Source organism: Lathamus discolor, chromosome 1, assembly GCF_037157495.1.
Source record: "Lathamus discolor isolate bLatDis1 chromosome 1, bLatDis1.hap1, whole genome shotgun sequence".
In the NCBI taxonomy this organism is placed as follows: Eukaryota; Metazoa; Chordata; class Aves; order Psittaciformes; family Psittacidae; genus Lathamus; species Lathamus discolor.
Window position 1 is genome coordinate 110,723,828 of NC_088884.1, and position 58,543 is coordinate 110,782,370.

General features: G+C 42.1%; 1 long non-coding RNA gene across 3 annotated transcripts; it reads right to left on the reverse strand.

Moving 5' to 3' along the window:
* Nucleotides 1-8,101: 8,101 nt before the first annotated feature.
* LOC136007314 (uncharacterized) lies at nucleotides 8,102-36,425 on the reverse strand. Of its 3 annotated transcripts, XR_010609611.1 has the most exons (4): nucleotides 36,337-36,419; nucleotides 20,382-20,476; nucleotides 19,722-19,803; nucleotides 18,285-18,730 (listed from the first exon to the last, which is right to left on the reverse strand). It is a non-coding gene; the product is annotated as an uncharacterized LOC136007314 (long non-coding RNA). The 3 variants fall into 3 exon arrangements; XR_010609613.1 differs by lacking the exons at nucleotides 18,285-18,730; nucleotides 19,722-19,803; nucleotides 20,382-20,476 and adding exons at nucleotides 8,102-8,178; nucleotides 9,455-9,525 and having other exon boundaries at nucleotides 36,337-36,425; XR_010609612.1 differs by lacking the exon at nucleotides 20,382-20,476 and having other exon boundaries at nucleotides 36,337-36,413.
* Nucleotides 36,426-58,543: the final 22,118 nt, after the last annotated feature.

The following is a 58,543-nucleotide window of genomic DNA, read 5'->3' on the forward strand; positions in this document are numbered from 1 at the left end:
CACCATCTCTAATATTTTTGTTGTGTCTAATTTATCAGCAGATATTACCAAAACCATCTGGGCCATAGATATTTAATAAACAGACCAAATCCTCAATATCCAACTCATCAAACTTAGGCCAAAATCTGTGTATCACTGATATTCAATCAGCATAAAGATAGAAATACAGGATGAGTGAAAAGAGAGAAGAAGAAGAAGAAAAGCAAAAAAGGGGAGGAAGACATAGAAGTGTGTCAGCTACATTTTGGAGCAGTGAAAAAGTGAATATGCCAGGGACTAGGGAAGGTTTTCAAAAACACTGAGCATTGGCATAATTTGTCTCCATTGAGGTGGTTCCTGCATTATGAGACTCATAAGCAGAGACATAAGCTAATGCAAGGATTGTTGAGCTCTGCCTTCTGAGTATGTGCAGTTTGCTAGCAGCTCAAGTGCACTCTTAGGCTGAAGATGAATCACATGGCCAGGAACGAAGTTCAGCCATCGTGTAATTCCTGTCAGTCCAAAATTGCAGCTGTAGCAGGAAGCAAGTTAGCAGGGAGGGCAGAGACCAGTATTGCTGTTTGTCTGGCATGCAGTTTCATGTTCTCCTTTCCTGCTTATGCATTGAGAGGCCATAATCATCTCTTGCTGGTGAACTGTGCCCACTGCTTCCCCTTCCTTGGTTCTCCAGGATGCCAGCTCGATGGCTCTCAGCCACTTGAGAAATTTGGCATGTCACTCATTGGGAGAGTAAAGCTTATCCTCATTCAGTGTGCTCACCTGGTGCACACCTTCACTGAGTCAGACTTCCTGGGAAGGACAGGAGGAATCTCATTTGGCATCTCATCTGATTTGGAGGCCAGCTGCTGGAAAATACAGAGTTTTATATGCAAACTGAGCACATACAAACTGAGGGACTGTGTAGAACAGAACTGTCCACTAGTCATTTAGCACTAGCACAGCACTTTTGTACTAAGCAAACTTTATCTTATCTCTGCTCAACCCATTCAAGATGACACTCCAGCAATAGCTCATTATCTCCTTGAGCGTCTTTCAGAGGGAGCAGAGGAAAGCTAGTGGGTTTTTATTGGAAAATTATAAAACAGCAGAGAATCTATTGCTTAAGCATCTTCAATAGCAGAAAATACATGGGCTGTAGGTAAGCCTTCTGCTGTGATTCCCATCCACAATTGTATTACAGGGCAGATCTTAAATAAAGAACTATTCTGAGACCCAACGTGAAAACAGAGGACTCCCTGAAACTGAATGTTTTGCCAGTTTGGACCCTCCTGGCTCCAGGGCATAAGCAGACACTGTTGCAATTTTATCGAGAACCTTTTGTCACTCCTGTAACCAAACCATTGGCTTCTGACCATAGAGATGCAGAAAGAGTGACAAGTACTTGCCACAGAAAATATTTTGATAGATAAGAGCACCATAGTCAGTTCTACAGAGACTGCCAAAAACTTAACAGATAGGAAAAGATCTTAGCAACAGTTTGAGAAAGCATGTTCAACAAAATTCACCAAGCAACTTAGAAGAACAGGTCATTTACACTGGAAGGGCATTGAAAGGGACTGTCTAAAATCAATTATAGTCATATTCAGTGTGCCATATTTTAATAGCCCAATTGCTCTAAATGAAATTTAATCATTATTTTGAAGAGTGCAAGTTGTGACCAGATACATAAAGACTCTAGGAACTCTTGATCATAATCATGTAGCATCAGCCACAGCCGCTAACTGTAGAAAATAGAACAGAGAAGAAACTATCACTTTATTCAGAAAACATCTTGGAGAGAAAGATTCAAAGAACCATTTGCTTCAGTACTGGCAATAATCAGGCCTATTATGTTACACAGGAGAACTGTTGTCAGTGAAGTGAAAGGCATGGCATAAATGCCTACAGCCTATACTTCACCGAGTCTATATGATTATCTGCAGAAAAAGTTTAGATGGCTTAGTTCATATAAGTACACTAGTACAAATATTTACATAAACTATGCCTTCAAAATAATCTCGGTTAAAATTCAACCTAGCACACTTCTGGCATGTTTATCTAGTCTCAGTGCAAGTGTCTGGCCTTTACGTTGCTTTACTCTGCTTCTCAGCAGAAAAAAGCACCTTATTTTACTAAGTGCATATGTATATGCATATGTATATATGCATGTATATATTCATATTATATAACTTTTATATATTAAACTGCAGATAGTATACAGGTGTTTAAAGTCTTTAGACCTGGCTGCTTCAAGTTATGCCAGTTTGATGATCTCCAACAGGTTGTGGAGCTTGGGGATTTGTCTTCTTTTTTGGATATTTAAGCAAACTGAAGGACTCATCAGAAGGCAAACCTCATTCTCTCCATTCCATCAAACTTGGTTGAAAGCCTCTCCAAGCCACTTCTACTTGCAGTTTTTCTCAGGTACTTTTTCTGGTTTCTGGTATTCAATAACAAGAATCACAGCACACACACACAAAACAAACAAAAAAGAAAAAGAAGAAAAGAACTAAAAAAAAGGAAAAAAAAAAAGTCTGAAGAGAGCAGAGCAAAATTTTATGTCAGCTGAGGAGGGCTGATCCCTCCAAAACCCACAGAGAACATGGCAGGGCTGGGAGGCTGAGGTGGTCAGAGCATCTGCCCCTTGGAGGGAAGAGCTAAACTGCTTCAGAGAGCTCGAACCATGCACACAGCACCACCAGGGGATACAGGCAGAGGAAGAGTTTTAAACTTGAACTGTCCATTTAAAAACATTATTAACAGCAGAGGCCACAAATAAATGCAATGGCAATCTAAACCCTAACCAACAAATTTGGTCAGCTTCATTTGCTGATGGTTAGATGAGTTCTATGTGAAATATAACTGCATCCTGAAAGTCTCAGTAAAGAACACTCACAAAATACCAGTCTTAAACACTCGAGAGCACAACAGGGACTGTCCCATTTCATCACAGAACATAAATCTTGCAATGTTTCAAACCTAGCTGCAACTAAAATGTTTGTATCTCAAATCCATAGCTGGCCTTTCTACATACATCTCTGTTCTTTACCTTGCTCTCCTCCTGCTGTGAAAAGTGCAATAATTGCACAGCAGATGACTTTTGTTTTCTAAGAACATGACATGGCTATTATTAATGTGGCCTGGTATTAGTCTGTTTTCCTTTTCATCTTTATCAGACATCTATATCTCTCTCGGAGGTCTTGTTTACATAAAACAGTGCACTTGGATGCATGGTGCTTAATGAGTTTCTGTATAACAGAAGAGAGTGAGTAAAGTACACTATGCTTTCTAATTACGAATCATTTGACTGTGTTAAGAGAAAGAACTTCAACAAATGGTGCCAAAAAGCTTCTTTCTAATTTCTTTTATTGCTATAAAGAACAGCCATAAATTATGAGTTAGGACAATGTTGCTTTGGCTCCAAGCAGAAGCAGTAGGAAGAGAAAAACCCCTGGCTGTGCTCATATTTCATGCTCCCTGAGCAGTGAGTGGTTCCTTCCTACATCTACAAGGCTCTGCCAAGGATACTGTAATAAAGCTGGTCAAACTCTGGTCTCAGTGGGTTTGACTACACTGGGGATCTGAAGAGAACTTCCCAGCTTCAGATTCACATTTTCCCTCAAATACCAAGGAGCCTTGAGTGCATGAAGTCCATCCAACACCTCCTATTTCCTGTCAAAAGAAAACCCAGCTGAGGAGGCAGCAATGGAGTCATGGTGTGCCAGAGCTCTGGCCTGCAGCCCACCACTGAACTCACTGGACTCATAGGGACATCCAGGCAACCCATGACATTTTGATGGCCCTGAGAATTTTAATCCACACTCAAAACACTGAGAGTTTGGTACAAAAGCAAGACATGCACACTGCATCATCCGCTCACCTACTAGCATAGGGAGAGGTACAGCATGGCTAACTGGCTCTACACCCTTAGCAAACAGCAGCTTCCACAAAAACCTTAATCAGAGAACATGATTTATGCCCTTTCTCTAAGTTTTGCCAGTGTAGTTATAAATTACTGAGCTCTTCCTATCAGTAAGGCAATCACAGTGTTTGTTACTGCTGATTCCCCTGCATAGTGCAACCACAAGCTGTCTTGTGCAAGCTCCCATGAAGCCCCATCACAAAAGTGTACTAGAGGTATGCTTAACATAAACAAAGTGCCATAGCACATGCATTTCAAGTCTACTTTGGGCCAATTCACTGGGCACGAAGAATCATGTTTCCTACAAAAGCTGCAGGAGCAGCAGGAAAACAGAGGGGATGAAGTTGCTTTGAGGTCACCTTTGTCTCCCTCCAGCCTTCTTTCCCTTCCCCTTCCCTGGGCTGCATCCCCCAGGAGAGCCAGCCTGGCTCTGCAGTATCTCTGATGGAGCCCAGCACAAGCAGGGTGGCCAGGGGCATATTTTTTTGTATATTTTGCAATACAGCAAAATGAATGTGTCAGATTAGCCAAAATTGGCACCCTCAGCCCAGAAGTCCAAATTGGATTTAACAGTGAATAAGAAAAGCGGTATCATCCAGTAAATAATGGAAAGCCAACTTGCCTGAACCAGAAAATTATTTCAGAGTATTATGCTGATACTTACTTCAGGGTAATGGAAAACTCCCACTGCAAGTCAGCAATAAACTTTTTTGTTATGAAAATAAAGTAGGAACATTCTTACATTTTGATTTTTTACATGACTGTTAAGTAAGATATTCCTTTCCTCCAGTAGAATTTCATATTAAGCCTTGTCTTGGTATAACAACAAGGTAGATAAACTACCTAAACTTTCCATTTAACTTGTGAAGCATCATGCCCTTGTTAAGGGGTCAAGCTGTTGGGAATATCATATGTCACATTGCACATACACACTCTGGAGTAAGAGACATAAGATGTCAGAGCAAATCAGTGTCAACAACGGAGAAGGAGTTAACCCAGTCATCTGATGCAGAAATAAAATCATAGAATGATAGAATGGTTTTGGGTTGGAAGGGACTTTAATGATCATCTCATTCCAACTCCCCTGCCATGGGCAGGGACACCTTCTCCTAGACCAGGTTGCTTAAAGCCCTGTCCAGCCTGGTCTTGAACACTGCCAGGGATGAAGCACCCACTTCTATGGGCAACAATGCTCAGTGCTTTAGGAAATCTCTTTGGATCTGTTTATAGGTGTAATTTGGCCAAGACATTGTTGATCCCAGGCTAGAGACATCTTTTATGGTAATTATTTTATTTCTACATGCATCTTTTTCAGATTAGTTATTTTTGAATTAAAAAATGTCCAAGTTATTTCCCTGGCTGAAGACTGATACTTCGCAAGCATCCACGATTACAAGGCACAGTACATGCTTGATAAAATAGAAACATGTGCATAAAGCAAATTTCAGATAGTTACAAGACAACATTAAAACTGAATGCTATGTGTGTGCTTTAAGAGACTGGTCTTGCCTTGTAACTAAGAGTGTTAGCCCGGTGCAGATAATTCCTGGTATGCTGAATGAGAAACATAAAACTGCCAGTTTCCTCAAGAAATGCAGTTTCTAGAGATGAGAGCTTTCAAGAACATCAGTCCAAAAACATGGAAGAGCAAAAGCCTGTAATTGCTATAGAAAATCTGAGCTAATGTAAAGAATATGGTAAAAAAGAAGCAAAGCAGCAGAGGGCTTCAGGGGGAAAGGGAGAAAGAAAAAAGTCTTTCAAAAGTCAGAGTTTTCAAAAGCAGAAAGTAGTAAAGGAAACAAATACCAGTAAACAACAAAAAAATGGTCATTATTTTTTTGACCTACAGTTATTTTCAGTTGCTTCTGGAGCAGGAGGAGACAGGGTCTTTTTTTAGCTCATGGTTGAATTCAAAAGCAAGTAAAAGAGAAACCCCAAGCGTGGGGGTGCTTTGAGTGCTAGATTCAAGTGCTCCTGAGCAGAGCACTGCTCCATTTCAGTGAAGAGGAAAAAAAATAAATCTAGGCTTTCTAGTCAAATAGGATATTTATTTCTGCAGCATACAGTCTGATTATTATGGATCTGCTCCCACAGGCTTCACGCAACTCCTTCCTTAAGACTATTTCCTATAGCTCCATAATCCACAACGCTGTTCCACATAATAACAGGCTAATCATTGCCCTACTTTTAAAAATGCAAAAAGTTTTTGACATGCTACATAGTGGTACTTCCCAAACAGCCCATAAACCTGTCCAGTAGATTCCTCCTCCATTTCCTTACTTGCTGTTATCTCCCTTAGTATCTTGTCTTGTAGAGTTCAATTTAGATTGCGATATCCTTGGGCCAGAGGACACGTAAATCACCTGTGGCTCCACACAAATATTGAATAACAGCAGAATCTGACTTTAGAGCCATGAAATGATTTCCAGACTTCAAGTTCTAGAAGTCTCAAACTTGTAGGCGTTCCCGTATGTATAACTGACAGGCAGTACTCCACAGGCTATCAAATAAGTGAGAATAAAAAGCGAGGGGAAAGGGAAGTTTTTCAGAGCCTTCCTGAATATTTTTGCTACATTGCACAACTAAGTTTTCAAGCTATGAATCTAGGCTCCCGATCACACTGGTATATAGCAGTAACTCAGATCCCAACCACTTTTTGAAACTAAAGGTTGAAATCCTGACTCTGTTGAAGTCAAAGATAACTGTACTGCCAGTACAAAATTATTTGTGTCTAAGTGACATGAGCCCTCCACAAAGAGTTTCCATCATAAACTCTTGCCATTAAAACTACTAATGTTCACTAACTGAACTTGGCACTGCTTTCACAGTTTATTTTTTTTACATCATTAGGTTCTACAGGAGATCCACATTTACCTGATAAAATTATACATTACAAGGTGGGCTAGAAGTCCAAATTTTACCAGTATCTTCAAAAAGCTGCAGCAGGGAAAAAGCAGCTTGAAGTGAGAATGTGCAACCCAAACATACAATGGAAGTGTTCAGATCCTAAGGAGGAGGAAGGAAATTACGCTCCCACATCACTATGTGATACCATGGTGCCCCATCACATGAAATACAGTACAAGTAAACAGGAAAAGAGAACTAATTCCATCTTGATCAAAACGTTTGACTTGAGGAAAATAATGCATTCTGGGGTATTCAGGCACCTCTTTCATCCATAAGGCAAGAAAAACTTGTTCTAGGAATTCCAGAGGGCATAAAAGCACTAAAAGTAGTTCTGGGGTTTTCAGTCAGACTCATGGAATGTGCAATAAGTTTTCCCTTTGGTCAGCTTTTCCCAAAAAAATGTCCCCAGCCTGAAACAAAGGTAGCATTCCGGGATGTGCCTCACCAATCCAGGCCAGCATGCAACGGTTGCCTGCAGTTATGGCATGAACCAAAGCCCACTAATCATGCTGTACCAGCTTTACAGAGCTTCTGATCAGAATTTTTTTATCTGCAAATGACATGTAAGGATGATGTGCAAGTCCAGAGGAGAGCTATGAAGACAATCAGAGGCCGGAGCACCTCCAGTATGAAGACAGGCTGAGAAAGTTGGGGCTGCTCAGCCTGGAGAAGAGAAGGCTTCATGGAGACCTCATAGCAGCCTTCCAGTATCTGAAAGGGAGCCTATAGGGATGCTGGGGAGGAACTATTCATTGGGGTGCTGCAGTGACAGGACAAGGGGTAACGGGTTTAAGCTTAAACAGGGGAAATTTAGGTTAGCTATAATGAAGAATTTCCTTACTGTGAGGGTGGTGAGGCACTGGAATGTGAGGGTGGTGAGGCACTGGAATGGGTTGCCCAGGGAGGTTGTGAATACTCCATCCCTGGCAGTGTTCAAGGCCAGGTTGGACAGAGCCTTGGGTGACATGGTTTAGTGTGAGACATCCCTGCCCATGGTAGGGGGTTGGAACTAGATGGGCTTAAGGTCCTTTCCAACCCTAACTATTCTATGATGAGGTTAGGAGTCCTGCCCCTAGCTTTTCTTACTGTGACTGAAGAGCAAAAGAGAGCCAGCAGCCCACATCCTAAGTACCAGCCACAGTCCATGTACAACCATTGTTTTAAGCTGTCCTTGGGAATTGGGAAGTCCAGATTTGGTTCTGATTATTCCTCCCCACCCCACCCCCACACACACACCCCACCCCGAGATCACAGCTTTTTAGATGTTGAGTTTAATTTGATTTGAAGTCTATGTAAAGGAAGTTGGTCCTGGTACACCACAAATGCCTTGTGTATCCCTTGGGAGAATCCCATCCTTCAGACCATAGTAACTGTGAAGAGAGAAAGAATGGAGACAAGTAAGGCCAAATACCTCTTAATTTGCCGTGGGGGTTGTACATATGCAAACTGTTCAGTCCTCGCTGCATGCTGCACCACCTCAGAATGGGAGCCCTCTTTCCTATGACTTTACTGGCATGCCAGACACCAGCACTGAAGGCTAATGTATTGATATGAGAACATGAATTGGGCAATTTACATCTTTCTGCTAGAACACAAGTAACTATTAATAACACGTCTTCTAGGCTCAGCCCTTTGTCTAGGGCGATTCTGCTTTACACAGCCTGATCCCATATAAAACACTTTTCACCAAAATGCAGTTAGGTTTATCAGCACACACTGTATCAATACACATCAAATAGTCTTCATATAATAGGATGTTCAACTCCTAAATTCCTTTGTAGGATGGAATTTCACCTCAAACACATTCAAATATTCCAATATAAAAAGTTACTAATGAAATATGCAATAGTATCTCAGTAACATGTTACATGCTTGGGCTCTCCAGTTCGAGATACATGTGCATCTGTATTTGTCAATTTACTTTAGCTCTTAGCATTTTGAAGTTGCTATGGGTATCTGGTTCATATGATAGTGTCCCTCAAAGACAAACAGTGGCCACAGAACACATTGTGGATACCAGGCATCTAGAAACGGGTGCATGTGAATGGTACTCAAAAAGGTGAGCTCTGACATTGAGCTCCACAATTCCTGCAAGTAACTGCAATTTTGATCTGCTCTGAAAAGCTGATACGGTGCCTGGCTGTCTCTTTGTTGTAAGAGGCTGGGAATTTCCTGCAAAGCATGTAATATGCTTGAGGCATCAAGGTTTTTTACATTTATTTGCCAAAAAAAGGGTGTATTATTTGGCATTTTTCCATGGTGACTTAATTCAAGGACTATGAACAAGGTGGAAATGGAAATGGAAAACACCTTTCAGTTACAAAATACTACTTGCACACACTCTGAATCTTAATAGTTTAAACCACAATAAGCACTGTAAAAACCAAGATAAAACCCCAAAGAGATTGATAGCAGTTAACTAAAAACATCATTAAGCTAAGCACAGTAGAGCCCTTTAGAGTTCACTGGCCAATGCAATGGGGACAGAGTGAGGAATAGTGGGGTTTATCCTCATACTGGGATCCTGGGAGGAATAACATCACTGCATCTTGTCTCAACTTCCCCATCACAGACAGATGAAACATGATTACCCTGTGGTCAAAAATGAGGCAGCATATAATACATAGTACTGAAAATTTGTTTTACCTCAAGTCCTGTGTTTCAAGATTCTTACTGCCTTTTCTGGAGTTAAAGGAGTCTGTAAAAGTCCTGCTTTGCTTAAAAAAAAAAAAAGTTTCAGTCTTCCTTCATTATAAAGTGTGATGCCATGAGCCTTGAGTTTTCAGGAAAGCAACAGAGAGGTGACCGCATCAATGAACTAATATGATTTAGGAGCTTGACTTGCTTTGGACACAGAGACTGCAATACCACATACAGTAAAAGTCTGTTTTGAGATCCCTAAATTAAACACTTTAGAACCAGCTCTTTAAGATTTTGGTTGGGGTTTTTTTGTCTGTTTGTGATTTCTTCATGCTGAACTTGAGATACCCAAATGTTCTGAAAAGGGGCAGCAACGGAGTATTTAGCTCCCCCCCTTCCACTGCCACTTTCATCATACTCCTTTAAACAGACTCCACAGATATAGAGACATTGTTATTACTAGCAATTTCAAGCAATGCTGCGGTTCCAACCTCAATTTATGTTTTAACAGGCTTAAACATCGCTAATGCAAATCTTATGTTACCAGGATAACCTCAAGAATGCCTCCAGTTTGGTACCAAGTCACCTGGCCACAGCCAGGACAAATACAAGACTGTCCTTAAAGCTTTTCAAAGCCCTATTTTTCTTTACTTTTTTAATTTTATAAGCGCAGAGAGTTTACTTCTCTCCTTCAGAAGGGCTACTTTTCCTAGACCACCAGAACAAACTGCTTCTGGTTTTTGCAGCACCCTTGAGGCTGAAATTGGGATATTTCACAGAAGGGTCTATGAATATGAACAAGATAAAGCTGAACTGATGGTGTCCACCCGCAGGTATCAGATCACATAGCTGTTCATGATGTAAACCCAAACAGAAGGGAAATGCTAAACAGGATGTATCTTCACACTCCTGGGACCTGCTTGTCTATTCTTTCAACTTCAGCCTTGATCCTATGCTTCTGGTCACTTTATGGTCACAACCACTTATTGGATTTACATAAAGTAACATTAATTTAACTAGCTACTTCTGTACAGAAGGGGTTTTGTCTTAGGTTTGGTTTGTTGTTTTGGTTTTTTTTAAACAGAACCCTCTTGTCTCTTTGCACCTTGTTTCTCAAACTGTGATTTCCTGCAGCAGATGATGAAACCTGCTAGCTGCTCCAATCAGCTGTGTGGTCTGGTGAAGCTTTCACAAAGTTCCATGTGTGAAACATCAAGCCTTAGCCAACAGTTGTGTCATGAGAGAGATATAATGCCAGCAGGGCAATCAGAAGCAGACAGTAATGAACTTATGGAAAGCCAGAATTTATTATGTGGTTATTGCTAGAATTTGTTTAAAAGCGATCCTTTAATGCAAATGTTGAGTGCAGATTTCTTTGAAATGATGTAATTTAAGATTAAGACTTCACATATGGCAATAGCTAGACTGATTATTAGACAGCAAACAAGGGAAGAGCATCCTCAGACTTTCTACAAAGTAATGTTCTTCCAGTTGCCATTTATGTTTAAATCCAAATCTTGATATAAGAAAAGCTATCGTACACCCATCATACACATAAGCATTTCAGAGCCCAGATCACTATGCAGTTTTGTAGCAAAATGCTAGAGATTCTTAAATAAACTATTAAATTGTTGTTGTCATTGTCTTGACTTTCATTGTCTTGTATTTCATACAGCCAGCTGATGTTCAAATGTGTTTTGTGATTTTAATCTTCTCCCTTAGGCTTACCCACAAAAAGCTACCACACACTTATTCAGCAAATTAACTAAATTATTTCCTTCCCAAATAAAAGCTTAGATCTTCATGGGGAAGGCTGATGGGTTTTGGCAGAAAAGTCTGGAATTATGGAGTCACTAACTGTAAATCAGCTACAACCATAGATCAAGGAAGTACGGATTCAAAGAAGGCCACAGTGAGACAAATCTTGATTTTGTTTATAATTTGTAACTTCACTGACATCATCTGAAGTATGATCACACTCCTTCAGATTTGCATGCCCACAGTACACAATTGTACATATGCAACACAGAAAGGTTGTTTTCACCACAGCCAACCCACTTGGCCAACTTCCTCCCTTTTATGTCTATAAAAGGTACAGATAATCAATATGCAATTTAAAGAAAAGATATAACTTGTCATTTATTTAAGAAGCATTGGGAAGTTCATTATGGACAAACACCAGAGCAGGGTGAATTCTCACTCTACACATCAGTTTTGAGGGGCTGTATTTAAAAAATAAGTAATCCTTCCTACAGCCATGAGATGCATCCTGAAAATCACAGACAGCCTTGGAAGAGAGATACTTTGATGGTCAGACATGGACATGCCGGCTGGCTGCCTTCCTTCTGGAAAAGTAAGCTTTACATCTCTTATTTCCTAGGCACAACCCTACTGCCAGTCCCACCTACACAGCCTCAGCAGGATAACCTATGCTTGGTCCTATAGAAATAGCATTGACTCATACTGTCCCCCAAGTCAAAGGTGCAGAGCTTCTTAAACAAAGAACATCCTTCCTCTGTAATTCCACTCCCCTTTTCTTCTGGCTGTCAACAGCTCCAGGTAGGCCCTGTGGGACTTGAAAGCACCCAGTTGACCAAGTAGGGATCACCCTTCTTTTATAGCAGTGACAGGAGAGCTACTTCACTGCCATCCACCCATCACACACAAGCAAGGGAAGAAGAGGGATGAGGATGCTGGGGGGGGGGGGGGGGGGGGGGGGGCGGATCAAAAAACCCAAACAATCCCACACAGTGCTCATCTCAGTGTTGTTTCAGGGGCCCTTGGCTGCAGGCTTGTGCACTGACCATAACTTTCAGTGTCTATTGCTCTCCAAGCCCACATAACTTCTGGGTGGCCTTTTAGGCAGATGAAGGAGACTGGCCCGACCACATACAACTATGGAGACATTGCCTCCCAAGGCAGGCTGTCTGCACCAATGCTGAGGATGATGGAGGGTCTCTGTTTCCTTCATTTGCAGTGGAAGGATTTGAGCTGAATACTGTCAAGTGCTTCCTGTCCTGCACACACCCTTGTCAAAGAGCTCTTTGGAGAATACAGAAAGAGGATTACTGCTAATAGCTATCTGCCTGTCATTTGAAAATCTCAAGCACTGCTTGCTGGATTTTCCTTGTGAATTTCTAATGCACAATACTACAACTGCACCTGAAAGGAAACTTCACAGGGAGTACACACAGCAAGAAACAAGATGGTGAATACCCTGTGGGACAGAAGTGAAGATCATAGCCTACACACCAGATGCACTGAAGCCTTTTGGAGTAGCAAAGAGGCATGTATTTGAAGCCATTTTGCCATCAAAGTAGGTTTACCCAGTTCATTCCTTTCAGTGGTGCTGTAATTCATTCCACTATGCATTTTAGAAACAGTCACCCTGGGACTGCATTCACTTAGCATAGTTAGCAACATAATGCTATCCAGGCAGTCCTCCTTATTCAGCATCAGCACTTAGACTTGCAACTGTGTAACACACATTAAATTTCTTGGACCAAGCTAACAGCTTCATTGATCGGGCCCTAACAAAGGGTCCAATATTAATCCCATAGGAACCTTCAATAGGAAGGATTTCTGGCCCCCAGGAGTTCTGACTGTGTTTTATTTAAACAACATAACCAGAGCATTGGCACAGCCTTTGGAGATGCTGCATCTAATTCTTGGAACAAGACAGCAGAAAAAACACACAAGGTGTAAGGAATTGATAAGATGACCAAGAGCTCACCAGCTGATCATGCATATTAGCACTCTGCTCTCAAAGAATGAGGCCGCCATCCAAAAAGCCCTGTGGATTACAGGAGGTAAGGACACACATTTGCAGTGCCTTGGATTGGTTTCCTTTACTTGGCAAGGGGAGGACTGTAAGGACATTCATGCTGACCTCTTTGAAGAGCACCCTAACAACTTAGATATCCCTTTGGCTCAAGACAATTTCTCCACAAACCACACTCAGCTGTACTCTTATACACAACTTGTTTCCTTTTGTCATGCTTCCACCTCAACTTCTGCACATTCTTCAGTCGCCCTAAAGAAGCAGCCTTGCAAAACACAAAGCAAGCTGTGAAATGTGACTTCAGTCTCTGACCACATGCCCCTTACTGATGGCTCTCATTAGTCAGGCTGCCAATACCCAACACCTACTTTCCCTTTGACATGCTTCTGCCCTGTTGTGGATTAACCCTGGTAGGTAGCTGATGCCCACACAGCCATTCCCTCACTCCCACAAACCCTAAGTGGGATTGGAGTGAGAATCAAAGGCAAGTGTGGAAACCATGGGTTGAGATAGTTCAATAGGCAAAAAAGCGAAAGCTGCATACACAACAGTCATTTGTGAAGATGAACACCGTAACTCTGAATGTCCCCCCTTCCTCCTCCTTTCCCCCAGCTTCGCATGCTGAGCACAATGTCATATGGCATGGGATATCTCTTTGGGTCAGTTGGGCTTGGCTGTCCCAGCTGTGTCCTCTCCCAGTTTCTCACACACCCCAGCCTGTTTGCTGGTGGGGCAGTGCAAGAAGCATAAAATGCCTTGACACTGCATAAGCTTTGCTGAGCACTGACTAACATCGGTGCGCTATCAACGCTGTTTTGATCACAGATCCAGAACGTAGCACCCTACAAGCCTTTACAAATAAAATTAACTCTATCCCAGCCAGGCCCACTACACATCCGTTTCACAATCACAAAAGCAACACTAGGATATGTCTTATACCACTAGCAAACAATTCCCCTCCATCTCATTAAAGGATATTTCAACTGAGTTTTTCTTTGTTATTTCCAACCTACAGAAATCGAAAACAAAAAAGAAAAGCTTTTCTTCATTCTCCTTTTTGAGAGCAGCAAAAAGGCCTGCAAGATACATGCAGAAGAGTGTTAAGCAGAATATGCTTTAAAATAGAGAAGTCACGAGCCACTGAGATGTGCTGTTCCTGTGCAATTAAAAACTATCTCTGGCTTTTGCAGATTATACTTTATTTACTTGCATGAATTTTAACAAAGAAATGCAAGAATTTTCACAAAATGAGCATTTCAATGAAGCTCAACCCCAGCCAGCATACATGTCAGAAAGAAGCGCATGGATATATTTGTAAGTCCCTGCTGAAAGTAGATGTTGCATAAAGTATTTAAAATGGGTATAAGGAAAAAATTGTCTCAGCCTTAACTATATTAAAAAAAAAACCAACCTAAAATAAAATGGACTATTCCAACTGTTTCTCTGAACAAAAATAAACCCTTCAGAGTAGAGAAATTGGCTGGGCTTGTAGCTGTGAAGGCCAGCATTCCCCACCAGCCCCAGGCCAGCAGGCTTTTACTCTTTAATGGCTTCATGCCCTCTAATTAAGGTTTCCATATACAATCCCTTTGAACAAATGTTTACATTTGTCTTGTTAATTCCCATTACTTAATAATCAGAGGCCCCTGCAGTTACCTCAACAGGGGAAGATGAACCAAAGGCACGATCATATCAGAGTTTTTGACATTTAAATACCCGATTTGCGCAAACATAACTAAAGTGAACACCTGCAGATGTGAAGAATGGATGAGCAAAACTGACAACATGTATTTAAACTCCAAGTAAAAGTCTGAAAATACAGCTTGTGGGATTATAAATTAAGGTATGACAAGATACTCTCATATAACATCTTGGTTAGTGCTTTTTAGAAATATCTTTCCCAAATTCCTCTTTAAAAACAAAGTTACCCAGAAAAGGAGGAAAGTTATCTTTTCCTTATGACAGATCAGGCTCAATCATTTCCTGCCCATGCTGCTCTCCTTTGGGCAAGTCATTAAATCTCATTTAGGCTATATTTAGTCAAATAAATGGGGGCAATAGCACTTCCTCATGTCACCAGAGTGCTGTAAATGAGCAGGTCCTTTAATAGATGTGAGCCAGTCAAAGCTGGGTTTAGGAAAGTACAGAAGCACCTGGACAGCTGAGATAGAGGCAGGAAAGTCAAGCAGATTAGAAAAGCCAGTCAGGGAAAGACTTCCTTGTTCTAAATGATTTTTCTCTCTTGAGAGGGCATTGAAACCTGTGCTTCTAAGAAAGAGAGCATAGAGCTGCAGAAAAACATAGGTGTGTGGGAATCAGTAGCACTGGTTTGCTGAATTTTTCATTTGTGGATTCTTGCGAAGCTAGGAAGTGTTGTTTTGCCTACTTTGAAAAAGAAAACCAAACCCAAAACCAAAAGGTAAAAGCAGAGAGGTGAAAGACAAAAGAAGCTAAAGGGGGTGGAAAATGTGCCATGCCATTTCATGCAAGAGTTGAGGGTATGGAATTTTACTGGAGACACAAAATGACTTTGTCAGAGGGCTCTATCACAGCAGATGTAGTAACCACCAGTTCAACTGAGGGTGAGCAGACTAAAGTATGCAGTACTACAGCCAGCTGCCATCCTTTCCAGGACAAGGAATCTCTTCCCCACAGCAGGCATACCTTTACTGCAAGTCTACTAGATAAGCCCAAGCTACAGTATTTTCTTCAAAATCATGATGCCCACTTTTAATTTGTAATGGACATTTTTATATTTTTTCTGCCTCTATCTTATACATCACATACCTGCCTAGAGCAACATTTTACAGGCAGATATAAAATTCAGGTAACAAAGGTTTATTGTAAAAATGCTGACACAACTGTTATAAGCATGGGACAAACTGGAACCACTATAATTAAGTGGACATTTAAATGGGCAGTTGTTTGTTCAGTAAGATGACCATTCAAGTGCACAACATCTAAGCCATTTCTCAACACCCCATGGTACCACCCTATCCAGGCAGCAAGCTTTCACAAAAAAAATGAGTGCAGCAATTATTTTTTGCAGGAGCAAAAAGGAAATAGTGGAATTCTTATGTTCTCCTCATATGCTTGGTGCCAAGAGCCGCAGGGTCATCTCAGAAGCAACCCAATAAAATGACTCTGTCCTTGGTACACAAGATTTAATGAGTCCTTTCTCTAATGGCAACCTGTGTTGTAACTACGTATGATATAATACTACACCTCTACCTATTTTTCTATTTTTCTCCAAGGGGGCTGCTTATATCTTCTCTGGCAGTATTCTGTGATTCTGCTGCAATTTCATGATTTCTGCTGCAATGCTCATGCTAGCTTAACTGTCCCTGCTTTGCCAGCTAGAACATACTAGCAGTAATACCAAACCACTCCAGATCCAAGCACATGGAGATCAAGGTGGGCTGTACAGATCTGCCGAGAAATTTGACTCTTCTACGCACAACAGGAGCCACATCTCTAAAGCTGCTGGAATATCAGGTAGTCAAGTGGCTTGCAGCCCAGTGCTGCCAACAGAAAGAACATATACACCAATGTACTTGTCATACTGGGTGGAAGTGCTCGATAAAGATTTTACTTACTAGATTCAGTTCCCAGCTCTTCCATCAGAATCAGACTGCAACATGGCAGTGATCGGACGGTCTTAAAACAAAGCCTTTGGGGATTTTTAGTGCTAAGCTTTTGAGGAGGGAGTTTTTAAAGTACAGCACCAACTATAAACAGCTATATGGCCTGATTCTCTTAACGGTTTTGCTGGAAGATCCAAATGATACTTTGGCCTGCACAAATCCCTTTAATTTTCTATTGAGTTGAAAGCTGAGGCAGGAAAAAAGAAATTTACTGGCCTGAAACAATGTCTTGCTTGACTTGTAATTTCTTGAGCCTTTTGATACAAAAAGTGAAGGAAAATATTTTAAACGATCTTAAAAGAAAACTCAAGTCTTTCTACAATGATTTTTTTTAATAACCAAAAAAGACAAAAAATAAACTCCTACAATACTAATTAGCATCACTGAATTCCCATTTTAACACACACTACACAATTCACCAGGCTCTGCAGGCAAGAGCATGTATGTTTGGTGTAGGTCTACATGCTTGCTTCCTCCAGGCACTAGCATAGGTGAGCTCAGTTTCCTGAGATACCCATATTGAGCCTTTCACCAGATAGGTGCTCTAGGGGTTCCAAAGCCAACCACCCCCTTTTCTTAAGACACTTTTGGTGTTTGGTTTTCAATTTGGTTTGGGTTTGTTTTGTTGTTTTTGTTTTGTTTTGTTTTGTTTCCAAATGCCACTTCTGCATTTGTTTGCTTGGTTTTTCTTGACAAGCTTTGCCTCTTTCTTGCTTTGCCATTGCCCTCTAGTACTCAAACTTTTGGCAAGTACCTTATCTTGCATCTTTTTCTCTCACTTATTTCTCTCCATTCCCCTGTATTAAACAATATAATTATGCAGTAAACACCCCAAGAACCCAAGTCAGCATACGGTATTTATAAGTTCTTACTGTGCAGCTCTAAATCTGTCACAGCCTCCATTTAATGTCCTGAACTTCGCAAATGTCTAAACCACGTTGTAAAGACAGCTTCAGTAGCAGTAAAGAAACCATCCCTTCAGAGCTTAACAGTCATCCAACAGTCAGACTTCAAACACGGACAAACTGTGAAGGTCATGCAGGAGAAGGGATGCCTAATGTTTCAGTAAAGCACCGAGTCTACCAAGTGCATGCAAATCAAATCTTTCTGTGTGGATGCATTAAGTCTGCTCACACCACGTAGGTGCAGCCACAAAGCGCAACTACTTGTGCTGGTAGATCTGAGCACTCCAGCCCCCCTGGCCAGAGCATCTGGGCACAACTGCTGTGGAGGACAAAACGGGTACTTCAGCAAGCATCCCCCCATGACACAGCCTGCCCACCAAGCAACATGGTCATAGAAGAAATCCTTCCTTTCCTTTCTGTATCAGCAATGAAGGAGTATCCATCGTCCCCACCATAAGAATAATGCAAAACATTGTTATTGATCATCAGACGAAAGGAATCCTCTCTTTAATGTGGTCATTGCTTCTGAGAGCTGATGTATACAAACAGAAAACAGCAAGAAGAGCAAACGATAAAACCAAGAAGGCACAATTCACTCCTATGTTGTGCTTGGTGGTGCTACACAGGTTACGCTGGGAGCTGCATTAGCATATGACCTACATTTTAAAATTAATTTTGTTCTCAAGTTAGGTGTTCAGGGTTTTTTACTCCTGCAGGCAATTGGTGCTATTGTATGTGTATTAATATATCAGCTCCACCATGTGTTTCCCCTCCCCTCCAGTGTTTGCAAGGGAGGTTTTAAGTAGCAGGGGGAGGGTCTTCTCATAATCAAGGTCCAAGCATTGCTGACTCTTCCATTCTGCACACTGCAACACTCATGTCAGCAAAGCAGCAGAAGTAACTGATGAGTGTTCACATGGGACTGCTCAAAGCTCCAAGGACAAAGAATAATCTGTATTGGAAATGGAGGAGGAGGAAGAAACTAAATGAGGAGGCAGAGCCAGTTAAGGTTTGCAAGAAAAAAAAACAAACAAAAGGCTAGAAAAAAAAAATCAAAAAGAGAAAAGTGAAAACAAGTTGATATGAACTGGAGGAGGATTAGAAGAATGAAAGGTTTCTGCACTTACCCAGAAGAGGTGAAGCACAGATTTGGAGATAAAAACCAATATAAATAATTAAAATTGTTAACATAATGAATGCCTTTTTGAAGTTGTCTAAAAACAAGCAGAAATGTGGAATAAGGGTGGTAGTATTTGATTTCTGTTCATTTATTTTACAGGCAAGGTTACATATGGAAATACTGCAGGGTGGAATGACATTTATTTTAATGTGTTTGGGGAATTATGACATGTAGACAATTAGAGAATCTCTGAGAAACACTTTAAAAGAGCACTTGGGAAGTGGGAAAGTATCAGGAGGAAAAGAGATATTCCATGTTTCAAAGTGTGAACAGTCTGAGTTATTATGGCAATTGTCACCCAATTACAAAGTAATTTCAGATACTGAAAAAAGAATTACAGGAATTAATATGGGGGACCAGCCCTCAGACAGCATCATACCCATTGGATCAGTACCCAGTGGATCAGGACACTACAGTAGCTAATGCAAAGTGAAATAGGACACTTCCACAAGAGCTAAACCTTTTAGTTAAAGAAGAAATCCCACTTCCCTATCTGCTCCACCTAATGTATTTCATGGCACCTTGTAGCATTTGCATTACCTGTACCTGGTTTTAGAGAGCTTCTCAAAATCTTTTCATTTGGAAGCGGTTTTGAGCAGAAGTTGTCTGGTTACAGTGCCTAATTCAGTAGCCAGTGCAAGTAACCTCTTGTTTCCATCTGAACTAGCCCTTCAGACCCTGGTGAGGTATTCTCAAGCAGACAAGGGATGGCTCTGGAGATAGCATTTTTAGCTGCTGTATGCCTGGAGAGCAGCATTCTCACCTGGGACTTGTGATACTTGCTTGTATTCCCAGCTGTCCTGCTGGAATGAGGTCTTTTCACTTCTTTGCCTTCACCTCATGAACTAGAAAGAGTGGGATGAATTAGGAATAGTCCCACCTATGAAAGCCTAAACAGAATGATGCTGTCTGCAGCCTTTTTCTCACAAAACTGGGTAAGTCAAAGAAAGATATTTTTATCTTGCATTTATAAATTCACTTTTTTTTTTTTCTGAGGATAGAAGAGATTAAAATGTTAATTTCCATTAGCATGAATGCTAACTTTAGTGACTAGGCTACATTCAAGGTGGACAATTTATTGATACATACTGCCTCTGATAGTCACATTTGTGGGATATACAGCAGGACACCTTCCTCATCATGTGGCCAGATGCACACTGCTCATTTAAAGGTATTCACTGAATCCCACCTCAATCATTCCCCAGTCAGAAACAAAGGACTGTCGTGCAACTCAAATCAGGCAACCTAATACAGATGCACGTGGTCCACTGTATGGTACCACATGTGCTCCTCATGTGAGCAATGCTGTCATTTTGATCAAAGAACAGGAGCAGGTACCCTTGCTTGTGTGACAGGAGGGGATTTGCACAGTTCTAAGTTTGGGGCAACAGGGAGTAGATAAGCAGGACTGGGGATGACTCACCAGGGAGCTCCAGCGAGTCATAGCCACTGCACAGGCACCGGAATGCTATCTTCAGTCTACACAATATTCTCTGCAAGCTGGGATGCCCTCTTGACCTACATGTTAGAATTGTTTATCTTCATTTTTTTCTTGCTCTTTTTTCCCCAATAAAACTTGAATCATTTCCACATTTTCCACACCTCTTGGGGGAACTGTGAGCATTCTTTAATTTTCTTTTCTTGGTTTAGTTCACTCCAATTTTACAAGAAACTACTTCCATAATGCCCCAGGATAAAGAGAAAAGTGAGGTTTAAAAGTAAATGAAAGTTGACAGCTGAATCTTTACAATCACAGAAACACTAATCTGTTAACTACAGTATCTCCAAATCACATGAGTTCACTCATCAGAGCATACTATTTGTCCTTCTAGGGAGGAGAGATGCGTTTTGAAAAGCTCCAGTGTGAGCCAGTGGTATCATACTTATAGAAATAATTAAAACAACTGTAATCGCTACCAAGAAATACTTACAATTTAATTAAAAGCAATGATTCTTTGTCAGGATCTAACTAGAGCTCTCTATGGATGTGATTTTCAGAAGCACTGTAATTTCAGAGGGAATAAAGTAATTTTGGTCTTTTTCTTCACCAAGTTTCCAATTCACAAGAAAGGCTAACAATATACAAGCATATCTAGTTCTCAGAGGGATTTTTAGGTCATAAAATCCAGTCCCTTGTTCCAGAAATTAAACACACTGTATAACCCTTTTTACAGACGTATACCAAAACCAGTGGTGGCTACAGAGGCGTCCTTCTGCAGTACTAGAGAAGATGCCTGCTAGCAGGTGGTGATGGTGGTCACAGCTGGTCAGCTGCTATAAGCACCTAGTCTTGCAGAAGTGGGAAGATGAAGCCTGAAAAGCTTGACTCTGAAAACACTCCTTGAAAGGTTTAAAACTAATGCCCTTAAAGAGAGGCATGCTTTAAATGTCATGCTCAGCAATGCAAACCAAAACAAATAACACTCCTGCTCTTACTCATTATCATCAGTGGTGCTTGTCAAAAGATGATCAATATCGTTCATATATGGGAAGCCAAATAAGCATTAAACAAATTCAAGCTTTAGGGCTCTCTTTTTTGCAAGATACCATCAGATATTAGCCACCATTTCTTGCCTCATCATATGCTGATCCCCTCAGTAATCAGGATTTTAATTACACAAATCTGTCTCTGGGTATTTTCTTGCATAACTACTAAAAGGCATGAGCATTCTGATCTTGTGGCTATAGTAGAGATGTGTGTTATAGACAAATTCCAAATTGGGATAAGGTTTTCAAACTCTAGAAAGTTTGGGTATGCTGAGATCCATGGTTTTATATTGGAGTGCTTAAAGATATGGTTTTGTGGCTTTCTTTTTACTCTGAGCCTGAAAGAAGTGTGGGTAATTAGAGACATATGCATATATCTGCATATGCAGACATTTGCCAGCATTATATGAAAGGATATGTTTATGTTGGCAGTTTGCAAAGTGCTGGCTCTCGCCTTTGAAAGCTTATTGCAGGGAAACCTGACAAAGGATCTGACCTGTGACCTTCAACTCCTGACAGGATAACTTCAAGCGTCTTCAGAAGTCTGGTTACCTCTGATAAACACTCTCCAATTTGATTGTTTAATAACCTCCATCTGGTAAGCCTTCAGTCCGAATCAGGAAACCCCTTGGGTTCAGGCCCTTTCACAGGTTTCGGCATTTTCCCATTCACTCACCAGTTCCAAACAGCACCAAAAAGAGCCTGACACCATAAAGATAAATGTTATAGATAAAGCCTGCTCTGTTGCAGGGGGAAAAGAGGTAGGGGTTTAATCCTTGTCCAAGCATAAAGATTTTGTAAATCTCTCTACAGACCCTGTTCCTGTCTCTTCAAGGTAGACTTTTTTACAGTGATACATGGACAGCAGCTTGGTTTTTTAGGTTTAACTAAAAGCAGAACTTGGCTTTTGGTATTGAGAGATGAAATTCCTTACCTGATATTTTCTTATTCTCACCTAAGATGAGAAAACATACCAACCGTTTCACATACTGCCTCTGTGAAAACACTGTTCCTATGCTTCAGCACCAATTAAAAAGATGCTGCCAGAAAAGAAGCACCTGCTTGTTTCTTTTATTTGTATGCCACAGGTGAATGCTGTACTGACTCATTTCCTTTCACATCAAGTATCCTGTTACCCTAATATTTGCACAGGTTTAATCTACTAAGGAAAAAAATACCAAACCTAAAATCAATAACATTTGCTAAAGCTGGAGCCAAAATGCTTTCAGTCCTCAAGATGCAGGAGACTCACTAGCATTCCACATGAGCAGCTGACAGCACCCCATGCTAGGAAAAGCCTGAAACACAGCTGGACTCTAAATGACCCAGTCCAGGAAAACTGATGGGATGCAAGCCTCAAGCCCTTCCCACCACAGAAAAATTAGTTCAGTTTAGCTTCATTCTTATTAACCAGGTTTTACTACTACTGAAAGACAATATATGGATTAAGATCTTTAACAAGATAGTTGAACATTACCAAAATCCTGGAACTGAATTCAAATTAAAAGATAGGTTCAAAGGTTGTATGGAGAAAGAGGCAGACAGTGATGTTTACTACGGGTAAGTATCCACAAAGGCGACCAAGGAACAGAGATGGCCGCCTTCCTTTTGTAATATAATTTGGTGAGCTTGGAAGGCAGCATGCTGTGGCATAAGGAAAACAGAAGTTACCAAGATACCTTTTTTTAGCTATTTGACCTTTTTTTTGTATATGTATATATATATATATATAAACAAACTTCATTAGTTTCCGTTAGTTCTCAAAGGCTCTATCTCTTTCAGGAGTTTCACTAAAAAGAGGTTTTCCAGGTCTTAGTATCATTAGGAGGGACGTTACAGATACTGCAATGCCAAAACTCAAAAAACTTTGAAAGAGGTAGGCTTCTACTCTACGTATTCTGAGTCCCTCCTCTGAGGGGCATGTCTCAGCACTCACTACAGGGAGATTAAGCTCCTAATCAAAGCACTTCCGATGCCTGAAGCCAGATGATGCAGAGCCTCACCGCTCTATTTCCCCTTAGTGTATCCCATGTACAGCACTCTGCACGCCAGCTTGGAAGGTCACAAGGAAGACCTTCAGTTCACATCCAAAGACACAACTCAAAGCAACACTAAGCACTTGCCAACTTAAATCTCTGAAGGCAAAGCAGAGGGACTGTTGGAGATCATTCAAAGGCAAAATTATAGGAAAAGTCTTTCACAGTAACACAGTGCTGATGCAACTGCATCTTTCAAAACTGACTGAATGACATTTCCACTTCCATATTGCTAGAGCCAAGCAGTGAGCAACACAGGAAACAACTCCCAAAGCCAACTCCTCTGCAGCAGAGCAGAGCTCATATAAAAAGAAGACAGCCTTGAGCTGCTTTTAATTTGTAAAATATACAGCATGCCCTAGTTTATACACACTGCAGCATTAGACAATTAGACATGCTGAAGTATCATTATTCGCCTGACTCACAACTGAGCACCCTCTGTCTCCGCTCACTTCTCTCCCCTGAGTGTGGACCATTATCCTCATTTTTGCAACTCTGACAGAATAGCTGCCCCACAACTATAATTAGTCCACCGCTTGTTTGTTTTAATAGATGTATTTCCTAAACCAAAAGTGGCATTCTTTTCTCAACAATCTTGACTTGCAAATTTTTGCCTAGGATATTTCTTTAATTGTTTTTCCTCTATTTTCACATCTTTGTCGGGAAAGGCAAGGGCTTAATTGAAGTTAAGATTTCCAAACTTAATTTCTGAGCTTCTGGGCGTTATAGGATTATGACATTTCCATATTCAAAAATTGAGAATCTTTGCAGAAAGTGTCAAAAAGCAGGAGAGGAAAAAAAAGAGGGTTGGAGAAAAACTATTTGCAGCTGTTTTACAAAGTAACTCTATTATAAGATTTACAACTTTTTCCCAAGGCATAGAAACAATGCTTCCCCTGTGAACTTGAGTAAAACTAATAATGGAAGGATCACCAGCAGTAACGTATATACAGCCAGATTCTCGTAAAATATCTAACTGTTGATAAACTTTGCCAAAGAGACAGCACATGTAAAATGCACAGTGAGAAATACTGTGAAACGTAGTACATATGGAATACTTTAGGATGGCCATTAGAAAGCTTTTACATTTTAAATTATATGCTACTTTAAAGTTAGTATCCCACACTCATGCCAACAAATCAGGTCATATCATCATGTATTCCTATTTACTTACAATATCAGATAATGTTGAAGAGACTTAAAATTACTTGCTGGGAATACTTTTTGTCTAAGCCTACACTGCATTAGTTACCATTAATCCTGCTGTGTAGCTCCCAGATTGGAGAAAAAAAAAGCCACTAATTTTCAAAAAATGCCTAAAAATGACACTACTTTAACATCCATCATCTTGCTCCTTTCTAGTCCTAAGGAGTTCTTGTGTAATCATTTGGGAGGCCTAGAATATCTATCAATAATAGTAGAAATATCCTATTTTTAGATCTACATTTTGGCAACATATAGCTTCCTAAATCTAGTTTCAGTTTATCCCTAAATATCTTTTTTTTTACATCAGGCATTTTTAGTATTTAGAAAAGCAGGTAGAAGAAAGAAAATAATACTCAGGCTAAAATTTCTTAGTTGGATACCCAAATTGTTTTCTGAAGATTACAAGTTATGAGGACTTAATTGATGCAATGGCAGCAGTGAATCAAGTAAAAATAAGCTATAAGTGTAATTTATCATATGAAGGTTACTATGCCAAACACCGGAATTCATGGAACATTAAGACAGAGAAATACCTTACATCCTACAAATCTAGTATCTTTTCCTGTTCATTGAATGGCATTAACTAGTAATTCCCTCATGGTGGGGTGAAGATTATCTTTTCATACCATTTCTGAAGTGACCTATGTATTAAGGCTCTATCACTTTTGAGGATAAGTATTTCTGAAACTGGACAGACACAGGTTTCCAAAAGTAGGAAGAGTGAAGAGCAGTTCAGCACATCCAGCCCAGGAAACTTCAAGTTCTGCTCAGAGTTCTTGTAAAAACCACAGGACTACGTTAAACTGGGGATTTGGAGAGTTCAGAGCTTTCCTGCCTCAAGCTCATGCTTTCTGTACAGCTCAGGCAATCGTATCTTCTCGGCAAAAGCTGGTGGGTTTGCTGCAACTGAGCTTAACAGTTCAGAGTGCTCTACTCCATCCACTCAAGCAAGACACAGGAGTACCAGGAGCTGAAATCTGCAGGGATTTCTTCTCCAGACTGGAGGATTGTGTTGCTCTGAAGTTCTATTTCATTTTTATTAACATTTGCTCAGTAGAAGAGTCACATTTGAGCAGAGATTTTGTCACCAGGGGTATTTTTTTCTCTCCAAGTAAAGACATAAAAAATTCAAACCATGGACAAAAGTGGCCAGCCTCAAAAAGCTGAAGTGCTTAGTTAAAAGAACAGAAGAAAAAGTGTCAGTCAGGTGTATCACCGTCATAAGTACCTAAGAAGCATCAGGAGCTACATGGCAATCTCTTGTGCCATTTCCAGTTTCTGGGAGCTCAGCACAGTGCTGACACTTGCAGCTTCAAGAGTGAGGAGGCAGACAGCCCCAGTGGGAAGCCCAGCCAGCTCCCATTGCATCTCTGCTCTTATCTCTTCTATATGGACTTCCTGCAGCAGAAGGGAACAGGATGTTCACCATTAGTCAGCCACCATCTGTAGCTAGAACATCAGATGGCAATGAAATAGAAGACTTGCTATTCTTCTCCAACCCTGTCTTTTTCCAAGAAGATGGAGATGACATTGAAGATATGAGATAAAAGGAAAGAAGATGACCATGTTCAAGTAGAACTTCAGTCTACAGATTCAGGCGGTCAAATTAAGCCAAAGCTGGACAGTACTCAGGAATGCTCTAGACTGTGCCACTGAACACTCCTTGAGAGCCAAATATCAGAAAAAGCTACATTTGTCTGCAAGAATGGTCACTGATTGAGGTAAAAACATCTTTTTTTTTTTTTAGTCACATCCCAGAATGAAAACATGCAGCAAGAAAGGAATACTATGCAAAAGAGACAGAAATTAATAGCCCAAACTGAAGCACTACTCAAAGTGCCATGAGGATCATGATAAAAACAAAAAAAAAACCTGCTCTGGCTAAACAAGTGCAGACATTTTCTGTAAGGATCCTAGTAGCTGGTTCATGAAACTGTTCGTTGCCATCAGGGGTTAGTAACAGTTTAACCTTTGGACTATTTCATATGTAAATTGTTTCGAGAAAGAGGCAGCAGAACAAAGCTAGAGAAGAGAAAAATCTGAGCTTGTGTATTTTCCCCACAGCCTTTTTAGCTGAAGTAATACGATCTGTGATTGCAACATGACTTGATGACTCATGTGAACATGCACCAATGTTAACAGAACTCTTTAGGCCCAAAATGAACCAAGTACCCAGTGGTTTGAGCCTTCTATTCTTCCAGCAGTTTACTAGTGCTCAAGGAACTTCAACTGATCTGGATGGGAACTTTTCAAGTCTCAATCTCTAGCTGCTTCACAATAGGCCAGCCTTATTTTTTTTTCAGGTTAACAGACCTCTGAACATTTGTGCATGGTCCCTCATAGCCACTGGAGCAGAGCACCCATAGTAGCATGATCACCCGACACAATAGCCTACTTCACAAAAATGGAATGGCTCTCATTCATACAAAGATAATAAAAAGTGTACTTGGAGGAATTGTGCCAACTCCTGGCTTACACTGAACTGATCAACTGATAGGAATGCATTAACGCAGAGACAAGAAAGAACCTTCCAAGTAGGAAAGGTGTAAAGGAATATATTGGCTATCTTTAAGTGTTATTCTTAGATCTGTTTAAAATATCCTAAGCTGCGTGTCCAGCACTTCCAGAATTCAACCCATTTTCTTAAGAGACAAGTCTAGCATGTCTGTCCCACACTGCAGAGTAAACGAAGCTGGGAACAATGGCCCCTTCATATCCTTATGAAGGAAGAATTTACTTAGGATGTTTTTAGGAATCCTTTTAGGAAAACTATCCCGCAAATGCATAGATTAGACTATGGGAAGTCACCAATATTGCTCTCAGTTGTGCCATTTGGCTCATCTTCAATTTTTTTCCATATTCCTCAATGGAATATAAATTCCAATGAATTCCTCAATGAATACTAGATATTTATCTAGCATAAAAAAATAATTATTAGAATTACGGTATATTATAATTTTATATGTATGCAAAAGTACATATTAATGAAACAGAGAAATTAACACTGAGCAGAGACCATTTGTAACATCTAAAAATATTTCACTTGCTGAACTGCAATGAAGATTAATAGATAGAGCTTTATACAGTACTTAGCTATGGATAAATACTGCAATTAATCACATGCATGTGAATTTGAAGAGGAAAAATATTATCCCTTCATGTTCCATAACACTGGCAGCCTTAGGTTAAATATCATTTCAAAGCATTTCTTGGCTGAGTTTAGTATTCCACTCTTTAGAGGAAAGTTGTTGGATACCACTTAAAAGACCAATAATCTTGCAAAGAGGAAGACCACATTACCACAAGCAACTGAGCAGCCTTCTGAGTATCAGTTACTAGACAACATTTACCAACAGGCCTGGCATGCTTTAAAATAAGTTAATATTATCTTACAGCAATTGCAGGATATGTTGCTGTTTAAATCACACACTAAGCATCTGAGATCACTTCCCAAGAAAAGTCTTTCAGTTGGAAGCTCCAAAACCCTCCTACAGCAAGACATTTCATGATTTGTCCCTTACCTGTTGACGCTACGCCTGAAGTTGGACTACAGTAATAACTGATTTTTTCAGGTTGGCAACAAAATAGGGAGGACAGGGGAAGGTCCTGACTGCAGCCCTTCTGAAGTTCTCATTTCTTTTCTCACGGCAGTGAAAACAAGCCATTTCACTGGGCACAAAACATGCTTTCAGTATGAAATATTTCATTTGTGGGTGCTTAGAGGAAAACCAAATAAAGCAAATGGCCAGATGCACAAAACTGCAGAAGGTCACTGCATGCCCCACTTACTTAAAAGTGGGTAGAGCACTCCCCTAGTCTCAAATCTCTTCCTTTCCTTGACCGAGAAGGGATGGATCCTCATCATGCACACAGCAGTATGCTGGCTAGAGGCCCTTAGTAGTACCCTGGCAATATAGCAGACTGGAACCCAGGAAAGTGATTCTGGTGGGTACTGCACAGACTGATATAAATCAGGAAGAAATTCAGAGGCAGAGACCAGAGCCTCTTCACTGTATCCCAAGTCTCTCAAATGCTTTGCTTGCAACCTTGCCCAAATTATAAGCCTTATATAAAATACTTCAATATCAGTTGAGATATCAGTGGGATCAGATATATATCCTAAGCCAGGGGTCAGGACAGTTCCTTTAAGATAGGGTCTCTCAGCTCTAAACTTCACTACATCTTCTTAGCTTCAGGAAGAAGGACTGAGGGATACCCTCGCTTATCTTGCCTCCTTCTGCCTAAAACCAGCAGGCTGCTGCTGTAGGTTTACATTTCCAGCAGCAGGAACACATTGGCTTCCGCAGCCCTGTCTCCTGCACCAAACATGATGACCAAGACTAATAGATTCTGAAAGCAAGCCCTCCCCTTATCACCTGCCCCACCACCACCTGTCTCTCCCTACACCCTGTGTACCCAAAAAAGTGCATTATAAGCTGAATAAACTGAGATATCAAAAGCCTATAACTTGGGGGAAATAGAATCTTTTCCTCCAACCTGCTTTTGTAGCTCCCTTCTCTGAAAGGGCAGCTACTTTGGAGGCTGACTCAGGCTAGGGGACCTGCAGCTCTGCCCTCAGAGAACATGGTGCCCACACTTTCACAAGCAAACCGGATGGAGACCAGCCTGCTCGTGCAGACATGCCAGCCTCCCAAGGCCTTTTGCTTCCATTCTCACAGGAGAGGAGGGATCAACCCCTACTTTTTACACTTGGGAGATTAAGCCTTAAGGATACACCACTGTGTTTTATTATTGAAAGTATCTTTCCAACTGCACTGCTCATCACACTAATGCGTTCCTGCCTTGATATTCCAGAAAGTCTTCTGTGACCCCCCACCTCAGGACACTCTGTGCCCCAGTGCTCTGCAGCCACCAGATAGCATTGATACCCCCTAATGAGAACAAGCCCTTCCTTTTCCTGGCTGTCAGGCAAGCACTGTGACTCAGCAGAAGCTACTGTACGAATAAAAGCATTAGGACAGATCTACCTTGACGCAAGCAGCCCTTGGGCACATCCCTGGCAATGCCAGAGTGCCCTGATGTGATTGCAAGTGTGTTTCATGCAAGTTTTAAGGTATTTTTGTGGTGCTAGGAAGATGTAAAGTAGCCTCAGAATAAATAGAATCAGGCCCAACAAGGACAGAAATGCCACAATGGCATTTCTGTGGGAACTTTCCCAAAAGTCATCTCCCACTGAAACTCTTCTCTACATGGATGCTTGTTCTGCTGGTCACATGTGGCTCCCAGACCCTCTCAGCTCATCAGCCTCTGAACACATGTGATGGCGTCTCTGTGTGGTAGGAAAAAAAAGGGAAAAAAGAAAAAAGGTTGCTCCGCTTCCAACTCCACAAAGGATATGAGCAAGCTGTGTATGCTTTTGCAGTCCATGTCAGTCAGTAAAATTAGATCCTTACAGCCCCCACCCTTGAAGGCATCTAACTAGCTACACATCAAGCTGTACAGGGCTCTGTTAGAAGTACGAATGCAGCAGGAGAACGGTAAGAATGCTGGCTTGGTTCTGCCATTGCCAGGATCTTTCCAATAGCTGGTCATCTTAAAGACAGCAGCAGTGAAGAGACTGCAAGGGCTATGGGAAATATAATGGGCACTTGTCAAATTCTTGCAGCATAGATATATTTAGTGTTTTCTTCGTTATGACTTTCAGATAAGCTTAAGTAAAACATAAGAATAAAATATCTGCACAATTACAGTCATGGCTTTGTTTTTCTTGCTTGCTTTTGCTCGAGTTTAAAGATGAAAACAAACAGTCCAAGGTTATCCTGAAGAGAATCTAGATATGTGAAGTCCTTGTTAATTATGCCTATAGGGAAAAAATAGGCTACTTCTCTTCAAATATTCAAAATAATGTTTCATGCCATGGTCAGTGCAATAAAATCAACAGATTGATTGTTTAAGGGCAAGAGGGACTATTTTTTCTGAAGATGGCCAGTACTATCTATGGTGTCTATGCTGAAGATTATACTCATAAGCCTTTTACAGCACTGCTGCCATTCCATGCAAATTCCTTTGCTAACTGCATATTAGAAGTATTCACAATGAACTTTTTAACCTGTGTCCCCAGTAAGAGGGAATTTGACTGGAAATGCAGATACCAAGGAGCACTCCTATGAAACTTAAGCTGAGGATGCCCCAAATATTGTCATTTCGGACATTTGACTTTTTTCCTTAATATTAAGTCAAGAGCTTAAAAAAAAAAACAAAAGCAAAACCAAGCAAAAACAACAAACAAAAAACAAAGAACCAAACAACCTAGGGAAAAGCCTCCTGAAAGGGTTAATTTTTTCCCTTACAGCTTCTCTAAGCGGAACTTATATTCTTTGTCTGACTTAAGGATATGGAATAGAAAGGCTGCCAACATCTGTTGTGGTCAGAGACAGATAAAAGAGACTAAGTCAGAGCTGGAAGAACCCATGTACAGCATTCTGTGTTGCATTACCCTTTCCTTAAAAGCATGCAAAATAGTATTTGATAGTATGGAAGATGATGCCCACCTCAACTTCTTCACTCTAGAGATCAAGGAGGTTCGCTTGTATTCAGGTACCCTCACCACACTGAGACAGAGAGCAAGCACAACATGAAACATTTAACTTCTAACTGGGGAATTCCAAGCTGAGAATATTTCAGAAACACTGAATATATAATCACACTGCTATATAATGGGAATGAATAAAGACAGGCAGGCAATTTGTGAGCTTACAGACATTGGGACCAATATTGATTTAGCCTGCTGACCATGGAGAAAGTTGCACAGAACAGATTAAGATGCTAATTAACTTTTGATGTGGATTAGCCCAAACTCTGAAGGTACTCAGTGCAAGACTACTCACATAGAAACTTGAAGAATCATAGAATCATGGAATAGTTAGGGTTGGAAAGGACCTAAAGATCAAGTTCCAACCCTCGTGCCATGGGCAGGGACACCTTGCACTAAATCATGCACCCAAGGCTCTGTCCAACCTGGCCTTGAACACCTCCAGCGATGGAGCATTCACAACTTCTGTGGGGAACCCACTCCAGTGCCCAAGAAAAGGTAATATGATTTGCATTCACACCTTAATTCAGTATAACATACTTCATGTAGACAAAGCCTTCAAATCACTGCAACCAGCAACTATTTTCAAGGAAGCCAATTGTATTATGATAGTATATAACAGGCATACAATCAAAACCAGCTCAAAATCTATCTTGCAAAACTACTATGCCCATCTATATTTCATCAGAATTGATCTCACTATAGGAAGGGAACTTCAATATCTGAACTGGATTTTGAGTAACAGCTGTTTTACTACAGGAAGGGAGCATTTTACAGGCAGGCAGCTTAATCACATTACAAGCGAGACTGAAGTGACACTGAATGTTTAGTCTCCGAGTGCTCTTTTGGTGCATGCTCTGCTGTCCGTGTTCCAAGGAAGCACCCAGTGAAATCTGCAGAAACTCTGCCCAAGGATGGGCAGCCAGCCTGCCTCTTTTCATAAAGCAAGAGTTACAACTCACTCATTGTTTGCATCAGGAGGTAAAATACAGGCATGGAACTAAAACTCCCTGACAGTGGGACCACAGCATACACTGCTGCCAGGGAAGGGAACAGAAGTAGTCATAGGGACTCGGGTAGCTGCCCATCCTCTGGGAAGGGTAGAGCTGGAGAAGCCCTGCATTCATTCCTTCTCCTAAGAGGTGTCCCAGTCCTTCCTCCAATGGATGACCACGCTTAGCAGTATTTCTCTCTACCATTTACACACAGATATAGCCCTGAAAGCACATCTCAGCTTTCTGCAGAGGTGCAGAACATTATTGGGATATAGAGTAAGCAGCCAAAACCTCAGTTTAGACAAATTCTCCTTTAGATACCTCCATCTATTTTAAAATCTACTTTACATTTCTTGGTCTTAATAGCCTGGAAAGCCTCACCAAACATTGCTAACCTGATCTAGAACAGTCCAGCTGGAAGGGACAAGAATCATCCAACTGCCTGACCACTTCAGAGCTGACCAAAAATTCAAGCACATTATTATAAGCATTGTCCAAACGGTCCTTAAACACCAACAAGCTTGGGGCACCTCCCACCTCTCTAGGAAACCTGTTGCAGTTTCTGACCACCCTCTGTAAAGAAATACTTCTTATTTTCAAGTCTGAACCTCCACAACACAGCTTTATCAGATTATGAAGTACTGCTTTACACCTGCACTGAATCAATAATTAGGGATTCTTAATATAAAGCCCAGTTCCTTCTCACATACTTCTGTGCATGCCTTTCACAAAACAGGTCTAAACTTAGAAGCTGGCTTTATGAACTCATCCCCCCATTGCCAAACTTTCAAATATTTTTTCTACAAGCAGCACACTTATGTATTAAATATACAAAGAATTATTAAACCATCTTTATTGAGGGTTTACCACTGTTAGAGACATATTTTGCAACATTAAAAGCCTCCAAATGTGTTTTCCAAATATGTTTTAAATTATTTACAAGTATTTATTTTGTCATACTGAGGTTTTTTGCAAATATAAATGTGTTGTGAATAACTGATCTTTACTTTAGATGCATGGAAATCAATTATTTAAAACATGTTTTGAGGTTTAAACAACTATATCATATCTACCTCTTCCATAATCTCAGGCTGCATATATCAAAATCAAGGTGCATGCTGCCACTTAAAGACAACTTGCTACACCTAAATGAAGCATCTGATACAGCTCTTAGATCCCACTGCATGCCTCCCAGTTCTTAAATCATATGCCCAGGAGGCTAATAGCTGTCTTTGTGCAAAATGTGATCTAGCAGGATTTTGCCATCCAAAACCTGTCAGCCTCTAGATCTGTATTTCTATGACTGCAGTGGTAGCTCCCTACAAGGATACAGGGCAAGAAACAGGAGGCTTTAGCACACCACACAAGTCCATGTTCCACAGTCCAAAATAGACTTATCTGGAGCCAATTTACTGAGTGTAATTTATACCAGACCCTTGCTGGAATGACTTGCACTCTTGCGGCTCTTCAGATGTATATCCAATAGGGAGCTGTCACTCTGTATGAGTTTTAATACAGAGGTCCAAGTACAAAATCCAGTACCCAGAGACACCATGTGGCTTTGCAGTTCTCTTAGAGAGAAGCTGAGCCAACAGATCAGCAGCTGGGCTATGCATACATGGAGTTGTCCTACTTTTGACAGTTACAATACGGGTTATTTTCTTCTTTTAGATTCGACAGTACCCTTCAACAAGTAATGAAGTCAAAGAGTTATAATGAAGTTTTCAGCCTAAGAAGCTGTGTCCTCCCTATTTTTCAACAGATGAGATGAGGTATCCCACTGGCAGTCAGTGAGGGAGCAAAGTAGTGAACATAAGCCTGCCATGTTCTGGATCACCACCCTAATTTCTAAAGCATCCTTTTAGCTTGAACAGAAGGAAGAAACTCCTTTGCACTGCAAGGCCAGATATCCCTGAACTGCAAAGCAAGACACCAAGCTTGCGAGGCAGCAGAAACTTCGCTGAAATTAAAACAAGTAAATTCTCATTAGCTAGATATGTAAATGGCTTATGCCAGCAACATAGCAGGTTCTTAGTTATTTACTCTAATAGGCCCACTCCCCCCTGGGGAATGACTAGAGATCCTTCCCAGATATTTTTTGCTAAGCAGCTGAAATTGTTACAGCATCACATAACAATTGTTATATAGGTATAGTAACAGTATTTAAGGCTCTCTTATTGCAAGCCCTCAGCCACACACAGCAGTCTCACCGGTTTATGAGTAATAAGAAAGTTCTTTTAAACCCTCCCAGCAGGCAAAACGGAGCAGCACCCTCAACACCAAGGAAATGTAGCTACTGACCACACAGGTAGTGTGGGCAGCCAGCCCCACCAAAGCAGGGGACCCAAAAGTGAAGGGTAACAGCAATGCCAACAGAAAGCCCCCCAACCTCATGTGCCACCCATCACCCTGCTGGGGCTCATGTGGTGGCCCAAACATAGCTCGCCATCAAAATGCAGGAAGCTGAGACAGAAAAGGATGACGAACAATGTTTATGTAGGTGCTCATCCGATTAGGTACTGAGGAAGAGAGAGCCAAGCAAACTCCCTGGCTCATGATGCACTTCTGCTTCCTCCTGCACTGGCAGTCTGATCCACGCAAGCTCAGGGTCACCACAACGTGCCAAAACCACCTGCTAGACAGCAACAGGCATCCCATCTCTCCCTAACAATGCAAACCATTAGACTCACGCTCAAGTGCTTATTTATGAGGAAGCAGCACAAGTGCAGGGTTACCCCCCTTGCTTCAACATCTCGCTAGTCAAGAGAGAACCCATGGTTGTCCGTGCTGTGTCTTGCTGGTGGAGGAGGGTGCAGGCCATGGACAACAATGCGCTGAGCTTTAAGCACATGCTGAAATGCTGTTTTAAACCCAGAGGGATATAAGCTTATGTTTAAGATAAGAATTTACCTAGTGCTTTATGAATTAATAAAACAAAAAAAGACACCAGAAACCCCACCAGAGAAAACCTGGAGGATACCAAGGAAAAAAAAAAAGGACAAGACTAGATTCATTATTATTTTAACAGCAGCCCACTCTTTCAAATTAGTTGATACTTCTGAAGGTTGTTTGAGGGGTAAAACCATTTCTAGGCTATTAAGTTAGTGTAAGTATTTCCTATGAGTAATACTTTGTGATTCAGCTGGCAGATCTCTTATCTGTAGCAATTTCCAGTTAGTAGGTGTCATTTGCACACTGCTTTACATATATAAGTTTTTATGGATTAGCTGTGTGTTTCCCAGCTTCACAACAGCTTTCCAAGCCTCTCGAAAGAGCTCATTCAGCAATAGAACATCATAGGGTACAATAGCATCAAATTGGGCAACAGATACATACTTTGGCTTTACCCCTCAGATTGCATCAGAGGAGTGTAAACTACAAGGAATATCAACTTTAGGAAAACAGCATATGTTGTTGCTCTCATAAGGCCACACATTAAAACATGAGTTAGCAATGGAGAACATGACCACAGCTTTCCTTGGACTGTCAACATTTTAAATGACTAAAATAAAAGAATGCCTTTTAATTCTTTATCCCTTACATCCAGTGATTTTAAAGCACTTTCTACAGTCTGTCTCCAACATCTCTGCCTGCCACCAAACAGTCACAAAAGACAAGAACCCAATCTCAAAAGGCTTGCAATTAAAAACAAAAGAAAAAGTTATCTCAAGAAAAACCCTTTGAGATCAATAAACATTATGCTCCAATTTCACAGACATATAGAGCTCCCTGTGCCATATTTAATACACATACACAAGGCCTTCAAAGTAAAAGAACACAGGCTGAGGATTAGCACAAGTCAGAAAATGTGATGAACTTGCCCCAGTTCTTTGACCAGGCACTTAGAGTCATAGATTATTTAGGGTTGGAAAGGACCTGAAGACGGCCTAGTTTCAACCTCCTTGCCATGGGCAGGGACACCTCACACTAGACCATGTTGCCCAAGGCTCTGTCCAGCCTGGCCTTGAACACTACCAGGGATGGAGCATTCACAACTTCCATGGGCAACCCATTCCAGTGCCTCACCACCCTCACAGTAAAGAGCTTCCTCCTTATATCTAAACGCTTCCAGTCATAGCAAACTTACACCAACTTAGATACCTCTTACACCTCCTCCTTCAGAGCCTCAAACTTCTCCACAGCACAAGTAGAGCAGCAATTACAAACTGCAACCCCCATCCATAGCACAGCAGGGAAAATAGGAGTCTACAGCCCCTCAGCCCTTTATAGTTTGTTTTGCCACCTGGTGTGAGACACAGCTGGGATGAATCTTCCAGAACTGCTCCACCCAAAACACTAGGCTGTGTAATTCATGCAGCCCTCATGCCTGTCAAAGTGGGACTAGGAGTTAATTCATCTCCCAGCAGCAATTCTGTCCACTGGCCAGGGCAACAGCAAGTCCTGTGGAAGGCCCCGAATAAAAGTGTAGTGAGCTCCTTGCAAAGTTCCTGCAGAAATCTTTCCTATCTTCTGCAATAAGAAATGCTACTCTCTCTCTCCCGCAGCAAAGACACATTCCCAGTGATGTGCTGCTTGCAGTCAAAATGGTAGTGGTATTTCGTTGACACACACCTCTTGCAAACAAAAACAGTTGAGAGTTGTCAGATGATAGCGGAGTGCCAACATTTCCCCATGGCAAGAGAAAAAGCTATCAGCAGCAGCCTAAAAACAAAAGGGTTGATTTTTGTTTATAATACTTGAATATGAGAGCAAACTGGGCCACCCATTTAGAGCTGGATTCCACTCCCTGACTCTACAGTTATTTTTAACTTCTGTGTTTTTATAACAAGTCTGGCTACAAACTTTGCTACAGCTCCTTGTACAAAGAGAATTTACAGACTTTCTGCAAGACTGCCGTATTTTAGATTAGATGGCAATTTTATTTGAAAAGTGACAAGGAAAAAAGGTGGCTTCTCTTACGTGACAGATATGTGCCCCATGTGTATTTGGTTATAATTTATTCATGCTGATGGTGAAATAGATTCCCCTTGTTTTCAGCTGCTGGTGGAGCTCAGAGAGAAGAACATCCACTTCTCACAGTTTTCCAAAGCACTTCTGTAAGAAACTTGAAGAGTTTGTGGTTTTCTTTCATTTTTCTTTTTCTTTTTTTTTTTTTTTTTTTATATATAATTTGGCTGGAATTTTCATATGTAGCAACCACAGGTGGGTCTCACCTACAGCTGCCCAACCGAGCCACTGTGTGTCCAGATGCTTGTGCCGCAGCACCTACACAGCTGGCGGTACATAAAACATCATGAGATTCACCCTGAAATTAAATCTATGAGATCTCACAGAAATCTCTTCCCTCCAACAGCTAGGGCTTCCAACAAAAGTTGTGAGATTTATGATAAAAATCACTAGGCATATGAAAATGCCACTGAGGTTAAGTGAAACCTTTAGAAGACATGACTCTGCAACGGCAAGCATGTATTCTGGCCATAGCACCACTGCTATCTTCTGGACCTATTCCCACAAAATCCATTAAAGCCCATTGCAAGCAAACAGATCACAGAACTCATGTTAACTAGCTACCACATATATTACATAGAATTATAGAATCACAGAATCACAGAATAGTTAGGGTTGGAAAGGACCTTAAGATCATCTAGTTCCAACACCCTGCCATAGGCAGGGACACCTCACACTAAACCATGTCACCCAAGGCTCTGTCCAACCTGGCCTTGAACACCACCAGGGATGGAGCATTCATGACTTCCTTGGGCAAAATTTTCCAGTGACTCACCACCCTAACAGGAAAGAACTTCTTCCGCATATCCAATCTAAACTTCCCCTGTTTCAGTTTTAACCCATTACCCCTTGTCCTGTCACTACAGTCCCTAATGAAGAGTCCCTCTCCAGCACCCTTATAGCCCCCCTTCAGATACTGGAAGGCTGCTATGAGGTCCCCACGCAGCCTTCTCTTCTCCAGGCTGAACAGCCCCAACTTTCTCAGCCTGTCTTCATACGGGAGGTGCTCCAGTCCCCTGATCATCCTTGTGGCCCTCCTCTGGACTTGTTCCAACAGTTCCATGTCCTTTTTACGTTGAGGACACCAGAACTGCACACAATACTCCAGGTGAGGTCTCACAAGAGCAGAGTAGAGGGGCAGGATCACCTCCTTCGACCTGCTGGTCACGCTCCTTTTGATGCAGCCCAGGATACGGTTGGCTTTCTGGGCTGCAAGCGCACACTGAAGCTGGCTCATGTTCATTTTCTCATTGACCAACACCCCCAGGTACTCCTTTGCAGGGCTGCTCTGAACCTCTTCTCTGCCCAACCTGTAGCTGTGCCTTCATAAGGTTGGCATCAGCCCACCTCACAAGCGTGTCAAGGTCCCTCTGGATGGCATCCCTTCCCTCCAGCGTATCAACCGAACCACACAGCTTGGTGTCATCGGCAAACTTGCTGAGGGCACACTCAATCCCACTGTCCTTGTCAGCGACAAAGATGTTGAACAAGACCCGTCCCAACACCGATCCCTGAGGGACACCACTCATTACTGATCTCCAACCGGACATTGAGCCATTGACCACAGCTCTTTGCCTGTGGCCATCCAGCCAGTTCTTTATCCACAGAGTGGTCCATCCATCAAATTGATGTCTCTCCAATTTAGAGACAAGGATATTGTGTGGGACAGTGTCGAACACTTTGCACTGCCCTAACCCTGTTCATCAGTTCTGTGGCCCCGTCATAGGTGGCCACGAAATTAGTCAGGCAGGATTTCCCCTTAGTGAAGCCATGCTGGCTGTCACCAAGCACCTTGTGGTTTCTCACGTGCCTTAGCATGCCTTCCAGGAGAATGTGCTCCAAGATTTTACCAGGCACAGAGGTGAGACTGACTGGTCTGTAGTTCCCTGGGTCATCCATTTTCCCCTTCTTGAAAATGGGGGTTATATTTCCCTTTTTCCAGTCGTTGGGAACTTCATCTGACTGCCATGATTTTTCAAATATGATGGACACTGGCTTAGCAACTTCATTCGCCAGCTCCTTCAGGACCCGCGGATGGATTTCATCAGGTCCCACGGACTTGTGTACCTTCCGGTGCTTAAGATGGTCTCGAACCAGATCCTCTCCTACAGTGGGCCCAAGGTCTTCATTCTCATAGTCCCTGTGTCTGCCTTTTAAGACTTGGGTGGTGTGGTCAGACTCTTTGCCAGTGAAGACTGAGGCAAAGAAGTCATTGAGAACCTCAGCCTTCTCCAAACCCAGGGTAGCCAGTTCTCCCGATAGCTTCCAGAGAGGGCCCACGTTGTCCCTAGTCTGTCTTTTATTAGCAACTTAACTATAGAATCCCTTCCAGTTATCTTTAACATCCCTGGCCAAGTTTAATTCTAACTGGGCCTTAGCTTTCCTAACCTTGTTCCTAGCTTCCCAGACAACATCCCTGTATTCTTCCCAGGCTGCTTTTCCTTGCTTCCACCTTTTATAAGCCTCTTTTTTTCCTCTAAGTTTCCTCAGCAGCTCCTTGTCCATCCAGGAAGATCTCCTGGCCCTCCTGCTGCACTTCCTTCTAGTTGGGATGCAACACTCCAGAGCTTGTAGCAGGTGATCCTTGAATATCAACCAACAGTCTTGGGTCCCCCCTGCCCTCTAGGGCTATGTCCCATAGAACCTTACTAAGCAGGATCCTGAAAAGGCCAAAGTCTGCTCTCTTGCAGTCCAGGGCAGTGAGCTTGCTGCACGCTCTTCTCACTGTCCTGAGGATCTTGAACTTGACCATCTCATGATCGCTGCATCCAAGGCTGCCCTGGAGCGTCACATTCTCAACCAGCCCTTCCCTGTTGGTGAGCACAAGGTCAAGCATGGCACCTCTCCTTGTTGGCTCGTCTATTACTTGCAAAAGGAAGTTGTCTTCCACACAACCAACTAACCTCCTGGATTGCTTTTGCCAGGCTGTACCATCCCTCCAACAGATATCAAGATGGTTGAAGTCCTTCATGACAACAAAGGCCTGCGAGTGTGAGGCTGTTCCTATGTGTCTATACAGCTCTTCATCGACAGAGTAGAGCGCTTCATCCAGAGAGTAAACACATAATGTGTTGCTCATAAGAAAAACTGTAATGTCATTCCCAGCTTTTAGAAGAAGTGTTCCTGCAAAAAGACACGTAAAGAGGAATAGTCCTCCCTGTCCAGGGATGTGTGGGACAGCCTGGTTTTGAAGACAAGCAACACTTCTACATGTGTTTATTTGGTGGCATGTAGAAGTGGTACTCCTCAAAGTCAGCCACCAGGTAAGCAACAAGGATGACACAGATGCAACTGAAATATGTATTTCTTCCCAATGGCTCCCTCCAGACTCTAGCTTTTAGCTTCCTCAACTTCAGGGGAAAGTTTTATTTGGGGGAGGGTGAAGGTATTGCTGATTTGGGGTTTTTTAAATTTCTATATAATTTCAGTAGATCCCCTAAGATAGAAAACTTCAGAAATCAAGCAGCCAAATATATAAATAAAAGGAGAGAAAAAAGAAAAAAAAATTATGTCACCCTCAAGCAGTTCCATCAAGGGATGACATTTTAAATCACATCATGTCTCACACCCATTTCTTAGTGCAAAATAAATCACTTGAACAGAGTGCAAGCCAATTTTTACTTTAAAAAATGTTGTGTCCTAAGGCTCTCTTCTTGAACTTCAAAAGCATACTTCATAATTACTCTACCTATCAAAGGAAACCCAATATTTCACCTCCAACCTCCCTCCGCTTGTGTTACAATTTTTAATTGTTAATAAATTATATTAATTTTAAACTGGTTATTCTCTCTTGAAATTACATCTTTCAAATGAGTATGCAAACTTATTTTACATTAACATATTTACCTCAAAATTATGTTTTAGTAATTTGTTTATTACTTTTCTTCCCTGTTAATTCAGGTATTACAATTTCAATCTTGGGTTACCCCATTTAATTTTATTTGAATATTATTGTCTCAATTTTGGAGTCAAAACCTATTTCATAGAGTTTGAGATTTCTGGCAAGCAAATACTTTTCGGCTTTTAGCACATTTATGTATTTTTGTTTGGAAGCTTTGTTATGCACTTATAGGGGCTTTTGTCACTGCAGATTTCAGACACAGGAGGAAAATTTAGAGGGCTTACAATCTAAAACCTACTCTTACAAGTGCATGCAGGAACTCTTAAAGAATAGGCCATATCAGTACTTTGGGCAGGGCTACATTATTTTCTTTAGCCAGCAGGTATTTTACTTAACACTCGGTCCTTGAAATACATTCAAGAAGGCCAGACTTGTCAGGCTTCAGGTATGGTATTTTCTGTAAAGGCAAGGGTGCTTCTGAACAAGGAAGTAAGGTTCCTGTGTGTATTCAGGTCTGAAAACAAAGCATCATTCCTCATAGAGTCCAGCAGTTAGCATTTAATAGTTCTCACTGATTTTTTCAAGGCAGGTCACATGCTTAAATGGATGACTAAGTAATGCAAAATGGTGTAACAATGTCAGCACGCTGATGCTAGTATGACATAAATCAGCATTCTTATAAACTCCAGCATGCAGAAGTTACTCTCATGGCAGGAACAACCAAAATATGTTGCAAAGTTTTGTGCCTGAAAGCAACCTGGGAAACAGGCAGAGAAGTTCATACCCAAGCAATGCTGATTTGGCTTCTGAGGCTCTCAGAGTGGATCAAGGCATACTGGAGCACTCTACAAAGGAAAAAACACATCCAGTTGGTGAACTGAACTATGTGGCTGAATAAACAATTCTCCCATTGAAAAGTCTCCCCAGAGATGCCTTTGGGATTCCTGGGCAGCACACGGGAAAGAAAAACAAAGCAGAGATTGTCCCGGGAGAATACATTGCGAATGTTGCATTAAGACCAGAGTCTACAGGACACTGTTCAGTGCCAGGTGGGTTCTCTTTAGTCTGCAGGGTGGATTTTTAATTCAAAACAAGTAAGACTAGGACTGTCTCACCATCCCAGTAACTTACACAGCCACAGACAAAAGTATTTTTTTCAAAAGTATCAACAGACAGCTGCAAACTGGCCATGTTAGAGGAACTCTGGCTACCAAAGGTGTGAGACAAATAGCCTATATCTCAGAGTTTGCTACCCCCAAACCTGCCACACTGTCTCATCTTCCCCTCAATATTCTTTATGAATGACAGTCTTCCTGTTGGAAAGAAATCTGGATTTTGCTTTTCCTTCGGCCAAGCTCTCTGCTCACAGTCAAATCCACAGAGTCAATAACTTTCTGTGAGCCGACAAGCATCAGTAGTAGGTCACAGGAGGACTAAATCACAGGAAGATGGAAGAAGTACAAGCACACCAAAGAAGAATAGTCTCAGACCAAATTGATGGTCTTGCATAAATCTCAAGACATGCTTCGAAGTCCCAGCTCATCAAGATGAAAATGTAGCTCCTAATTCCTCCCATATGTTTCAAACAAAATATTATGAATGAAAGATGGACCTTCTTCCCAGTTGTTCCCTTCCAGCACAACCCACCCAGCTCCGGATTAACCCACTTTGTTCTAGTTCCGCCTCCTCTGTGTGGTCAGAAGCAAAGCAGGGAGTTGTGCCAACCGAGCCACTGGACTTCTCTCCAAAGGAGCAGATGCATGAGGTAGAAGGCAGCACACTCTGGAAACTCAGATGTTGAAACACGTGCTTTTCTCCAGCAAAATGAGAGAGGGAGGAATCTTGTGGAGAGAAGCAGAGTAGTTCCTCTCTTTTATGTCTGCAAAAGCTTCCAAAAGAGAAGTGTCTTTCAAACAGAAATGAGGCAGGGGTAGCTTTCCAAATGTTCTCATTTATTTCTGATAGTTGTCTTTCTTAAGGAGCAACATGTTTTCTCTGGAGTCTGGCATAGCCACTGGCTGAAGCAACAGATGTACCACGCCAATGATCCAGAAGAAGAAAAACACATCTGTCTGCAGTAGCTTTTTTGAACTCTGAGGACCAAGTGTGTAAGCCTGTAGGAACGTCACAGGCACTTGAAGTCCTAATTTATTCATTGTTGATTGATTTGTATACCTTTATGCAAGAGCTTTGGTGGTACACAGTAATGTATATAGATAAGTTCTAACATATAAATTACATTTGATCCCCATTTTAAGATATCAAGCTAAAAAGAAAATAAAGAAAAGGAGGCTTCAGATATCTGTGGCATGTTGTTAGATACTTGTGTATTGAGGCAGGCATCAGACGTTTTACAGTGTACACAATTGGCACACCTGGGAAAATGCATACGCTGCCAGCTAAAATGCTTAATCTCTTCTTTAGCACATTTGTGGTTTAATTACAAAACCTAGTGAACAATTAAAATTCAGGTCAGCACACAGCAGCAATACCAGCCTTTGATGTGGGGTCAGTATTGGTCACAGTCCTGTACTCATTACATAGGTTAATCAACTTAGTGAAGTAAATATGACAGGACTGACCAAAAATCTATGTAATTACCATTGCTCTGAGAGCATTGGCAAGCAGGGCCAGTTTATTTGTTTGATATATGAACATTATTTCTTCTAAATAAAGCACAGATCAGAGCTGTAAGTGTAAAGCAGATTTGTTTCTTCCACGAGCAGTCGCTCTTGTAGCTGCTGCACGTCTGCATGCATGTGTGCATGTGGCAGGGTGTGCACTCCCACATACAGAAATGCAAGCACACCCACCACACACAATAGTCTCATCATTAGATTTGTACAAGTGACTACTTCTGCCCCTGCAGCAGTATCCCACTGACGGCAGCTGACTATGTTCTGCGCTGACTCACAAAGCCATTGCGCAGGCCTCACTGCAGTAATGTCATATGAAATAACACACAGGTTACTTTTCATCTCAGGAAAAGCAAGGCATCTGTGTGACAGTGGCACAGAAACTGGCTAGGAATATATGGCAATATATGTTTGTGACTGCCCCAGCCATCTTCACCCCTTGGTCAAGCTCACAAGACCTACTTCTTGTCAGTGCAAATTTCTGGGTACCTTTCAAAGAGTAACTACTCAATAGAAAAGAACTGCTACAGCCAGATCAAACATTGCTTTCTCTTGCCCAGATGTAGATTGTCCTTGATCCGCAAATAAAGGAAACGTCTCACAAGCTTCAGGCAGGTCATACTCCATCCAGTTTGAGGGATGTAGCTAAGGCCAAAATGTCAAAAACCTCTGCACTGGAAAAGAGATTCCTGCTGGCTTTTAGGTAGGATGCACAGTGCTGGCTTCCATCCTAAAAGCTAGGAGTTATCAGGCTGTTCAGCCTGGGATTTTCGCAATAGGCACCCCATTACCCCTGAGAGGAGAGTGACAGTTAGGAGGTTTGAGCCTGGATTTTTGCAACAGTTACCAAATTCCCAGGGAAATTCAGTGAGAGCTGAAGAGTTCTGATCCCTCACATGAAAGTTGATAGCAAATTAATATGCATTTCAATGGGGCTAAGAGTAGGTGTGGGTACAACACTCCCATAAGCTCTTTTGAAAATCACAGACTTAAATGGTAATATTCTGGTATTCCAAATATACAGGATTAGGTGTTTTTTTTTTTTTTCCTCATTCTTAAAAATGTATTAGTCATAATTTTCTTCTGCCTTTCAGTCCCTCTGAGATAAAAGGAGTCTGGCTTTACAAGCAGCAGGATTTACCAAAATACCTCCCAAGAAGTTTTAAACCATTTCCTACAGTATTTCTAAATTATTTCCTGCTTTTTCTTTCTGGAAAATGTGTGCCATACAGAGCATAGGACTATGGCACTGTCCTGGCTAAGCATTTGTCTGGGCTGATGTGCGTGTTTGCAGTGTGTGTCATCTGAACCCTATCCATCACCTTTGTGGCATCCTCCCTAGGAGAAGCGAGCCCGCCATAGGTGACAATTAACCAAGGGAGGAGACTGCAGAAACACGCCAGAGGATACACACAGCCATAAAATACATGACAACAGAGTACAGCATGGCATTGTAGTGGCATGCTGTGCTTTCATTAGGGTGTGTCAAAATATTAAAACAGGACAATAAAGAAGAAAATGTTTGTGTCATAAATCACCGGTCATCCCTTTGAAAAAACAAAAGCTTAATTGCTATAGAAACAAGATCTGTGTCTTCTTGTGCTTGTCTCAAAGACCTCTTTATATACAATTGGAATAACAATAAATAACAGGAGCCTTTAAGTGCTGCTACAGTATTAATGCATACTACTAGTAATAGGTGTTGATGAACAGATCTTTACAGCTCATTTTCTGAGTCCTACTCCCTACAACAATCTGCTCTCTCATTCTCCCCACCCACTGCATTTAAACGAACAAACCATGTTTTCTTTATGTCATCTCTATCCATCCCAAGAGCTTTGATCACCAAAGGGAACATGTCAGAGCTGGCAGTGCTCTCATTCTGGGGGAAAGGTTGAAATTTTGAACTTATTTTTCTTGTGCATCTGAATGACAGCAAGCATTTTCAATTGTTCTATTTTTCCAAGGGAAAAACCACTCTGGTCTGGATAGCTTCTTCTGTTTAGCTCCCCTTTAACATAGCATTTGTAGTTTGATTTGGTTTATTTTTAAAATATTTATTTTTAAAAATGACTTTTTAACTGCTTCCTAAAAAATAAAAAACCTGCAAGAAAAAATTGCTTGGAAACAAAACACTGAAGCTCCTTGTTGTGGCAGTAATCAAAAAGGACATACATCTTTCTTTTGTATTTTAAAATAAGATTCATTGAAATGGTCACAAACCCACTAGACGTCCATTGTTTTTTTAATAAAAATGGCATTTTTGATGGAAAAACATTCCAAATTATTTTTCATGGACTAGTTGATACTATCAGGGACAAGCACAATGTCATCCTGCTATTCCTCACCTCCCTATTGCTGAGTTTTGCTGACAGTTATTCTGTGGACTTCAGCTGGGTCACCAAGAGTGTGACAACCCCTTGAAGTGAGTTAGTGGAGTACCAATACTCCATTAGAGGCTATATAAATATGTATCCATAACAGATTGGGTAGTGCCAGCCACCAGAGCCATTCCTGTCACCATTCACAGCAGCAGAGCTGGTCCTATGCCCTCCCATGCTTTAACTCGAGAAAGCTTGTTTGGCTTCTTTTTATATTCCCAAGTCTGGAAAACAGGAGCAGTCCAAGGGCAGTGCAATGCAGAGCCAGCAGGAGGTGCTCCTATAGCAAGAAAATCTGCCCAACAGAGGAAGTCAGATATGTGGCACCAAATTTCCCTTCCACTACAATATAATAAACATTTAGCATACTCAGAAAAGGTGTTTCAACATATCAGGGAATCCAGTTTGATCTCTTCTACTGCAGAAAACTAGACAGATGCAATATTTCTCTTGTTTTTAAGTTACTGTAATCAAGGATATTGCAAAAGAGGAAAAAAATAAATGGAAATGTTATTAGGTTCTAGTAGACTTGCAATTTCTTAATTTCTTCAACAAATGCCCATAGAGTATTCCGTCTTTATCCTCCTGAGTCACTGAGAATAACACATCAAAGAGCATGTTTGCATTTCTATAATAGATAACAGCGTTGACATAAGCTTCAGGGTTCATACAAACTATAAACTGAATTACCAATCTCCTATCTCACATATTTATAAACTGTAAGTTGAGCCTGGAGAAAAAATTCCAACTCCAGGTGAAATAATTATTCCAGAGCTTTTAAAGAGTCACTTCTGAGCTGCAATCTGAATTCCAGTGGATGTGAATTATCGGTTTGGGTGGTACCAGCCTCTGCATGCATGCTGAGGATCGAATGGTAACCTGGACTCTGACAGTCACTGCTGCAGCAAGTCTGGGATCATTGTTTGAACAAGAGATTTTACAAAAGCCGCAGGTCTCTCTCTTCCCTGGCCAAGGAAGGAAGTGATTTTCCACTGCCATGCTTTTGTGTTGCTATCAAAGCTCTCCTGCAATACCCTGAAATGGCAGAGCCTGAACAGAGTAAACCCTGATGGCCCAGAGGTTCTGCTTACAATCCTGAAAGCATTATAAACCATGACACTTCTCTCCTCATACCTTACGCAGGAAGAATATAACTCTTCTAATTTATATAAACCAGAAAGCTCATGTAGAAAAAAACCTATTTTTGGAGAAACTATGCATCTTCCAACCTTTGACACCAAAGCATCAATAAAGGCAGGGGACCCTGCCTAAGAAGCAGAGGTCAGAGTCACAGATAGAGTGCTTCCATTAGTCCACAGGTAACCCAGTGGCAAGTATTCCTTTAACAAGGGCCAAACTGGGAAAAGTCAACAAAACCTGCTTTTCTCCTATTGCCGAGTGATGGGTTGCTCATGACTCACCCAAACCACAAGCCTGAGACCATAGTTCTCAGGTTAGGAGGCACACTGGTGAAATACAAGGTCTGGAGACAGCGTGAGTCATTCACGTAGCAGCTCTCTATAGAACCACATAGAGTTTTTGTGTGCTATGTTGTCAGGAAGAAAAACAAAGCAAAACGGAAAACATTATCTAAAAAGGCTATTGTGCTGTCTCACACAAATGTTAAAACAGAAACTGAAACACTTAAGCCAATACCACTTCTAGAACTTCTATACTGGTCTTAGCCATCAGCTCCTTGCCATAAATCCCTAAAGCATCTCTTCTCCTGCTGCTTCTGTTCAGCATACCCAAAAGGAGAAAAAACAATAGGTGTCAGAGGAAATAACTTCTGACTTGATTTGAGGCAGCATGTTCGTTTCCTGGGTAGTTTGACAAAGACTGACTGGAGCCTCAGGTGGATGCATTTGTTTCTAGACCTCACACAAAACAACAGATGCAGCACTTTGTGTGAACTTTACAGCAGTATTTGCTTCTGGAATACCTGACAGCACATAGGCATTTAAGACATGCAAAAATGGGGGACTTTAATTGTTAGGGTTTTGTTTTGAAAATTCAGACCTCTCCTATTAAGGTCTTAAGAAACTACCTTGTCAGAAATGGCTCTAATTTTTCATCTTGGAGACTTTATATTGCATCAACCCTATTGCTCCTCTGCACAATGCAGATAGGAATGATCCATTTCTTTGCATCATACCCTATTGCATTATGCAAACACTAGAAATTCATTAAATCCAATATTAATAACTACTTTGCAACTGAAATAATCAACTATTTTTATTTCAGCTATAGGACAAAAAGCTTTTCTCCAATGTGTTGCTAATTTATGAAGCACTTACTAATTTAACACACCTTTCCTGACAGACATTACTGATTCCAAACTAGATAAAACATACATGAAGTTTTACTGCATGGTGACAAAACCACCTTATACAATGACTTTTTGGAGGTTCTCTTAGTCTCATCAGTGATTGATTCTTGTCCGCTTGCTACTGCACCAGTAAGTGCAGAGTTGGCATTAGGATTTGGGGTCAGATCAGCAAAAGGGCTCTGGTGACAATAGCAGCATTCACAAGCTCTTTCAACGTGGCATGGTTTATTTAATTCAGCAAACACTTAGCTTTGGCGGCAGAGAAAGGCAAAGCGCTGTAGATGGAATTATTAAGGTAGAAGTGCAGAGAAAAAAATTTCTCCTGGCTAGACCATGTCTAGATTCAAAGGAAAATTGGGGGGGGGGGGGGGGGGGGAGCAATGGAGTGGGATTTTTTTTGCTGTTGTTCCTGGGCTGGATTTTTTCTGAATCAGAGTCCTGTTCTTGTGCTGCAAATGGCAGAAACATGAGGTGAGGATCATTAAGTGGTGAAGGCTCTGTGGCTGACAGACTGTAGGACAGATTCAGCTCAGTCTCTTAACTCTGCTTTTCTGCAAACTGAAACACTCTCTTATTTTTCCTGTTGGAGACGTTATCTAGGAGGATCAATACATGGGGGAGAAGTAAGTTCAGCTTTCTGGGAAACAGAGAAGCAGCACTGAAAAGACGTTCAAAAAAGCTCTAAGTACTTGACTCTTGAATAGGTCAGTATTTCAAAAAATGGACTGTGTAAGTGAAAGATGAAAAACTGTTCCAGCAGAATATGCACCAACACTTTAAAATGGAAGCTTATAGACAAGAGCCCCTTTGTTCAGCAGTGCCGTTTCAGTTGGGTTCTGGAGGCTTTTTTGTTCCTTTCTGGCTCCAAATTGCGTTAAAGAAGCTAAAAGTAAATCTTGCTCCAGAATCTTGCTGAAAAGGGTATTTTTAGATTAAAACACACAAAAAGGCACATAAACATGATGGGATGGGATGTTTCATTGACTCTCATATCAAACAATTTCAGAATTTGGTAGCAGCAGAGAAGTGGGACACATCCTCCTGTGCATCAGGGAAAAGGGCAACACCACCCCAAAACTGAGTTTACTAAATAGCATGCAGGTTATTTAGTAAATAACTTGCAGGTGCAACTATTACTGAGTATCCCTGATACATGGCATCTTACCGTCAGGTCTCTTCCTTTTTTTTCTCTTCAAACGGCCTGCAGCTTTTCTGCATGCACTGCTCTATAACCATCACAGCTGGCAGAGGTGTTTGTGCCAGATGCCGTGAAGTTTGAAGGAAGAAGGGCTCCAAGGTACAGCTTTTGCTGTAAGGCTCCTTCGGCTTTATGGAGAGCCTTCCCTGCCTTTCCCAGGACAGCATCAGCAAAGGCTCCTCACACTGCAGATAATATCTATGTAGGCTGCATTCAGCAGAGGCGGGTTTCCGAGGGAGGATCTGGGCTCGCAGAATTGAGTGCGCAGATTTGTGTTCTTCTAACAGTTTTGTTTGTTTTAGGCATTTAAAGCCCTACAAACTTAGAGAGCTGTCCTCATAGTTTTTATCCAAATCAAATAAATCAGTATTCCCACAAAATTCCTGCTGATAAAGCCTTCCTGTTATACCAACGTGCCTTAATGCGCAGACCTACTCACCATTACTAAGCGGATGGCGGGCTGTTTACAGAAACCTTCCTAGATTAAGTATGTACAGTTAATGGTATAGCCCAGCACAACAGCTTGTTTTCATATACAGTAACTTGCACAGAAGAAAACCTGCCATTGGAAAGGAAAAGTATAGCCAACGAACTAGCCCAGCTAAGAGTACATATATTGCCCCACAGCTACATGAACTGAACTCAGGCAGGGCAAGGACGTAACCAAGGAGGCTGCCCTTGTTTGCTAGCCTCCCACCTTTCCAGGGAGAGGGCTGAAATCTTCCCCTTAGGAAAATCCCTCACAGCTTCCCAGCTTGGCCATCTACCTGAAATAAAGACATTTTCGACCCTCAGAATCGAAGTCGTACCACACACTGCATAGTGATGTATGGTCGAAGTAAGTGCTGCTGCTCTGACAGGCTCCCACAGGGCTGCCACCACCCTCCACATGAGTTAATCAAAGACTTAAGCAGCACTCACAAACTGAAATAACACATCCAGTATTTGTGACTGTTAAGGACCTGCAGTATTACAACTGCCAAGAAAAAGGCATGCCAAGTATGCTTCATCTGAGTAAAGAAAAGGGGAGAGCAAGGTTTCTTCTGCAGCAAGGCAAGGAGCTGTGCTGCTGACCCAGCACAAGGAAAAGTATCCCAGACCCTCCTCAGTCTGCCTGCCTTGGCCATTGCCTTGGCTGCAGAGATGTTATTACCAAGCTGCTCAGCCTGGACAGATATGCTATACACACACATACACATATGTGCACATATAGGTGTTATTCAGACTGTAGTTGGGATTGGAGTCCTCTTGTGTTCCTCACAGTACAAATACAGAGACTAGCATGGGCCTGCTCCAAGAGGCAAGTCTCTGAAACCAGAAGCAAGGATTAATTTTAAGCAACTGCTGCCAAGACTGCTGAAAGTATGTGCCTAAAAACTCTTTCATTGGCCCTTGTGCTGGAGACTGAGAGATTAGGAACGAGCAACCAGCCTCCTTCAAAAGACTATGGTGGCTCTGGCAACTGGCTCCTTGACTCCATGAAGAGTTCGTGTTTTCTTCCCTTTACCGAGGAACAATTGTCACTAAATACTTCTAGGTCTTGGTCAATGCTGTTTTCTTTTTCTTTGTTGGCCTCATGTCTGAATCTCATAAAATTAAGACTGAGACAGTAAGTTACCTTGGGGCAATTTTCAGACCATCCATCTGTTGCACATAACTTCACAGGCAAAAGGGCCTGTGCTGCTGATACATCCAGCACAGAGGGAAAGACTCCCCGGAGGGTAATTGAGAAGGCTATGTCACGTCTTGTGGTCAGACCAAGGGCTGCTGTAAGCCTCTAACAAGCTTTGCTTTCAGAGCTGAACACCTAGCTAGCTCTTCCAGCCCTGGGATGGCCAGGGAGTAATTTTCAAGGATTTCCTCATCATCTTTCATCCATCTTCTTCGGCACCACTTGGTTTAGCCACCAGTTGCACCTGAGCATTCCCACCTGCAGGAAAGCTGCTGCCTCCTCACTTTCCCATTGCCCAGCTGGTGTGTAGCTTCCCTGTTGCCTGCCCACCAGCCAGGCTCCTCTCCTGCATCTCTGCCAAGCCACTGTGCTGTGTGGTCTCTGTCCTCAATTAGCCTTGCCCATCTTCCTTCAAAACCACTTCCAACAATCCTATCAGGGTACGGACATTTTTTTCCTGGCCCATGTTTCTCTCCAGGATCCTCCAGCTACACACGGATCTTGAAGGAAGCTGAGCACTTGGGTCAATCTCAAGCCATGCTTTATTCATGTCACCCAAGTGATGGCTGACATTTAGGCTCCTAGCAGAACAAAAGGGTCAGAGAAGTGAAAAGTTAACTATTGCATGGCTTACTAAATTATGTTATATTGATCCCCCCATTATCATAGGGATGGATTTCAGAATCAGAGTGAAAATTGTTGCTGCAGCTGTTTCCTCTTCTACCATATAATAAACATGTATCTGCGCTTTCGACAGGAACAAGGTGCAAAGGATCTCTTGCTTGTGGACAGATGATAGCCACTGTAGGCAGAGATCCTTAGCCTGGGCTGAGGATTCTTGCACTTCAAGTGAGGGCTTTTCCATTTACACAGAGCCCTGCTGAACTGACATGCAGATGCTGGCCCAAGCATGACAGTTACAGGCATTGCTCCACACCAGGTTATATTTAATGCAGGGCCTAAATAACACAGCAGACAAGAACTTCCTTTGAAAAGGCTTGCAAGGTGCTATCTGTTTCCCAGGTCAATCAGGACTTTCGAAAGTACGTATGTTTTATAAGATCCAGATCAACTGAACAAAGTAACACCAATAGGACCCCGTGCCCTGCTTTAGAGCTGGGCACAAGGCAGCTGCACCCAGGCCACACTTGAAATTAGCAGGGGATTTTGCAGGCTCACCCAGCTGTAGGGAGTGCAGAGGGAGGATGTGCAGCAATAACAAGGGAGGCAAAGGTGTGACTGAGGGGAGACAGGAGGGAGCTTCTGAGAGGTGAGAAGGAGCTGAAGAATAATGAATTTCCCCAGATGAGGATAATTCAAAGAAGTTCAAAGATAGGATCTTCCTCTAAAGCAGAAGCTCCTCTGGGGAAAGACCTGCAAATGCAGAGAGCATCCCATGTGCAACAGAGGCTGCGCAGAGAGCAGATGGAGAGATCTTCCTGCCTGAGTCAGGTCTTCCTCCAGAACCACAACATCAAATCCACCAGCACAGGGTGAGATGCAGATGAGGTAAAAGCAGCTCATTACAACCCTGCACAAGAGCTTGCATAAAGCAATGGACCTGAACACCCCCAAAAGCTGCTCTTCACCCTTCCTCTGGATCCACCTCTGGAGTCTGCCTCTGTTTTTCAAAACATCCATAGTAATTCTTAAAGCACCACCATTTCAGTATCTGTGTACAAAACCTCCTGATGTGCTGGGCTTTAGTGAACCAGAAACCACCTTAAAAATGCAACACAAAATTAAAGAATTCACTGTTCATAGCTCCAAGTAGGGAACCGAGTAATTAATATACAGCTTAATCTACAGCTTCTGCTGTACTTATACAGCTCTAGTGCTTTGGCCTGCAGCCCCTTTGGTTTAATTGCTCTCGCTAAAGATAGCACTTTACTAATGCAAAATAATCTGGCGAATCCTATGCCTGTATCAGGCCTAAATGCAGGGTGTGTAAGAGGAAGAGAAGAGAGCTCAACATAACAAGGTGTTTGCTTGCATTCAAGGGAAAACAGAAAGATCTACTGAAAGTTGAAATATCATCTCACAAATTCAATTAAATTCCATTCACAGATGATTTTCCTAGTTGTCTGATATTATTTTTATCATGGTGAGTGCTTCACGGATGGTCTTTTGTTGACATAAGATTTTGAGCCACAGCCTGTCTGCATGCCAATGGTACCCTCTTTAAACAAATATAAATACCATGCAACACTCTGATCTTTCTTGTATAAAGCATTTTGTTTAAATGAAACACTATTTAGACGCTTCCTGGGCAGCACACATATATAAATGCTATGAAAAGTAGCCTTGGCTGTGAGAGAGGTCTGAAAGACTGAATTCTTTGAGGGACAGACAAATAAAACAGGAAAAGTTTTATTTCATTATTAACATAGTAGCAGCATGCACACATCAGCTGGTGTTAATCTTGGTTATAACTTGAGGCCAGTGACTGATTGCATGCTTCGAATTCAAATTCTGAAGGGGACAAAAAGGTGATCCTCCTGATTGATATATTAAATCTCATTATATATTAGATTTAATTACAGGCATCCGACTTTTCCATCACAGCACGCATTTGGTCAGTTTCTGCAGTTTTCGGCTTTCAACTTTACCCTCCTCTGCTGCATTTCCTTCCCTGTGCCCCAAAGAACTGCCTGAAATTGAAGGTTCAAGGACTTTTTAAGCCAAAGGATGTATCCAACCAGTCATATTTCATAGCCAAAACATGTTTGCCTAATCCTTTTCTGAATCCATTCATCATCTGGGCCTCCACAACATCTTACAGCAAGGAGTTTCATAATTTAATTACACATTGTGTAAAAAGGTACTGAAATTAGTAAAAGTTATTAAATTCTTTTAGTCAAAAAGAGAATTATGAGCTGGAGTCTCTTGTTTTGTTGAAAAGCCTTGCTACATGGTCAAGGATGGTCGGCTCTGCTGATGAAGGTTCACCCAGATATGCAAAACATTACTCCTTCCTTCTGGCCAGCAGAACACAGAAGAGGCAGTTAAGGCAGGAACAGGAGAGAAGGTACAGCTTTCTGTGGAGATGCACAAGCCAGAAGATGGCTGATCAATCATGGTGTAATGGCCTTACCTGGCTGATGAGCAACAAAACCCATGATCTGAACCCTGTCTGGCTTCAACCCTCTGCAAGTCTCCTGGCCAGTCTCAACAAGTCCCTATCTCATTACCCTTCTCCAGCCAGGCAGAAACCATCCTCCAGGGCTTATTCCCAGGGGATTGAGAAGCTACTGGTCTGGCTGAACTCAGCAGGAGCCACAAGTGGTCTGACAGACTCAGGCCAGCACTGCACAGGGAATTCTGTGACGGTAAATGCAACCATTCACTTACAGTTTTCTCCTCTAGCCCACACTGTCTTTAATGTCATCCCTCCCTTTTTCAGCTCAAGGTCTCATCTCTAGGCCCCTGCTCCAGCATAATTATGAGTCAGGGGCTGCAGAATTTGACCCAAACCTCCTTGTGTGTGGTGTTCACTCTCCTTTGGCAAACCTGCCATGCCTGAAGGGCTTTTGCTCACATCCCTTTCCTTCCCTCAGTCTCAAAGAGCCTTTCTGAAATTCTGAATTGCAAGCCAACACCACACGTTTTCACAGGACATGGACACAGCAGCCCATGAGACTGATGTAAAGGAGAAGAGAGGGGAAGGTGAAGTGGCCAGCTGCAACTTGGACTGATGGTGCTTTTTGTCAAAAGGAGAGCCGTAACTGCTGTCCCCATATGCTGTGCCTCTCTGCCTCCTAACCACCGTGAAAACGTGTACTTCTGGACCATTACCAGATCCAAAATCCTGAACCTGTGATGCTGAGAGGATGAGGCTATAAACAATGCCCTTCAAACACCTAATGGTCTTCTGGCACTTTCCTAGCAAACACCACTGCCTTTGACTGGCATTCAGCTGTTACTGTTTAATACCTCCGTCAGGCAAATTAATGGCAGTCACTTTCCTGGGAAGCGAGAGATGGTGCTTCAAAATCAGACCCACCCCCAAACAACTTCCTCAGCAAGAAGGAAAATTCACCACCTCGTTACTTGCTCCAATCGCTTCCCCAGGGGTGGCTGCACATTGCTCTGAGTAGAATAAGATCCCCGACACAGCCCGGCTGTGGTTCCCCCTCCCCGTCCAGCTGCGTATGGGAGACAGATTTGGTCAGACAGAGGTCAGGGAATTCAAAAAGAGTAAATAGGAGTCATGCTCTGGGAGCACACATTCACTGCATTGCTGAACTGTCTTACTAACCCGGGAGAAACCTCCCACACTCCCATGCCGCTAGTGCACAGCTGCCACTGGAAAGCTGCCCGCGGAGCCTCCCTCTCCTCCCACCTCTTTCAAAGGACCTTGTCTGGAGCTACCAGGCTTCTGCTGGCAATATTTGTCAGGGCACAGAGGACTACTGTCGCTTAAAAACAAGCAAGGGATTACAAGATGCTTTGATTTTGTTGGGAGCACAGAAAGGGAATGGCCACCGTTTTAAAAGCTAGGAGGAAACACTGGTGCACAGTCAGCTCTGCATGTTTGTTACACATTTAGCAGAATATATCAATTACTTTATGCTGAATTCCACAACAGGCTTAGCTATAGCCATGCGAAGGGCTTTTGTAAAAGGATGACTTCCCCACAAAGCTCCTCTCATACTTCTGGGGCTACAGATGCTAATTTGCGACATACAAGCAAGTACCAATAGAAATAAACATATTCAACATAAGGCGTCCAACAATGTATGCACAAAACCCCTGGCAAAAGCCTTTCCCTCGTTCACCCAAGAAGTTGCAGTGGGAGACACACACACCAGCACTTCTGAAAGCAAATACAGAGGAGCAGAAGCAGGACTCAGTTGGAGGGGCCTTTGAAAACCTGCCCATGGACACTGTGGCTCGGGTGCAGCATCCTGGTTCTCAGGGATGAAGAAAATCTCACCTGTTCTGAGACACGTATAACATTTATTTATTCAGGAGCAGAACTTCCCCCTCCAAGAAAGTAGGAAATGTTGACGTAAACGGGCAAAACTGCTGCTCTGCAATTAAAACACACTTCTTCAGCCAGAATCTCTCATAAATGTAGTGACCAACAAAACTACTAGAGTCTGGATTTTCAAAGGCTCCCTCGGGGATGTAGCACTCTACACCCTTTGAACAAGTCTTCAGCCCTTTCAAAAATCTCAGCCTAAAAATCCCTGCTGGGGGGCAGCACGTTGCTGTGCTCTTTTCAGGTCTCACCTTTAATACAACATTAACCTCACCATTTTGCATTTTCCCACGCGTGGCCTTCTGAGTTTGGTTCCGACTTTGAGTCCTGCCTCCCCTTTTATCCACACACTGTGGATCATCTGATCTAATGAGTCACCAGAAATAATCCTGCAAGGGCACTGCTCCTGTAAGGGTTAGTTTGCAAGCTACGTCACAGCACCGTTTATTTGAATAAACCATGTCACTTCCCCTCTATTTTATCCTCTGCTTGAAGAATGAAGAAAGCAGCCCCTGAACTGCTAACTATTTTAACCTCAAAATAAGATAATTTAACATATTCGTGAGAGCTGAGCCACCAATGCCTTCCTCTAAACAAAAGCTCTTATAGTAAAGAGATGCTGGTGAGATTTACCCACTCAAATCTCATAAAGCCCGTGTTGCTGCAAGGGCTAAGAAAACCTAGCTCTTTAAACAGAGTAATTCTGAGCTAAGAACATTAATGGCATCCCAGAACTGGAAAGCTGGATGTGTAAATTAAAAAGCAAAAAGCACATATACACTCTTAATATCCTAATACCTATTACATGTGATCTCTTTCAAAGTAGCTTTAAACGAGAAGTGCAGATGCTCTTTGATATAGCTGCTACAAACATAGCCAGGATGCCCTTTGTTGTAATTTTAAAAAATGAGTCTGCATTTCATAAAGACTCATAATAACCGAGTTTCCAAAACCAGCACACATCATTCTCTTTTTGGGGTTTTTTCCTCCATTCAAAGCTCAAATCTGCGGCAAATATGGAGCAGTTCCCTTCGCTCAGCAGCATCCTCTTGGCTTCACCCAACCACAGAAGCCCTTTTAGGCACCGTGAGGGAAATGATGATGAACATGGTGAGGAATCCTCTCCACACCACCCCTACTTAAGCCTCCCAAAGGCTGCCGGGGACTGGCATCACTGCTTCATCACTCCGAACCCCACGGCCCCAGCAGCATCTGGAGACTACAGAGGGTGACCCATGACGATGAGCAGCTATGGGTCTGTAGGCCAGCGTCTGCAACCCAAACCTGGACCCAAACCCAATGACACGCCAGCTATCTGTAACCTGCATTTGCAAAAGCGCTGAAAAGGGACTGCACTACTAAAGGGACCATCTGCCTGATACAACACAACAACGAGGGTGCTTTGGGTTTTGCCCCAAAACCATCCAGATCTGTTATTTATGGCTTTTCTTAAGGCATTCATCAAAGGAGCGGCGAGCCTCTTACATGCAACGTCTCATTTTCCTCAGAGTGAAAAGGAGGCTTAGAAGTATTATCCTTGTTTTAGAGGCAAGGAACAGGTCCTTATTTGTTAAATACATTCATGGATCCCAAGGCAGACCAGGGCTGGCTTGCCAGCCGTGCTGCGCAGCGACAGCAACATGTGCAGGAGACCACACTGATAACGCTGCAGAGCCCAGGGGTAATGTCACATCCCTGCTCAGGGCCTGCTCACCCCACATCCTGACGGAGAAGGATTTATCTGCTTCAGAAGAAATTCGAGAGTTCAGCCTATGTATTCGATTTGCACACCAATCAGGTGTGCTATCCAAATAGGGTGCCAAACACAGACTCAGGGAACACACATAGGGCAGTCCCATCGCCTTGAAAAGACACTGTAAAAGCTTGATTTGGGAGATTTTGAAATCCCACGTCCTTGTTTGTGCTTTGCACTCCTGAGGGAGCAGCAGAAGCATAGAGGTGGGTGGCCATCCCCACAGCCCTGGGGCAGGCAGGGCACGCAGAGCGCTGGTGGGACCCCCCGGGGCTCCCCTCCCGCACCCCAGCGCTCTCCCCCATGCTCCTCACAGCCCCTCAGCAGCGGGGTGCACGCCTTCCCGTCGGGAAGCCATGGGGCACAGCGGGGGCTGCCACAAAGGACGCCCGCCCCCAGCGCGCTCACCCTTCAGGGGCCACCAGCGACCTTTCCTCCCGGGGAAGGAAAACCCGTGGAGGGTTTGCTTAGAAAGGCTCCCCCCAGACTGGCACTGGCCGCTGGGCCTGTGGAAAGGGGCTTCTGGCCGCTGTCTGCTCGTGTGTC